Source organism: Coenobita brevimanus, chromosome 94, assembly GCF_032717465.1.
Source record: "Coenobita brevimanus isolate Jiangsu-jjx chromosome 94, ASM3271746v2, whole genome shotgun sequence".
Taxonomy (NCBI): Eukaryota; Metazoa; Arthropoda; class Malacostraca; order Decapoda; family Coenobitidae; genus Coenobita; species Coenobita brevimanus.
Genome location: NC_137047.1, coordinates 8,825,256 through 8,890,955, shown reverse-complemented (window position 1 = coordinate 8,890,955; position 65,700 = coordinate 8,825,256). Strand labels below are relative to the sequence as shown.

The following is a 65,700-nucleotide window of genomic DNA, read 5'->3' as shown; positions in this document are numbered from 1 at the left end:
ACCACACAAAAGACTTTTGTGGAAACTATACCATCAAAGAGGAATCCAAAGTAATCTGTACGACTGGATGCAAAATCTTCTCAGTAAAAGAGAAACGAGAACAGTGCTAAGGAAAAATTACTCATCATGGATAGGTGACAAGCAGAGTTCCACGGGGCTCGGTGCTGGCACCATTTATGTTTTTAGCATATTTAATGATATAAACAGCAACACTGGAAATGGAAGCTACCTAAATATGTTTGCTGATAATGCAAAAATATAGTACAAAGGAAAATTACAAACACAGACTCGTGCACAGAGCTACAAGAGGAATTAAATAAGCTCTATGAATGTAGCAATAGATGGCAAATGGAATTCAACGTGGACACCTAATATGGAAAAAAAAAAATGGTAAGTGAAAAAAGACCAGACAGGACTGTAAGTTAGGAAATTCAACCCTACACACATCAGACATGGAAAAGAATTTAGAAATGATTATCAATAACAGACTATCACCAGCTGACCACATAAATGAAAAAGCAAGGAAAAAGTACACAATGCTTGCTAATATGAGGGTAGCATTCACATAATGTATATAAATGAAGACATGCTGAGAAAGATAACATCAATCATCAAAACAAATGCATCAGTAGTCCGGAATGTACATCTCAAAAATTACATAGATAAGACTGAATGGAGAATAATTCCCCCAGACTAGACTTTATTAGATCATATGGCCTTGCTAGGTTACAGGAGGGCGCTACCCCTCCCGGCATGGGAGCTACGGGGGCGGCTCGAACTCACCCCCCCCGGTCCTGAGCCCAGCGCTCTATCACTGAGCCACCCTGCCCCATACATACGACTAAAAAGGTACCAAGGACTGCTACAAGATGGGCTTGATGGATCTAAGCTATGAAGAAAGACCCGAAAAATTAAACCTACCAACATTACAGGACAGAAGGAAAAGTGGAGACATGATTATGTTATATAAATGCATCAAAGGAAAAAAAATGGGCATAAATGAGTATATTACTGAAATAACAGCCGTGGCAACAGAGGGCATCACAACATCCCCAGGAGGCAACAACGGAGGGGTAGGAGGGCAAAAGCGACGTCTGTGTGATATGGGCATATGTTCCATGTGCCCATGCGCCCCTATTCCACGGAGTGCACCCGGCGTGAGCATCTCAGTCCGGGTGCATTACCCTACAACCGATCCGGCCCTCTCCAGGATCGGGGTGGAACTAATGAATTAGCTCCAGGCAGCACCCCAGTGACAGCCAGTAGCCGTACAACTAAAGCAACAGCCTGTAGCCATGCACCAGCAATGGCCTGTAGTTGTGCACCAGCAACGGCCTGTAGCCATGCACCTGCAACAGTCTGTAGCCATGCAATAGTGACAGCCGGTAGCCGCGCCATAGAGAGACACCCTGTAGCTGCTCATTGTGCTGCCCCCCCCCCTGCAGATCCTATGACGGACGGTGGCCGCACGTGGGGAAAGGTACACCCTCTCTCCTTCTGCAGTTGCCTTGAGGGGCACAATACTGGTGACGGCTGGCAGCCGCACCAGTAGACAGGGAACAGCCAGTAGCTGCCCCTCACCTGCACGTCGCCCTTCGTACAGGACTTTGGCGATGGCCTGTAGCTGTGCCCGTAGGCAGATGATGGTCGGCAGCCACACTTCGTCTGTGGTCCCATCAGAAAGTTGGGCCCCGGTGACGGCTGATTGCCGCACCGATGGGAAAGGACGGCCTGCAGCCACTCTCCTCCTGTTACCCAACAGACCTTGGCAACGGACGTTAGCCACACCAGGGAGGGACATCATAAAAGTTCCTCGCCCCCTGTGACTTCACAACCTGAAGGAGACCCCTGCTCGAGCCGCCCCACCAGTGGCAGAGCAAGTCCCACCTCCAACTCCCCAGACTGAGGCAGCCTCCAGAAGGAGAACTTCCCTATAGAGGACTGGTGGAGATGCCCTGTGTTATCCCCGGGGTTGCATTCCATCCAGCTGGCACCAGAGGGAGACCAGCACCTGTCGGACTCCTGCCGCATGCAATGCCACAGCCCTACCCTGACGGCAAAGCAGCGGGAGTGAGACCACAACAGATGGGCTCTCAATGGCATCCCTAGTACCCCGGGGCGCGACTTCTCCAGTCCTGAGGAGGAGCGGTGCCCTCTTCGTACTAGGCACCTACAGGAGCACCTGCAGAGGCAGTTTGGCCTCAGTCCCGAGAGCCAAACCCCTGTACCCAGTCCCGCCAGCGGGGGACCCTTCACCATGGCCAACCGCAGCCCACGGTGCCCACCCCAGAGGACAACGCCCCTAAGAGTAGTCCCGTGGCCCCTAGACAAGAGGACACATGAAGGGACTCTGCCGACGCCGGGCCGACACCTGTGAGATGCCCCCCTCCCAGTCGACTTGCTCCCTTGCCCTACACACCTACCATGACTGTGATTCCAATGCCCGTGGAGTGAAAGTGAAAGTTAACAATCAATGCATTGAACACCCATGACAGTAATTAAATACTTTAACTCCACTGAATGTGAGACGAGACAAAACAGTGCTTAACCATCATAACTCCACTTAGTGTAACATGGGACATGAATGTAACTACCACAAAGTATATGCACCCCCAGATCAAAGTGTAATCTCAACTCCACTTAAGTGCAGTGTCTGTCTTCTACTCTCGAGACTGCCGATACCCCGCGCGATACCCGTATTATATCTGCCAGTCCGAGCGTTGCCTTTGCATAGAGTCTTGTGAGACTGTCTGTCTGCCCTGTATTTGGAATTTGGTAATATACGTCTAAGGTAGTTGCCCAGTGTTTTTAAGCCCTGTTCCTCTCACACTGTGCCCAAGCTCCAGTCCAGAAAGGGAACCCAGCTATACCTTACTGTAGGTGTTGTTAGGACGGAAAGCCAACCTAAAAACACCTAGCATAACAATAACCTATGGGGAAGCTATGTCAAGTGGACACTGCTAAAAACTGTACAAAAAGGGGTGATAAAAAGTAAGGAAATTCGGTTTCCTAAACAGAGCAATTGATCATTGGAATGCACTACCAAATGAAATAATGTGCCAAAAAGTAATCCCTCCACTATCCGACGTAATAGAGCCAAAGGCATGTCCGGAAAGTGGTCCTGTCCGGATAGTGGGCACCAGCCTCCTGGACTTGTACACGTTATGGACCCTAACTCAGAAAAACACCTATACAACTCCCTCTGAACATGCATAGCACCTATTTAAGACCCAAATCACACCAATAAGGGACATACATTCTGGGTACTTACAGCAAATCCCTGGCCATCTCGATGAACAACCGCCTCCTCTCAGACTCTGACGGTAAGAAGGATTTCCTGAAGCACTTGAAGTACATTGTTCATGAAGTCTTGCACAGAACTTAGTCATTTGCACTCAGAATTCCTTTCTCTTAACACTGTGAACTCGTCTTACTTGCGCTCAATTGTACCTTAATGAAATAAGTGTTGCACTCTGCACTTTAAGTCTTTCCACTCTTGAAACCATTTTCTAAACAAAACACACTCAAGTTAATTTACGATACATTTACAGTTCGTTAACCCGTCACGTCCCGAGGTTTTCCGCCCCTCCGACATCCCCCAGTCCCGAGCCTTTTTGGAAATTTTTTTTTTTTTGGCTCAAACTTCCGCTTAGGTTGAGAAACGAAGGAAAATAACCAAGAAAGGGCTTACCGTGGTCTATAAGTGGTCAGAACAGGTGAGGTCCCCCGAGCCAGGTAGCATATTCTATCATTGACGTGCCAGGAGCACACGTTTTCTATGGCAAGGAATACTGGGAGAAACAACACGCAACACCTCTATATTTATTGAACTTGAACTAATAAACAATAACAGTAACAATATAATGGATTTCAGACACATATATATGAAAAATAAGCATTGTACCATCGCGCGAGCATAGCGAGTTAGGTCCGAGTCGTAACATGCTATATGCTAAGTTTCTTGTATCAGTCAACATATCATTTTTTCTACTTGTATACTTCTGTTTTAATGACATTTTACCAATTACAACTGTTTGTAAGTGTTTTCAGATGTTTTCATTCATTATGATGACATGCAGCATAAGTCTAGCACACATCAGCTTAGTAAGCGCACTCGCTATGACTCGTATTTCAACATACCCAATTGTTTTATCACTTTCCTATTATTTTGCCCTTTACATAGAACCTTTCCTCCACCACTGTAAATGTTTTCAATTATTTTCATTCATTACGAGGGCATTTAGCGATATGCTAGCGCATATTCACGTAGCAACCACGATCTCAAACACTCGTGTTTCATCTTCTACTTTATTAATTCACTCCAGTTATAATTTCCCACTTACATTACACACGTTTACACCCCTATACTGCACTGTTCATACTTACTGGCATTATTTATTCAAGTGAGCGTGAGAATATCGCATGAAAATACCCTCGCAATGAATGTTTCGACCAACATAATACTCACACACTTATATACTAATTCTTCACATATATTACACACTTTACCACTTGTTGACTTCTATTTTCACTATTATGTGCCTTATTCGTTCAACTGAGCGTCAGGATATCGCATCTCTATACACACGCTATGAATATTTGACTTAGAATATATTTCAGCACTTACAATAATTTGAACATATACCCGTAAGCATTTCCAATAATATTAATTATATAATTACGAGCCGTATTTATTGCACTGAGCGACAGATTATCGCATCATAAAACCCTCGCTATGTATGTTTCCACTTACAGCATATTTATACACTTACATACAATTTTTGCACTTATGTTATACCCGTATGCACTTTATACTATTTGGAGATCAACATGACTGATAATTTCACTGAGCGTCTGTCTGTCGCATTTACTTCATAGTTTCAGCGTCCTGTCGCATTCACACCATATCAGAATTGCATCAACGTGTGATATTCGCTGAAACATGGGTGAATACAGAGACCCACGTCACACTCCACGCACTCATAGCGGGTGTCCTTCCTCTGTGTCGTGAGTCTCACCCGGGAATTGCTACACACGTGACACCTGCGTTGGGGCCTAGGTCTGTTTGGCTGGGGAGGGATAGGAGTGGGGAAATGGCGGCCGGATATTCTCAGGGGAGTTTGTGCAATAGGGGCAGTGCGGGTGCGATGTTGGGGCCTTTCTACAGCATACCGTGCAAACATCTCTCTTGTGAGCTCCCTCACAAACCCTTCAAATGTTTCCTGAACTCCTGCTGTCATGGCGTGAAGGTGGTGGCAATTCAGAGCAGTGATGTCAAGTAAGTGAAAGAACAGTTTCTTATACCACTTCATCGTGGTCCTGGCACACTCTACCGTCGATATCATGGAGTCTGACTGGTCCACGAGGCGCATGTTTATATTAGAGTCCATGACACACTCAGGTTTCCAAATATGACGCCTGTTCTCGCTACGGTAATCAACTGAATCAGTACGGTGCATCAAGGGGAGGTGAACCGTTGACAATAGGTTTACCTCTCTATTGTGGTTCCACACAGTTGGAAGGATGTTGTTGGCTTTGAAGAAGACAACCTCATTCCTTGCAAGTTTCCGCCCTACCTTGGCCATGTGACGCCGGTTCACCTTCACGGTTCCACAGACTCCAGTTTCATGTGTGTGAAGATAACGAGCGAGAAGAGGGCTAGTGTACCAATTGTCCAGGTAGAGGACGTGACCACGATGAAGGTAGTCTATCATCGTCTTTACCACTGCTCCCGACAGTCCAATACTTCGATCTTCTATTATGTCTGTCTGTGCACCGGTGTACAAGACTATGTCTTGCACGTATCCAGTCCTACAGTCGCACATAACAAAGATCTTGAACCCAAAACGGTGCCTTTTGCTGGGTATATACTGCCTAAATGAAATATTGCCTCCCCACAACAGGAGACTCTCGTCTATGACGAGGTCTCTATAGGGATAGAATGAGGAACGAAAGGTTTGCCTCAGGTGATCAAAGACCAACCTAATTCGCCTCATTTTATCAGTGTTGTTCGCATTTGCAGGATCATGAGCATCATAGAAATGGAGGTGACTTAGAATTTGTTGAAACCGATTACGGCTCATCACTTGACCAAATATTGGGGTAAATATAACAGAGTCCCTAGTCCAGTAAGCAGGAATTCTGTTCTTTCGTATAATACCCATCAAAAGGACCAGGGCAAAAAATAAGAACATTTCTGAAAGGGAGACAGGGTAATCATATGTGATAGAATGCCTACTCCTTGTTTCCAATCTTTCACTCTCAAGGCACTGGGTGCTTGCAAACAGGTTGGTTTGGTATACAATCTGCTCCACAAATGCCTCACTAAAAAACAGGTGGAAAAAATCCAGCCTGGTGGAATTACGGTGAATTCCTGGAGCAATGCAGCCAGAGCGCCCCTGCTCAGTGAAGGGGTGAATGAGGAAAGAAAAATCACTCCCATCCTCCCAATTTCACGCCACAAATCCCCCGTCCCCATCATCCCCATCACCGCCTTCGTCTGGGTAGGAGATCTTGGTTGGGGAGGTGGGGGAGAAGGAGTGCGGAGGGCTTCCCCACTGTCACTCCTCTTCCCTCTGCCTTTACCCTTTCCCTTTCCCTTACCCTTAAGGCCTTGAGGAACATTAGGGGGCTGTGGGGATGAAATAGGGAAATACTGGGGAGCAGAAGACGTGCTGGGGAGTGGTTCCTCCCCACCTTCCTCCTCCATGACAACACCACGTGCTTTCTCACGCACCCTAGCTCGACCACGTGTTAGGGGATATTGGGGAGCATAAGACGTGCTTGGAAGTGGTTCCTCCCCACCTTCCCCCTCCCTCACAACCCCACGTGATACTGAACGCACCCGCACTCGCCCACGTGATACACTACGCCGCCTCACACTACGTAGGGAGAGCAATATGACTCACTCACGTCACTCTCACTTTCCCTAATCCTCCCTGTACTTTCCCTTTCACTCCCCACTCCCTCCACGGCACTTCCTAACTCCCCAAACCAAATGCTAGGCCCATACCTGCTCGTCCGACGTGGTGTGCGCTCTGGGCCACGATGAGTGATGACCTCACGTCCATACCACGTGGCAGCACGTCCCACGGCTTCATCATCATCCTCGTCCTCATCATCGAATTCTGGTTCCAAATCACGTTGGGGTTAGGCATATGATGTTGCACGTGGCTTCTTGGCCTGCTGCCCCTCTCTAGCAGCACGGTAAGTCACGTACTGCCGCTTCCTGGGAGACGGAACTTCCTCGTCACTGCTGGTGGTTTCTTCCTCCTTTGGCTGCACATAATCTTTATCCACAACCTCGTCGTCCAGTGGGGAAATCACTGTCGCCTGTAAAGGCGTCCAGGGCGGCTTGAATTTTGCCCTCTGAGAGACCTCTCTTAGCCATGTCTGGGCAGGACCGTTGCTACCAGGTGAGTGGACGAGTGGCGGGTTAGCGCAGGTCGCGCGGGGTCGCCGAGTGTCCCCTCCTGGTGGCAGGGAGGGGAAGGTCATGCAAGGATACGTACCGCATATCAAGCACGAATTTTGAAAATTGTCGAAATTATGCACTTTGCAATTGCACGACGTACTGGTACGTCGCCGGGACTGGCAAATGCAAATCGTTGCAACGTACCCATACGTCGACGGGACGGGGCGAGTTAAATCTTTGTTTTTTCACTCAGAACTCAAATTCCTTAACATTATGCAGTTTTTTTCACTGCAAAACACTGTAAATTCCCGTGTGGTCTAGTGGAGAAGTTCTTGGCGTCTAATCACTGTCAGAGTCTGAGAGTAGCACATACAGGTGACCTAGGGGTGTGTTGCTGGGTCGTGGTGATGGCGTACCCACTGCAGACGACTCTGAAGATAGGCGCAAACTCATGTCGAGCGGTGACTCCACCGTGGCTGATGTGCTGGTCTGTGGCTCGTAACATGAGGGTCTGTCTTGGGGAGGCAACGGAGTGGAGCCAGGGCTGGGCACAGCGGGGGTCACGGGCCTGAAAAAGCTGTCAATCGTTGACTGACACAAGGAACGACGATTCTGACGATTAACAATGCACTACCTGAAAGCATGCACTTCCTCCACAAGGCCCAAGGGCCCCATCTCCCTGTCGCAGTCCGGGTGTTCCAGGTAGTCCAGAATGAACTCTAGGTATTCCCGGAGTGCGATCAGCTTGGGGATGGCTGGAGCAGTGTCATGCTGAGAGGAGTTCGCATCATCGTCGCCATCCTCATCAGAATCTTGAAGCTGGGTACTGACACCTGCAACTGAAGATGCAATCTTAATATCAGACAGGGTTTGATACCCAGGACCGCCCTTGATGTCATCCAACCACTCACGCACTTTGTCCACATCAACATCATCCCCATGTGCATGTAGACGTGCATGGAAGTCATCCACGTTGAAACCTAGGAAATCGTGCTCCACATCCATTCCGAGAAGCAGATAAGACCAACCATTTTCTAGAGTCTTGACAGGGACTTCCTTCCATGCACTGGCCCAGTTGTAAATGGCAGACTTGATGTTGTAGCGGCGAAGGTTTTCAAAGACTGCTGGCCTCGTGTGTCACATCCCTCCCTGCGCTCGTCCTCATCCTCGAGAACAACCATCACCTCGTCCAGGAACTTCCATCGGTACAGTCGCTTCGTTGCCACGATCACTCCTTGGTCCATTGGTTGGATGAGAGCAGTATTATTAGGTGGCAGAAACATGCACTTAATGCGGCCATTCTCAGCCGCCAAGTCCTTGTCACACGGGTGGGCAGGTTCATTGTCGAGGAGAAGGAGGGCCTTTACCTGGTCGGGTGGGATTCCCAGTTTCTTAGTCTGGTAATGTATGACCTCCTTGACGAAATGGCGGTGGAACCAGTCTTTGAAGATGTGGCTTGTGAACCATGCCTTCAAGGAATGGTACCAAATGACAGGAAGGACATCCATCACCCCACGAAGACACCGAGGCTGCTTTGCACGGCCAACAATAATGGGCTTAAGCCGGTGCATGCCGTTAGCATTAGCACAACACAAAGCAGATATCCTTTGCTTCGAGAGCTTGCGGCCAGGTACACACTTCTCCGTCTCCTCGGCTAGAGTGTTCATAGGCAAAGAGCGATAGAATAAACCAGTTTCATCAGCGTTGTAGACTTGACCGAGAGTGAGGCCCTCCCTATCGATCAAGCCCTTCACCTTGTGCTGAAACTCCTCTACTCCATCCTCGTTAGCATCCAAAGCTTCTCCATGAGACTTACAGTTGGTAAGGCCATGTCGTAACTTGAACACGAAGAGCTAACCCTCAGATCCCTTGAAGTCTAGGGCATCATGAAGCCTGGCGAACTTCTCAGCAGCAGCCTTCAGCTCCGTCCCACGCACCATCACACCAGCAGCATGTTGCTGTCGATACCAAATCAACGTGGAGCGGTCGACTTCAGCATACTTGAGGGTAAGCATCATCTTCCTCTCCATGTTGCGTTTGCTTTTCGACGAGGTCAGCTGTGTACTGCATGAGTTTGTCTCAGGATCTCTTGATATCAAACAAAGTAGATCGAGCCAGGTTGAACTCACGAAGGATGTGTGACGAAGACCATCCCGCATCCACTTTCTCCAATATCTCCCTCTTCTTCTCCAAAGTCAAAACCACTCTCTTCCTCTTCTCAAGCGGCGGGGCCATCATCACACACACAAAGAAGAGGCACGAGAACAGAAGGAGCGCCTGCAGCAGGTAAGGCACCACCACAAAAGTGAGCACATGGGCAGCCATGACGATGAGCGTGCACTCACGACAAGAGACGGGAGGTAAGTGGGGAGGATGCAGGGGTGCTCTAGTGGATGTCAGAGGAATGACACACCAAAACAAAGCTGTCCTGCGCCACGCGCGCCAAGTTCAAATAACGGGCAGGAAAAAGTCGGATTTTTTCTAATTTTTTGCAGTTTTCGGACCATTTTGGGAATATTGGATCCCGGGACGATAATGTCCGGTAAGTGGGGATGTCCGGAAAGTGGGCGTCCGGATAGTACGGGGATTACTGTATTCATAAATTTAAAGACATGTATGACTGAAGTACCTACCCCCACAGGAAGCCCAGGGAGGGATGTCGCAACACCCACCCCAGGAAGGACCCACGGGTCCACACCCACCCCAGAGACCACGAGGAGGTGCATAGGGAAAATGCAGGGACCAAGCGAGACGGGCCTAGGTCCCCTACGACCCTGCACCCCTCTTCCCCTCAACATGGCCACCAGCAGGAATGCAGTCCTGGCAGACTACATCACAGCCGGGCAAGTCCTTGCCAGGATTAGGGTGGGACTCATCCTAGCACAGTTCCAAGCAGCACCGTGGTGATGGCCACTGTACGCCCTTCAGCTCTTATCCCCTGCAGCCCCGCAGTGACGGCCACTGTACGCATTGGGCAGGGAAGTGATGGCTGCAGCCACTCCTAGGACCAGCCATTGCAGTGACAGCCACTGTACGCACCAGGCAGGAAGTGACGGCCACTGTACACACCAGGCAGGAAATAATGGCCACTGTACGCACTTCGGCTGGTAAACCAGGGAAAGGCATACCTGAGGTGACGGCCACTGTACACATCAGGAAGGGACGGCCACTGTACGCCCTTCATCTGCCACCTCCTTAGGGTGCAGCACCGCGGTGACAGCCACTGTCCTCTCATTTCATGTTGTCTCTTGGGCCTGTGGACCCGTGGTACAGCCACTGTATGCATTAGGAGGGAAGAAACGATCACTGTATGCCCTGCGTCCACTGCCCTTGAGACTACCCCTTTGGAGGAAGTCCCTGGCTCGGCCAACCACCCATCCAGAGGCCGAGTGGGACGCATCTCTCTCTCTTCTCACAGGCGCAGTCCCTCAGAGGAGTTGCAGCTAGAGGTGTGGCAAGGGCTCATCTTGAGCCTGGGGATTCATGCCCTGCGGCCTGCCCTTGGACGACGCCCTCTGATGTTGGACATCACGAAGGGACGCCGCAGGCAGCTCCTGACGGCAGCCTGACCCTGCAGAAACCGCAGCCCCCAGACACGCAGGGGCACCCCTAGGACTCCGGGGGGTGACCTCCCTAGCCCCACCCGCAGGCAGCCTTCCTCCAGGAGCAGGCGGAGGCAAGCACGCCTGCTGGCGGCCTGACCCTCAGAGACCGCAGCCCCCAGACACCCAGGGGCACCCCTAGGACTCCGGGGGTGACCTCCCCGGCCCCACCCGCAGGCAGCCCTCCTCCACGATCGAGCAGGCGGAGGTAAGTACGCCTGCTGGCCCTGTTTCGTCCCAGTCCAGAGGGTCCCAGTCCAGAGGGCCACCTTCTCGGTCGAGGCAGCACCAGGAAAGGGCCTCCCTCCACGCCGAGCAGCAGCCCCATGCGGACGGCATCGCCCCCTGCAGTAGTCCCGTGCCTCCTACGGGAAGATACACCTGACGAGCTACCTCCCACGCCCGGGCGCCAACTGTAAGCAGTCCAGACCCACAGCAGCCCGGGCAAGAGGCTATCAGCCTGATTGCGTCCCCCTTAACCTGTATATGTATATCATTGTCATTGTACTATACTGATTGTAATTAAGGCAATCTACGCGCAAGGTTGGTCAGCCGAGTTTTTACGCCCTGTTCCCCTTTTTGTGTATTCTAGTTCCGTCTCGAAAGAGAAACCCAGCTCAGTAGCTTGTGTTCTAAAGACGAGGAGTCGGCCTAAGAACACCTAGCATAACAATGATAAAAAAGTTTCTAAAAACGGAACAGTACAAGTTTGATTCATTTCTGTAAAGGTAAAATTAGGTAAGAACACACGGATTCTGTGGTTACAAAGTGCATACAACGCACAACAAAAAGGGGTAAGACTTCTCTTCACAAACCAAACGATCCACAAAAAATTGTACTAATGGCTGTGGAGTTACAGTTCTGTCGTGTGAAGAATAATTGACACAAATGGTGCGCTGTGTACGGTCTTGGCTTTTGTTCAAACAATTTTAATTATAAAATAATTCACTAGGGCCTAAAATCCATGTACAATGGTTTTCCGTCACACTTTTTTGTAATATCTGAACATTCTTTTTCATACTACAGTAAACTATAATATGAAAAGTGTTGAACATTCCAAGTGAGAGACTAAACAAGGACTTTGACAGCTGTGTATGCTGGTACGCTACACTACGTTCCTGTAGCTGATTGAGGGGACGCGATCATCAAAATGGCATCGAAAAACCTTACTCACATATTTATGATCATGAGAGATAAAGCCATACAGCGGAGAAATATGTACAAACGTGTTGAGGTACGGCGACAATTTTAGAGTCTTAAGTATGGAATATTATGTTTTGCATTTTAACTGGTCCTGTTTTAGAGTAAGAAACAGCCCCAGCATGTTTTTTCTATCCATCTATCTATGTAGCTGGCAATTTCTGGAGGTGCAGTACCCCAGTACTGATGGGTTTGGAATGTTTTCCCTGACTACTAGGATGTAAAATCCACGAGTCTTAGGTGTCGTTAAGGGGTTAATTATTATTTTTATGGCAATTTTTCTATCAGTCTATAGGCAGAAGCCATAACCTTGTAAGGGGTGGCTGTTTGAGGTAGTTGCTTTGCAGGGAGGGACACTAAGGTACAGTATTATTTTACAAGTTGCAAATACGAAGTTCAGGAATTTTAGCACCGTTAACATATAGTACATTCCCTAAGGATCATAATGAACCCCCATAACCCCATTTGAAAATTAATATTTTCAGAGAGAAAGAATTTGATTTAAATTTCCAAAAAATATATACCTAGGATCTTGGCCAGTCCATGTAAAAAATGCATGCGTTCGTATGTGTGTTTCTCCACCCTTCAGCTGCGCATGCGTCGGGTAGGTCTGTACCACCCACTCATAGGCCTACTTTAGGTCATGTGATAGTATTCTACCAATTAATTTGAAGCGCGGTCTTTGATTTCTTCTGGATGGAAAATTCAAATCCTCAGAATGGCCTCTGAAGAAGAAAGACGTGCTGTGTGTCCTGGGTGCGATGCTGATTATTTACGGGTGATTAAGCATTTCCACCCAGAAACTGAGGAGGCAATTGAGTTTTTAGAAAACATGGTGTATTAACTCTGGAAGTTAATTGCCCAGATTGTCAGGAACCGTGTAAATTTAGAAAAGACAAACATCAGTGGTACTGTGGTCGGTACAAAAAGTATGCAAAAACCAAGAAACGGCTCCTGTGGTGCTGTTGCCGCTATCCCAGGAGACGACGATGACCCAAATGCCCCTCGTTCTGGACCAATGTATCTCTAGGGTAAGCATTCCCCTAGGATAGGTTAGGTTTGGTTAGGTTCGGTGTGTTTGGTGAGGTTACATTAGGTCTGTTTGGTTAGGTTAGGTCTGTATGGTTGGGTTTGGTCTGTTCGGTTATGTTAACCGGTGGTCTATCTATCAGTCTATTGCCAGACGCCTTAATCCCTTATATGGTGGTGCAGTATATTTTTCTGGTGATTGTTTATGCGATTTGAGTTGGTTTTTACTTCATTTTTTTTGGAAAATGCTTGATTTCACCTACTTGTACAATCAAAGTTCATGATTGGACAAGAGGGGAAATGAGGCATTTCCGACAAAAATGAAGGTCAGAAACATTCAAATCGCATCAAAAACTACTAGAAAAATACATTACATACCTGTGGGGTGTATTGGCAACTTGTAAAAATTTACTGACACTAACCCTCTGTCAGCCCACTTGTTGACGTGTAGGTTACCATGCATTGAAATATTTTGATATATAGCAGTAGGCTACTCATTACTATAGAAAATCCCTTTGAAGTACAGTATGAAGCAACATTGATTAGCCTAACATTATGCTGTAAAACAGTTACCTGAAAAAAAGGATTAGCGTAATCAACTGTAACAAGCTATTCCACTATTACTTGCTAAAACAAAATTAAAGTTTTATGGATCTCTAAAAATCCAGACTTGAAAATGTATAGAAGTGCTTGGATGATCAATTTGCTTTTTCGTACAAACATGGACTCCTGAAATTTCCTTTTGACATTAAACACATCTCACCTTCTACTGCCGTTATTGCTAAATACAGTAGTTAATCATCGCAAATGTACTTTTTAGTACTAAGTAGATAAAGAGTTGGAGTGGGGGTTGGGTGGGAGCAGCACGGCGGAAGCGGTTTATTCCAGCTTCCATCTCCATTTTTCATTGCATCTAACTTAACCTAACCTAACTTAAATTAACCTAACCTAACCTTATTTAATATAGTGTGGATGTAGATTTGATAACAGACAGAGCTGCAAGCTGAACAACCCCCACTCCCACTCCTTATTTACTTAGTACACTAATCCCTCAATTATCCGACTGGATAGTGGATCCGTGTGGATGATGGACTTCTCCCCTGGTCCCCTTTCGTATATACCCTAACTTTGAAAGCCACTGTAAATGGCCACTACAGTACATCATACAAAACCCGATATTTATTCCTGATGTTTTACACTACTCTGTCTGCTCAAGCAGACCTATAAACCACAGCCAAGCAATTAGCTTACCATGGTCAGGCAGAACCATCAACCACAGACAAGACAACACCACTGCAGGGTTATACCCTGCAATGGCATGAAAAAAACAGCCCTGCCAGGGAAAAATATTCACTTAGTCATAACTTCCACCTGGATGCAAGCATTCTGTCCAGATAAAATGAAAAAATGTATGAATAATGGTTTTGAACAGCCAGATCACAGCATCTGGATAATGAATTGTCAAGATAATGGACGTCCAGATAATTGAGGGATTACTGTACTAAAAAGTGCATTTGCGACGATTAAGTATCTAGTAAAAATGACAGTAGAAATGCCTACTGTCAAAAGGAAATTTCAAGATTTTATGTTGGGTCTGGTTAGTACTTGGATGGGTGACCGCCTGGGAACACCAGATGCCGTTGGCATCCCTACGTGTGAAGTGGGGTTGGTGGAGGATTAGTGCCCCTCCCTGTAAAACAATTAACTCTAAGCCCTTGGCCACCCCGTCTGGGATACATGGCGTCTGGCAATGAATGAATGAATGAAACCGCAAATTGTCTGATTGGACTTATACATAGATCTCAGTCTGATCAGAGTAACTTTAGAAAAATACCATTTGCTAATACCATACTGAAATGTATGTTTGCAGCTTTATTAAGGTTTTTAAAAGATTTTGCAGCCAGTGATTTAAAAAGTGAATACTGTAATATAGTTTTAATGCTGAATGCTGCAGTGATAACAGAAGTTTGGGAAAATGCATAATAAATGGTTCTGTAGCTACTGACTTATGACCTTTCATCAGTCAGTTTTATTATATCTGAAGTGGGCAGACCTTTGAAGCATAGGGAAGATGTGGACTGAAAATGTGGTAAAATACAGTAAACATTATACTGTAGTACTCTTTAATAAAGTGAAAAATATAAAAACAGCAAGTTTTGCAGACTAAGAAAACTACAGCTGGTTCTTGACGTGTACTGCAAGATGATTCTGAGACTCTTATACTATTTATCTATCTATCTATTGCCAGACGCCACAATCCTGTTCGGGGTGGCCACAAACAAATCGCCTCCACATTGTCCTGTCCCCCACCATTTCACTGCCCTGCTCCCAACTCACACCACCCTCTCTCATATACCTCTCCACCCCATCCCTCCATCTCATCCTTGGCCTCCCCCTCCCTCTCCCCCCCTCCACCTCACTCACATACACTCTCTTCGTCAGTCTTTCACCCTCCATCCTCTCCACATGGCCAAACCACCTCCGTGTATTCCTCATAACGCTTCATATCACATCCACATCCACACCACAACGCTCCTTTATATCCTCATTTGTCAGCCTGTCTCTCCATGTGACTCCACAGGCTCCTCTTAAATAACTCATTTCCACTGCTCTCACTATTATACAAATGTGGTAAATCACTGATTATATGCTATTTAAATACATGTAGCTGAGTGGTTAACATCCTAGACTATCAAACTGCCAGTCCAAAAGAGTCAGGGTTCAAATGCTGGTAGTCAGGTGTCCATCTACCCAATATGGGTTGACTAAGAAAATGCGTATATACTTAGGGTAACACCAGTGGGGGGTAAATGTAGTAATAACATGATGCAGTGACCTTGTATCCCAGGGTAAATGTTGAAAATGTGCTACAAGCCTGAAAGCCAAAGTTACCTAGGTAAGCACTGTAGCTAAGTGCCTAAAGGCATCTGGACCCACCTTTTTTTCCTTTAAACAGTTACATGGATCAAACAGTTGCCTGCTGTGATACAGGAATGGCTAAAACACCTGTAATATCAGTGGAAAGGCAATGAACAGTGTTACTGAATGTCTCTTAAACTGTTCCTTACTTGATGTGGAATTGATCTGCTGTCTTATAATCAACAGTTCATGCCTCCACCACGTGACAGTGTTCATCGTCAATATTACTATGCCCTGCTATAGTATAGTACACAAACTTTTTCCTGTATCCTGGCAGCTCTGTTGGAGGCTACCAGCCTTTGGTTCTTTTCTTTAAATTAAAAAGAAGTCTTCCACTGGATTAGAACTAAACCTTTTCACATGAGTAGGGTTGTTATTCAGAACCTGCACTTCATCTTAAATCAATTTTAATATGCTTATATGTTTTATGCAGGCATACTCAGACCAGGATGCCTTGGTTCTGAGTGAAGAGTTGGAAAATGGTGTTGCATATGGTGGTGAGGGGAGAGGTCTACCAGACTGGGCAGTGTTGGTGGAAGAAGTGCAGTACAATATAGTGGCACTGAGAGAAAAGACCAAACGTGTAGCTGCCCTCCAGAGTAACTTGGTGCGCCGACCCTCACTAGATGACAACACTGAAGAGGAGCGACAGTTAGCAGCACATACCAATGAAATCAGGCGGGTCAGTGGCTACAGTATGACAGGTACACGAGTGGATAAAGCAGGCAAGTCAGTTGAATGGTCAGTAAGGTTAGCATATGAGTTAATGAAAACTATAGTCATAAGCCTGTTGGAACAGTCAGGAAGCTCAGTAAAACTAAGCAGACCAATAGGATACATTATGCAAGTCAATGAGTATGATTATAATCCAGTGAATTATATGAGACTGGATGCTGGGGAAAGATAGTGCAAGACTATGTAAGAGGGTAGGTTGATGCAGGTCAGCAGCTTAAGTGATACTAATTAAAGGGATGTGCGATACAGATATTTGGCTTAAGCAGCATGATCTAGTAAGTGGTGTGACAGACAAGTGGCTTAGGATGAGAAAGGACAGTAGATAGTGTTGTACTGTATTTCTGATCACTATGAAGCTTTGAAAAATTATAAAGAATATTTGTCTATCTCCCTATAGCCAGACAGCGTAATCCCATAAGGGTTGGCCGTTTGACTTTGAGTCAGTTGTTTTATGGGGAGGGGCACTAACTGCCAACCCACTTGTTGACATGAAGGAAACATGTATGGGTTGTTTAGAATATGCAGTACAGTATTTGATAAATGAGGTTACGATTATAAATGCATCCATTTCAGAGCCTTGAACGTTGCCAGATGCTGATGGTACAAATCAAACATGGTGAAGGGGGAAGTGGGAGCCGAGAGGACATACTGAATAGAAATGTGGTGCGTGCACTTAGCTTTGCATTGCAGGAAGTCAAGAATGAGTTCATGACTGCCTGTTCTGCCTTCACTACATGTGAGTTCTACCCTTAGGATGGTGAAATAAATGTTGATCTAATAACTAGTACTGTACAGTACTAGGGCAGATGTTTGTGTTCATGTAAGTGTTTTACTGTGTATTAAGAACATTATTTTACTTTACTGTATATTCAGTTATACAGTAATCCCGCATATTTCGCGGTAGTTACGTTCTTGTAACCCCCGCGAAAAGTCAATTCCGCGAATACTCTATTAACAATTGAATCTTACACTTGTGTCCACCTTGCTGCCCATCACACAGTCCATGTCCATACTGATTGCGAGACAATTCGCCGTCAAAACATGGACGATTCCCCTTCAGAACAATTCACACCCTGGACGATTCCCTGCCATTCCATAAATATACTAATCAATACTTTTATCAATATACTTATTATTAATTAATCAATACTTTAATAACTATATTTCAGGGGGATCCAGCAAAGTCTATGTTCAGTAGCGTAGGTTCTGGATATTATTTATTATTGCACCTTTAGTCAATAATTAACTTGTTTCTTCCTCGCTGTAGTCGCCTTTGAATTATATTCTATCGTCACCCACAGCTATCTTCATTAATGAAGGTGAATTGTTTTGTGTTTGTTGTGACTGCGAATTGTCCCGAAACCTCCATACTCATCCCTAAATACCTTCTTACAAGATTGAAAGCACATACTCCATTATGAAGGAAAAACGTAAACACCGTACTGTAATACACAATTATCTACACATTTATTCACAATACAGTACAAAATAAAAAGATGCATTAACTGGTGATAGCAAACACTCGCACGGTCGTTTCTTAGCTTGTCCAGTAACACAATTTTCTCTAAGGTCATAACTTTTCTTGATCATTTTGTCACTTTGGAGTTCTTACTAATTGTATTATTAGCCTTTGGTGAGGCTGGCTTACGTCCTGGGGCCATGTGGAAAGCAAGTGGGAGGCAAGAGGCTCATATCATAGTGCGGTTACAAGCACACCAAACACGTAAGGCAGTCAGGCGTGGACTGAAGAATGCGGGGCAGAAAGCAGTGTTGCCATATCCAAACAACGAAATTATGCTAGGGCAATGCAAAAATTATGCTAGATTGAGCAAATTTGTTCCAAGTAAAAAATGAATTATGCTAACTTGAAGCTAAATGATAAAATTCTATACATTCGTGCAACATATTAATTATGTATTGTTTACTATGAAAATATTAAAATGAACCTACATACAGTAAGAGGATAAATATTGGTTTTCTGCCCATACTGCTTTTTCCCACGAAACTTACGTTTTTCTGATGGATTTTGATGGGATTCATTCGATTTTGAGCATCATTTCTGTTGGAAATAACCAGATTTTGAGATATGACCCCCCCCCCATCTCCCTGCAATAATGGGGGATCTTTGGGGAATCGGGGGTTATAGGGAGGGGGGGAAACACAGAAAATGGTCATTTCCGACTGAAATGAAGCTGAAAATCGAATGAATCATACCAAAATCCATCGGAAAAACCTAGGTTTCATGGATAAAGTACAAAGCTCAAACTTATCCTAACCTAACCTAACCTAACCGAACCAAACTGAACCTAACCTAACCTAACCTAATCCAACCTAACCTAACCTAACCAAATCCAACCCAACCAAGCCCAAACTGAAAGTAACCAACTATTCAAACATCTTCTTACCTTATTCGTCTCTCTCTCTCTCTCTGATTTGTAGCATTTATAAAATTATTTCAAAAATATTCCATTCCATTCTAAATTATGCTAGAATGATTCTAAAACTTTTAATATGCTAAAAATATTCCAGACTTGAAAATTTGATCAAAATTATGCTAAAAGAATAAAATTATGCTAGATATGGTAACACTGGCAGAGGGGCCCCGGGAAAGGGACAGAGAGTGGCCTGAGTTTACCGCGCTACAATTGGAAGCTGCGGGAATTTCAAATTTTTTGTTTTCTGTATATTCAAGGATATTTTAGTTGAACTTATTAATGCTAAGAAAATCCACGAGAGGGCAAAACCGTAGACAAAAAATCCGCAAAAAATGCGGGATTACTGTACTCCTGTTTTAAACTAAAACTAAATAACCGTGCTGAAGAACAACACACAGGCTACCTTTGAAATTAACGTATTCATGTTTCAGCAATGAATAATATAAAGAAGACGAGTTCCTTTGTTCACGAGGGTGGCGGAGACTACGACAGCGATTATGGAACCTTTGATTCCTCCACTACTCAGAATCAGTGAGTTCTAACTTTATTCTGTTTACTTATATATATATATATATATATATATATATATATATATATATTTTATGCAGTCGACTCTGGGCATAGGCTTCACAGCCTGCTTTCAAGGCCCAGTAGTCCTCCTACATACCATACACCTCTCTACATGTCACCACTTCGGCACTAACACCCACCATCCATACTGAATACAATACTTGCTAGGGCTGTCTCATACAGGACTGGTGTATTGGTATTAACGGGGATATTTTTTAGACATGTCGGTGGGGCTTCTTGTAGATCAGTAAAGTCTGATTTTTTGAAATTCAAATCCTTAAACTGTTCCCTGCCCCAGCGGGATTTGAACCCGGGTCCGTTAGGACTGCAGGCCAACTCTCTATCCACTCACTCAATGTAGTGCTGCTGTCGGGTGTCTGCCCTTTCCTTTCCTCCATCCTTCTTACCTTCCATCCTCTTCTGTCTTCATTTCCTTAATTCTTTCCTTGTCCTTCTGCCTATGGGTAACTTTACACTCCCACTTCTGTCTTTCTTTCCATCATTCTTTCCTCTTCCTTCTGCCTGTGGGTGACTCTACACTTAGTGACAAGCCAAATGGTTTCCTGTACACCAGGAAACCATTTACTACACTGGGTGGTAACCATATAACTAAATTTTGGCGCCTGGTGGTTTAGTGGGTAATTATTGCGCTCCAATCAGATTGGGCTGGTGAAGGTTTATATCCAAGGGATGGTTGGGGTTGATTGCTCATGTAATGCCACTCAGGGATGAGTGATGCTGGTCACTCTCATCTTAAAGGTCGGCACCAACTGACCTGGGCTCCTAAGCTCCTCATGGGGCAGTGTAGGATTGCTTGATGATGATGATGACTTATATTTTTTAATTTGGCTTATGTTACACTTAGGGATGAGTCAGGCTGGTCACTCTCATCTCAAATGTCAGGACCAACTTGCCCAGCCCCAGGCTCCTACTCTTCTCATGGGGCAACATAAGATTGGATGATGGATGGATGGACTTGTTACAGTGTTCTGTACAGCAAAAGGTAGACATTCATGGGAGCTCCTTTGGTGGCTGAGGGGTGTGTCCTAAAATGTGGTAAATATCCCAGGCCATATAAATACTGTATATATAGTAAGGTACCAGGTTACGTCAGAGTTCCGTTCCTGAGACGTGACGTAAGTCAATTTCGTATGTAACTGGAGATTTTGACTGTACATTGTACATTTATATCTCAAGGGAGTGAGTTTTAAGATGAGGAGATGATGTGAAATATGAGGGACAGGGAATGCAGGATGGACAGGACGAGAAGGTGATGAGTAGAAGGAAGCAGGGAGACAGAAGTGAGTGAAAAGTAAAGAAATGAAAGAAATTGAAGGAAAAAGAAATGCCAGGGGAAAAAAGGAGGGAGAGAAGAGAGGAATGAAGAAAGGAAAGCATATATTAAAGGAATGGGAAGGGAGGAGAGAAAAAGAGGGGGGAAAGGAAGCGTGATGTGTGGGGGAAAGAGAAGGACAGATGGGTGTAGGAAGCTAGGAAAAGAAAAGAATTAAGGGAGGGGGAAAGAATGGAGGAATGGGGAGTAGAACGAGGAACAGATAAGGGATTAAGGATTAGTGAGGAAATGGATGGGAAAGAAAAAGAATGAGGATGAGAGGGGGGGATAATAGACGGAGGAGGGAGTTAAGGAAGGAAACAGGAATTGGGAAACAACAGGAGATGAGTGAGGGAGGAGATGATATAAGGAAGGAGAGAGGAGAAGAGAACAGAGTGGAAAGAGACATCTCGCAGCAGACAGCAACACTTAAAAACCCGTGCATTACGTTTATTTCTTCATTATTTTATTTTTTAAAATTTCCTTGTAGCGGACTGTCTTAACCTCGAGATTGATGCAAGCTGAGAGCAACATATCCTTGGACCTTACACTCAACCCTCGATTTGGCAGACCCCTATTTCCCGGATTTCGGATTTCCCGGACACGGGCTGAGGCCGGACAATATTATCAAATGCCAGACAAATGCCCGTACAAGTCCGTGATTCTCACAAAAGTCCGGCCATTATTCTCTCATATAAAACTATAAGCAGTCTGCTACACAACACAGAATAAATTTAGCAATGTTTTGACTCGATAAAGGCCATTTGTAACACACACGAGAAGATATTTTCATACATGAAACGCATCTTGGCCGCCAACCTGCTTCGCCCCACCAGTTCCTAACTTGTGCAGTATCCCATCTGCCACTTACCTTTCTCAAAAGCCACTATAAATAGTTTATTGCATGACAGTCAAATTTCAGGAAGGCTTGGACACGAGAAAATTCATAAATAATAAAAATATATATATTCTTATGGACAAAGTAAATGAGATCCATTCCTGCTCACTTAACTCACCTGACTCGGTGCGACTAAATACCGAATTGGCACTTTTCACTGGAAAATATTTTATTTTTTTTTCGCCACAGTGGCTCATACACACCTAATTATCTGAAATATGCTAAAAGAAATTGTACTTAATATAACTTTATTAAATTATGTTTCAGAGCTAAAATGTGCCAGTGTTAGCAGATATTTCCGCATCAGATCGTCAGCACACCTTGACAGACTTTTCATTTTCGTTTTCGTTTTTAAAGGCTCCAACATGCTTGCATGTGTCGGCCTTGGTCACCTAATGGCGGCTCTCCACGCTGCACGATCCATTGCAGCCTCCCTGTTCAGTCCCTTAACCCTAAGGTCACACTTAATGACCTCGTCCCATGTCTTTCTCGGTCTACCCCTCATAACCCCACCCCCAATATTAACACTTCTCACCTTCCTCACCCAATTATCATCCCCCATCCTCTCCACATGTCCAAACCACCTAAATCTACCTCTCCTCATCACAACACCAATACACTCCAGTCCCATCCTACCTCTCAACTCTTCCATTGTAAACCCAGCCCCTCCAGGCCTTGGACGCAGGGACGCACTGCACATCCACCTAATCATTGTCATTTCTGTACGTCTGAGCCGGCGAATGTCTTCCTCCTTCACTGCCCAGGTCTCACTGCCATACAGCATCACACTTCTAACACACGCTGCATACAAAGACCCCTTAGCACGTAGGGAGAGCCCCCTCAATGTCAGGAGAGGCAAGAGCTCCCTGAACTTCTTCCAACCACTTCTCACCCTAGCCACAGAGCTAGCTCCAGCCCCACCTCCAGCACACAACATGTCTCCTAAATAACAAAACTCCTCCACACACTCAAGAGATTCACCAGCAAGTTCAATCCTTTCACGGACGATCTCCACCTGCTCGCCCCGGCACGCCGTACACATAAAATCAGCATTATCTCGCAGTCTACCTCTGATACCACTACATCTCTTATGCACCCATTTATCACACACACCGCACAAGATGGAATTACTTCCCACGCCCTTGTGGCAAACTGCACACGGCCACTCTCCCTCGTCTTTGACAGTACCGCCACCAACCCTAGATATCATCACTTTTGTTTTATCTGCATTTACCCTTAAACCCTTTTGCCCCATACCATCTCTCCACTTCCTAAACCTTTCCTCCGCCTCCCTTTCATTCTCTGCAATCAACACCAAATCATCAGCATACAACAACTCCCACGGGAGTCCGTTTCTAAAGTCACGTGAAAGGGCTTCAAGTACCATGATAAACAACATGGGACTCAAGACTGACCCCTGATGCACACCAACATTCACGGAAAACTCATCACTCAAATCTCCATTCACTCTCACCTTGGTGTGAGCACCCACATACATGGCCATAACCACCCTAACTAGCCACTCCTCCAAGCCAAGCTTTCTCATTGCCCACTTCACCACCTCTCTAGGGACTCTGTCAAAGGCCTTTTCCAAATCAACAAAAACAAAATAAAGATCCCTTCTCCTACCAATATATTTTTCCTGAAGCTGTCGAACAATGAATATGGCATCAGTGGTCCCCCTACCTGGCATAAACCCAAACTGCATCTCATCAATATTCACTCTTTCTCTAATCATACCTTCTAAAACTCTCTCCATTACCTTCATTATCTGATCTAAAAGCTTTATACCTCTATAATTTCCTCTTTCCAGGGCATCACCCTTCCCTTTATACACATTTACAATTACACTCTTCAGCCAATCATCTGGGACGACACACTCATAAATAATCCTATTTATCAGGTCAGTGACTAAACTCACTGACCTGATAAATAGGCCTAAATATTTATTTTGAGTACAAAAATATGTATCTGCATTGTAAATCGATATTTATACAAAACAAAAGTCTCAAGGCGAGTTGTTAGGCTAGAGACAAAACACTTCTGCTAAGAAATTTTTGCCCTGAATCCTGATTTTCTATTAATAATTAAATTAAGCACAAACTTCTGACTGAATTTCAAATAATTAGGTGTGCAAACCTATATGGTGATAAAGATTAAAATATTTTCCAATTAAAATTGCCGATTCTGTCCAAGATTGGGATCACATTCGATGATTGTATCTCGATCAGCTGATTAGTGGTTGGCCAGTGTTAGCAGATATTTCCCCTTCAGCTCGTCAGGATGCCTTGACAGACTTCTCTTTTGCATAAATATTTATTCTGAGTACAAAAAAATGTATCTGCATTGTAAATCAATATTTATTACAAAACAAAAGTCCGTCAAGGCAAGTTGTTATGCTAACTTAAAACAGACTTTTCTGCAACATAAAAGTCTGTCAGCACACCTTGACAGACTTTTATGTTGCATAAATATTTATTTTGAGTACAAAAATATGTATCTGCATTGTAAATCGATATTTATACAAAACAAAAGTCTGTCAAGGCGAGTTGTTAGGCTAGAGGCAAAACATTTATGCTAACTTAAGATATTTTTGCTCTGAATCCTGATTTTCTATTAATAATTAAATTGAGCACAAACTTTTGACTGAATTTCAAATAATTTGGTGTCCAGACTTATATAGTGATAAAGGTTAATATATTTTCCAATTAAAATTGCCGATTTGTTCCAAGATTGTGTATTTTTATCTCAGTCAGCTGATTAGTGGTTGGCTGACCTTCTGGTGTTCCATTCTTTGTTCATTTCCCTCAGTTTTCTGATCTTCTATCATACCCTCCACATTCTCATCAACAACTGTCTAAACAAAATTCTTAGGACTGTAGCTAGCAAAATACAGCTATTGTGTCCATTATTATTATTGTGTCAGAGTTATTATTGTATGTACTGTGTATGTTAGTTATGTTGGTATCGGTAGCCTACATTCCAAAATGCTCAAGAATATCAGAATAATTGCCGGACAATAGTGGAGAATTCGGACAAAGTATGGTAATAGTCCAAGTAATGGTATGTGGGGCCGAACTTTTGCGATTCCTGGACTGGTCTCCCCCCCCCTTTAGTCCGGCAAATTGAGGGTCAAGTGTATTTTGTATATATATATATATATATATATATATATATATATATATATATATATACATATATATATATATATATATATATATATATATATACATATACAGTATATATATATATATATATATACAGTACATATACATATATATATATATATATATATATATATATATATATATATACATATATATATATATATATATATATATATATATATATATATACATACATATATATATATATATATATATATATATATATATATATACAGTGCTCGTCAAAAGTATTCAGCGTTGTCCGCCGGGCGCGCAATACTTATGGCCCAAAAAGAATCACCCATTTTTGGGGGTAAGAATTGAGCCATAAGTTTGAGCTCTGAGCATGACGTCACGGTAGCTTGAGGCCTTCCGACGCGCTGGTTGGTTCCCGCCTCAGTCACCCACGGGCTGCCTGAGAGAAAGGAACTCCGCCGAGTGTCCCTCTCAAATTGCGTCATTTTTTACTGAGTGTCCCGCAGTGTTTTGGCCTTCAAAACTTTGTTATGGCACTTACCCGTGAACTATCGAGTGAAATCATATCCCAGATCATTGCTCTAAAGGAGGCAGGCCACCAGACAAAGGAAATTAGTGAATTGGTTGGTGTGGCATGATCGACAGTGCGTCGTTGGTGTCCGCGGTTTCGGGAGGAAAACAGTGGTGAAGTTCCCACAAAGAAACCGAGGTCTGGTAGGCCTAGGAAAACTTCCCCAAGGTCTGTTAATGTTTTAAAACGTCCAGTGGAGTTTAATCCTTGTGTGAGTGCAAGGAAAATTAAGGAGAGCAACCCGGAAGTGTTTGGTGAGGTGTCTGTTAGAACAGTGTTTCGTAGGGTCCATGAACTTGGTTACACAAGTCACAGGCCCGTGAAAAAGCCTCTTCTCTCTAGCAGCCAGCGACTTCGTAGGCTTGCCTTTGCTAACAAATACCTTAATTGGGGTGAGAAGCAATGGTTGTCAGTGTTGTGGTCTGATGAGGCAACGTTTAGTGTCACCTGTAACAGAGAAGCATGTGTGTACCGACGCAAAGGTAGTGACCCACTTGACCCACGGTATGTAGAAAGCACAGTTAAACATCCTGATTCACTCATGGTATGGGGTTGTTTCTCAGGGAAGGGTTTGGGGAAGCTTGTTGTACTTCCCAAGAACCTCAGAGTGAATCAGGATGTTTACCTGGAGCTTGTGTGTGATCATTTACCAGACTCCTTCGAGCTAACAGGTGCACGAGTGTTTCAGCAGGACGGTGCACCTGCTCACAAGGCCAAATCGGTCACCAATTGGCTTCGTGACTGCGAGGTATCATTCATGACAGACTGGCCAGGAAATAGCCCAGACCTCAACCCGATTGAAAACCTCTTGTACCTCATAAAGAAGAGTCTCCAAGGGAAGGACGTGAGCTCTCTGCCTAAGCTGGAAGCCGCCATTCGTGACTCCTGGGACAAAATACCCCTCCAGCACCTCAGGAGCCTCGCCCTTTCACTTCCAAGACGTCTCAGGTCTGTGAAGAAACGTAAAGGCTACCCTACGAAGCACTAAAGGTAAATAAAATGCATTATTTATATGTTTTTTCAATGTTGAAAGGTTTGTTTCTCAGGAGGGACGCAGGGCGCTCCATACTTCTGACGAGCACTGTATATATATATACATACTGTATATATATACTGTATATATTCACTCTCATCTTAGATGTCGAGACCAGCTGCCTAGCCCCGGGCTCCTACGCTCCTCATAGGGCAATGTAGGATTGGATTATGGATGGATGGATGGATATACAGTATATATATATATATATATATATATATATATATATACAGTAATCTCTTATTTATCCAGACATAATAGAGCCAAAGGCATGTCCGGGTAGTCGCAACATCCAGATAATGAACACGGTTCCCCTACCATACCCAGACCCTACCCATACCTACCTCCAGTCTATACCTAACCTATTTGTACAGTACCCATGCTTAATTTGGCAGTGTTTTCTGGTTATTCAGGCATATTTAGACATCAAAACACACACAGGCATATCAAAAATACTGGTAAACACCAAGAAAACCATGCAGGAAAACCACTGAAAACCAAAAAACACCCTACCAATGCACTATGTGCAGTACCCCTCCTTATTTTGGTAGTGTTTTCTGGTCATTCTGGCATATTTTGACATCAAAACATACATAGGCTGATCAAAAAAAAAAAAAAAATAAAAAAAAAAAATAAACACCAAAAAACACCCTACCTAAACACTACTGTATGTACAGCACCCCTCCTTATTTTGGCACTGTTTTCCAGTCATTCTGGCATACTTTGACATCAGAACATACACGGGCTTATCCAAAATAATTTTCGACACCAAGAAAACCATGGGGGAAAAAAAAAAAAAAAAAAAAAAACTACCTAAACACTACTTTATGTACAGTAACCCTCCTATTTTTGGCACTGTTTTTGGGTCATTCTGACATACTGTGATCTCAAAACACACATAGGAATATCCTAAATAAATTTTAACACCAAGGAAACTATGAAAGAAATCTCAAGTTACTTGCTGAAAAACATTCGGTTGGGGTACATACCACCCAGTGCACCGCCGCCAGGCTATGTAACTGGCCACCTCCAGCAGGTGTATAGTTGTCCCACATGGTCTAGTGGCAAACAGTAGCGCCTAACAAAGGTCTAGAAACTCCTCCTTGTCATCCTCAACCTGCTGGAGCTGGGCGATGACTGGTGACGTGTGGTGCGGTGTTGGTGGCCTACCCACCTCAAGAGACTCCAAAGACAGGCGCAAACTTACATCCAACGGAGACTCGGCGGCTGTCAATGTGCTTGGTTGCAGGTCTGAAGGTGAAGGCAGGAAACGAGCTGGTGGTGGTGGTGGTGAGAATGGGCTGGCTCTCGTGGGGGTTGCAGACTTGAAGAATGAGTCGATCCTGGTCTGACGATTGTGCCAGTGGATGACTGCGTCCCAGACTCCCCGCAGCTCCATTGCCAGGCGGAGCTGCACCAACCCCCTGTCACAGTGTGGGTGCTTGGCATACTCCAGCACCGCCTCCAGGTAATCACGGAGGACACTGAGACAAGGGATTGAAGGAGTTGTGGAAGGCTGCGAGTCAGGGTCCTCATCCTTGTCGGTCCCTCCGTCCTCTTCTGTGCCCAAAGAGGCAGCAGCAGCTATCTCCTCATCAGACATGGTCTGGTAACCAGGATCACTGCAGTCATCGTCCAGCAAGTCCTGCACGTCATTGACGTCCACCTGCTTCCATGCTGTTCTGAGGCGACTGTGGAAATCATCCATGTCAAACCCCTCAAGTCGTGCTGGGCACTGATTCCCCGCAGAAGACAAGACCAACCACTTTCGAGGGTTTTGACAAAGACTTCCTGCCACACAATTGCCTAGTTGAACACTGCAGACTTAGGTCATAACACTGAAAATTCTTTAAGGTCTTCTCCCCACGTGTGTCCTCGACAGCATCCTCGACTTCCAGCACCACCATCATCTCGTTCAGGAGCCACCATCAGTACAATCCCTTTGCAGCCACAATAACACCCTGGTCCATTGGTTGAATCAGAGCAGTCATAATAGGTGGCAGAAACATGCACCTAATCCGCCTGTCAAAATCAACTAAATCCTTCTCAGACGGATGCGTGGGGATTGTCCAGGAGCAATGGTGCCTTCACCTGGTTGCAAGTGATTCCAAGGGCCTCTGTTTGATAACGGATAACCTCCTTGATGAAATGTCTGTGGAACCAGTCTCTGAATATCTTAGTGGTAAACCAGGCCTTCACAGAATAGTACCACACAACCATGGAGACAATGTGGTTGTTTTGCGCACCCAACGACAACGGGTTAGAGGTGGTGCTTCCCATTAGCACTGGCACAGCACAAAACAGAGACACATAGTTTGGACAACTTCTGACCAAGCACAGACTTCTTTTCCTCAGCCAAGATGTTGGTGGGTAAGGAGTGATAGAACAGACCAGTTTTGTCAGTGTTATAGACTTGACCAAAGGCAAGGCCCACGTCCTTGATCAGGTGCTGCACTTTCTGGCAAAATGGGTCTGTTTCCTCCGCTGCTGCATCAAGGCCTTACCATGTGCTTTACAGCCAGTAAGTCCATGGTGAAGCTTAAGGCAAAAGAGCCATCCCTCGGACGCCTTGAAGTCCTGCACATCGTGCAGGCGTGCAGACTTCTCAGCAGCAGCTTTCACCTCAGTCCCATGCACTAGCACCCCGACACCATGTTGCTGACGAAACCACATCATTGTAGACCAGTTGATAATAGTGTGCTGGGCCAGGGCCACTACCTTCCTCTCGCTGCAATGTGTGCTTTTGGCAAAGTCCTGTCTGTACTGCATATGCTTGTTGCATGACTTATTGATATTGAACAGGCTAGATCATATTCGCAAAGAATTCATTCTGTGTTCCAGCCCGCGTCAGCCTTGCCCAATATCTCACATTACTTCTCCAGACTCAAAACCTTCCTCTTCTGCGTCTCAGGTGGTGGTGGGGCCATCACCACACATACAAGAATACAGTAGAGCAGGGCCACAACCTGAAGAAGGTAGGGAACCACCACAAACGCAACTGCAATCACAGCCATCGTTGTAAGCACTACCACTCATGAGGGGCAGAAAGGCAGGAACTGAGGTGCAGCCTTCTGTTTACCAGCAAGCAGTACAACACTGCCGTATCGCACCAATGATTCCTTTCGAGCACAGAGAACGCAGCACGCTGCACACTGACATCTACATATGAGGTTCGCTTCTGTTTGCCCAGGCAAGGGTTAGTGCGTGACGGCAACAGCGGATGACCAGTAGATCACCACCTCAGGCAGTGTATGACTAATGCAGTCTCCCAGGCGACTCTGACCACTTGGAAGGGAAGCGGAGAGGCGCGTGTGATGGAAGGTTTCCGCACCAATCCCAGAGGCCAGGGGACTCCTGTCATTCAGTGTAGAGGCGGACGGGTGGTTTTACCGAATTTACTCATTGCTTGTGGTCTGTGTTACACACACAGTGGCTACCAGTACCTCTCAGCCAGGAACAATGCTTGTCTCCATTAAAAAATAACCGTAGCTTTTTCTCAAAGATATGCTCAATGTGTTTCCCAGGCAAAATTACACAGGTTATCTTTACCTAGCCTAACCAAACCTAACCTATCCCATTAGGGCTGCTTGGCTAAGGTGGCTGACTGTGGTATTGAAATGAAGACCCATACCATATGGAAGTGTACAGTATTGTGCTGTACATACACACATACAGTACTGTACAGTACTATCATATGCATTGGTACAGAAGTTACTGTTCTGATATTGTAATCATATCGTGGGAAGGAATCTCTCTCTCTTTGTGTGTGTGGTGTGTCTCCCAGTGGCTGTGCAACTTTTGACCTCAGGTAGAAAGGAGGACAGGCACTGTCATCGAACATGTACAGTCACTACTTGTTTTACGTTGATTCGGTAAACAATAATTCGCTACAACAATAACAGAAAAGTTCCACTCCAAAATCCGATTCCCGATGAATTTCCTGCTATAACGATATTGCTCTCGGAAAATTCATACGAAGCATTAGGCACACACAAGGCGACAGTCACTTGTCTCAGGCAAGATGGTGGCCCCAGCGTGCAGAGCATTGTTTTGGTTCAGTTGTGGTCCCACCATCCCTTCAAAGCCCTATCTTTTCCACTCGTTCACATGTGCCCCCCCGCCCCCCCCCCACTGTCGTCACCTCTCAACCAAGCATCATGCTACAGTAGGCCTAAACATTGTGTAGCACCAGGCCAACGTTACGCAAGTGTGATTGTTATGTTGTTGCAACGATTTACTGTACGTGTAACGCCACCTGTATTGGTGTGATAGTGTTTGTTTTGGTTATGGAGACGACTTGGACTGACACAGGAAGTGATTAAGGTGGGTTGTCATTTTTATTTCAGTCTTGGGTAGGTGACTTTGGGAAGATGAGTTGACGTAACCTCCCTTTTATAAAGTGTTTCAATCTCCCGATTTACGATAAAATCGTTATACTGTATGTTAAGGTATGACTTGACGTAACCCCATCGTATAACGAGTAGTGACTGTACCCATGGCTTGTGGTCTGTGTTACATATGCAGTGGCCACTGGTAGGCCTAAACCAGGAACCAAGCTCGCCTCGTTGTTTCAAAAATAACCATAGGATTTGCGCGAAGACATGCTCAATGTTTTTCCCAGGCAAAATTACTTAGGTTATCTTAACCTGACTGTACCAAACCTAACCAGTCGGACTGCTTGGTTAAGGTGGCTGACTCGTTTCGTTCATTTAGTTTCATTTTTGAAGGCTCCAACATGCTTGCATGTGTCTGACTTGGTCACCTAGTGGAGGCTGTCCATGCTGCACAGTCTGTTGCAGCCTCCCTGTTCAGTCCCTGAGGTCACACTTAATGACCTCGTCCCATGTCTTTCTCAGTCTACTCCTCATAACCCCACCCCCAGTATTAACACTTCTCACCTTCCGCACCCAATTATCATAACCCATCCTCTCCACATGCCCAAACCATCTCAATCTACCTCTCCTCATCACAACACCAATACACTCCAGTCCCATCCTACCTCTCAACCCAGCTCCCCCAGGCCTTGCACGCAGGGACGCACTACACATCCACCTAATCATTGTCATTTCTGTACGTCTGAGCCTGCAAATATCCTCCTCCTTTACTGCCCAGGTCTCACTATCATACAGCATTACACTCCTAACACATGCTGCATACAAAGACCCCTTAGCACGTAGGGAGAGTCCTCTCATTGTCAGGAGAGGCAACAGCTCCCTGAACTTCTTCCAACCACTTCTCACCCTAGCCACAGAGCTAGCTCCAGCCCCACCTCCAGCACATAACATGTCTCCCAAATAAAAAAACTCTTCCACACACTCAAGAGATTCACCAGCAAGTTCAATCCTTTCACGTCTGACAATCTCCACCTGCTCTGCCTGACACGCCATACACATAAAATCAGCATTATCTTGCAGTCTGCCTCTGATACCATTACATCTCTTGTGCACCCATTTATCACAAACACCACACAAGATGGAATTACTTCCCACGCCCTTGTGGCAAACTGCATATGGCCACTCTCCCTCGTCTTTGACAGTACTGCCACCAACCCTAGATATCATCACTTTTTTTTTTATCTACATTTACCCTTAAGCCCTTGTGCTCCATACCATCTCTCCACTTCCTAAACCTTTCCTCCACCTCCTTTTTGTTCACTGCAATCAACACCAAATCATCAGCATACAACATCTCCCACGGGAGTCTGTTTCTGAAGTCACATGAGAGGGCTTCAAGTACCATGACAAACAACATGGGACTCAAAACTGACCCCTGATGCACACCAACGTTCATGGAAAACTTATCGCTCAAATCTCCATTCACTCTTACCTGGGTGCGAACACCCACATACATAGCCATAACCACCCTAACCAGCCACTCCTCCAAGCCAAGCTTTCTCATTGCCCACTTCACCACCTCTCTAGGGACTCTGTCAGAGGCCTTTTCCAAATCAACAAGAACAAAATACAGATCCCTCTTTTAAAATCAACAAGAACAAAATACAGATCCCTCTTTTACCAATATATTTTTCCTGAAGCTGTCGAACAATGAATATGGCAACAGTGGTCCCCCTACCTGGCATAAACCCGAACTGCATCTCATCAATATTCACTCTTTCTCTAATCATACCTTCTAGAACTCTCTCCATTACCTTCATTATTTGATGTAAAAGCTTTATACCTCTGTGATTTCCTCTTTCCAGGGTATCACGCTTCCCTTTATACACATTTACAACTACACTCTTCAGCCAATAATCTGGGACAACACACTTATAAATAAACATGTTTATCACGTCAGTGACTAATCTCACCCTTATATCTCTTGAGGCATTCAACCTAGACACACCTGCTGCCTTCCCCACCTTCATCCTGCCTATTGCCTCACTCACAGTAGCAGCATCAATCAAAGGCCAAGGGCCAAACACTGGATCTGCTGGCCCCAGACCTTCCCTGTCCCAGTCAAACTCATCATTCAACAACCAGCTATAATGCTCTCTCCATGCCTCTTTAATATCCTCACTGTTCACCACTACCCTTCCTTCATCATTCTTCACACACTGCTCACCTATAATATCCCGATTTTCCCTTTTCATCTGATTCACCTCCGTAAATATCATATTTTTCCTTTCCCCAGGATTTAGGTTATCATTTATCAAGTAAAAGTCTCTATGACTCAGACTTCGCCCTGTATACCTCTCTTCTAGCCCTGTGCTTGGCAGCCAAGTATTCCTCCTTGGTACCACCCTTCTTCTATTCCCGGAAAAGCTTTCTTTTCTCCTTAACTGCAGCTTCTACACTCTCATCCCACCACCAAATTACATTATGTCTTGGTGGTCCTCTTGCCCAACCGCATATTACATCAGTAACTCTCAAGAGATTGTTCTTGAGGGCTCTGTACTGTTCATTAATGCCTCTGTCTGCGGCTCCCTGTTCAGCCACCACTCTCCTCATCTTGCTATAGAAGGTATCCCTTACTACTTGGTATTCCAGCTTCCATGTTTTCCTCCTTGGTACGTAAGTCCTCTTTTTCATCACTCGTTCTTTAAGCACCATATCGCAAATCAGTAGTTTATGCTGCTGCACATACTCCTCACTTCCTATAACTTTAACATCCCTCACTAACCTCCTATCAGCCCACCTAACCAGAAAATAATCTATCTGACTTGTATTACCCAAACTCTTACGTAATTAACATACTCTTGACTGTGGTATTGATACAAATACCCATACTGAATGGAAGTGTAGTGTACAGTATTGTACATACACACATACAGTACTGTACTGTGTACAGTACTATCATATGCCTTGGTACAGAAATTACTGTACAGTACTGATATTATAATCATATTCTGGGAAGGAATCTCTCCCTCCCTCCCTCCCTCCCTCTCTCTCTTTCCCCCCCCCTAGGAAGAAGGAACCAAAGGCCACGAGCCCACAATGCTGTTCCTTCCAAGAGAAAAACAAAATACAAGAGGGAGCCAAACTCCAAGATCCAGTCATTTCGAGATGCCTGGACACACTGTGTTTGAAAGACTGAAGATCATAGCTAGCAGGAAATACAGACAGCAGGAGACAGTTCCACAGTTGACCTGTTGCATAAATGAAGGACTGGGAGTAACGGTTAACTCTTGCATTGGAGAGTTGGACAGAAATGGGATAAGAGTTTGCTGCTGCACCCATTGTAGAAGTAGAGGGATGCAAGCAGACAGTTCAGAGGAGCAGTGACCATCGAAGTAGCGATAGAAAAAGAGATGGAACATTGCAGCGAAGAGACAAAGGTTGAAGGGAGCTAGTTAGAGAAGGAGAATTAATGAGACAAAAAGCCTTTGACTCCACCCTATTGAAAAGAGCTGTATGTTGGGAGCCTCCCCACACATGAGAGTTGTACTCTACACAGGGGTGGATAAAACCCACGTGTAAAGTCAACAACTGTGCAGGGGTAAAGAAGGAACGAAGTCAGCCTAGCACACCCAGTCTCTTGGAAGCAGATTTTACAACGGATATAATATGGTCTTTCCAAGAGAGATATATATGTGTGTGTGTGTGTGTGTGTGTCCTGGTGGCCGCACGACTTTCGACCTTTGGTAGAGAGGCAGATGGACACTGTCACTGAACTTGTACTCATGGCTTGTGGTCTCTGTTCGATGGGGGTGGCGGTTGGGCAAGTCTTAGCCTGGTGGCTGTGTGACTTTCAAAGTTTGGTGGAGAGGCGGACAGGCACTGTCGCCGAACATGTACTCGTGGCATGTAGTTTGTGTTACGATCTCAATGGCAGTTAGGAAAGAGTTAGCCAGGTGGTTGCGCAATACTAGACATTGGGTGGGGATGTGTACGGACGTTTGGATGCCACCTGCAGGTTACAGTCGTATTGCTCGGGTGCTGGAGGTTCATTGGGAGTGATCGGAAGAGCGCACGACTTGAACCATTCAGTACAGGAGTGGACGGACATTTTAGCTTTGGTTGTGGGTTACGGACTACTAACTGCACACGGCTTGAGCCCGGCGGCCACGTTACTAAATGTTTGCACATGTCGACTGGCCAGCCGAAGTTCTCAGGCACTTTTATGTCCGGATAATAGCAAGTAAATTCGGATAATTGTTTAATACAGCCATGGTCCAGTGTCCGGATACTGAACACGCCTGGATAATGAGCATCCAGATTATTGAGAGATCACTGTACTATTATATATACAGTCTATATATATATATATATATATATATATATATATATATATATATACACAGTATACACACACACACACATACTGTATATAGTAAAAGTCCTGTAATCCGAATGGCATGAGACCCAGGGTCTTTTAGACTATTGTTTTTTTGGACTGTTGGGAGGGATGTTAGTAAACATTAGAAATATAGTATGCACATGATCATTAACACTTTCCAGTTCAGTGATACTGTCTTCATGCATGAGAAAAAAAAAAAAAAAAAAAAGGATAAACATTTTTAGGCGCTTTTTCAACTTAAACTCATCACAGCTATTTTATTTTAAGCAGTATTATTTTCATTTTTCTTGCATCTTATTCTACAAAGCCTCAGCTTTCTCCATCCATCATCCATTCCTATGTCATCCCACAAGGAGTGTAGAAACCTGGGGCTAGGCAAGTTGGTCCTGACATTTAAGATGAGAGTGACCAGCCTCACTCATCCCTGAGTGGCACAATGTGAGCAATAAACTCCAACCACCCCTTGGATATAAACCTGGACAGGCACAGTCCGATTGGAGTGCCTTCATTACCCACTAAACCACCAGGTGCCATACTTTGGTTATATGGTTACCACTCAGCATAGTAAATGGTTTCCTGCTATATAGGAAAACATTTGGCATGTCACTTAGTGTACAGTCACCCATAGGCAGAAGGATGAGGAAAGAATGAGGGAAAGAAAGACAGAAGAGGGGGTGTAAAGTCACCCATAGGCAGAAGGAAGAGAAAACAATGAAGGAAAGGAAGACAAAAGAGGAAGGAAGGAAGAGAGGAAAGGGCAGACACCCAAAGCAGTACTACATTGAGTGAGTGGATGGTGAGTATCCCCACCTACCACAAAGATTTGGTCGTGACTTATCCCTTTAGGAAAACGCATTACCACCACTTTCAAATAAGTCGTATAATCTTGGAACAGGGACTGTCTCAGAGCTAGGATGGCTGATGTAGAATAATACTTCATCATTAAATTTCTGCCAAAAGAGAAACTGACACAAACAAAAGTGCGTGGCTCAAACTACTGTATATATCAAACATTTCAGGAAGCACGAAATAACCCAGCTTTGTAGCAGCTTCATTAAAAATGGCGAAAAGAAATATTTAAGTGTCAGGATTTTAAAATTCTGGCCTCATTTTTGGGGAAATAAAACAACAGAGCAATGTATTCTCCCCCGTTATATTTTTGTTACGAAGTTTTTTCAGTACTTCTGTAGTGTATGATGGTATTTTGCTACACAGGTTCTCGCATCAACAGAGAAAATCATGGTAATTTAACACGTACCTGAAGTGGACAACCAGTTAATGGTGGTGGCCTCTAGCAGTAGGCAGCTTCACAAGTCCCCCATTAAACTAAGATGTAACACTTGGAATGTAATAAATTATAAAGTAGTACTTGGAATATAAGAAACTAAAATGTAACCCTTTGAATAAACACAAAGTCACACCATGGTCAGAGTTCGATTTACCGGAAATTCCGCCTTGTGCAGGGTAGACTTACTGAGGTTTTACTATACAGGGAATCCCTGATATACGAAAATTCGAAGGAACGAAAGTGAAAAATATAGGACAAATTCCCTTATACAAAAAGCATATGCTTTGATGGTACAAAATGCACTATGAGAAAATGTTTCAAATTTGGCGCATGAACGACTGCAGCGCCACTGTCGTGTATGGTGAGGCAAGCAACTACCTCCGCTTCATCCCAGTCTTTTCCCACTCCCCGGCTGTGTAGTGCGTGCCTTCTGTACTCCGAGAATCTTTCGCATCTTTCTTATATTGCATCCTGCCACCCAAATGTCCATCACCTTCATCATCATCATCCGTGGAGCCTCTCCAGAAGCAACACCGGACCCTGACGCTGGAGCGCAAGTTTAAAGTTCATTTACCATTTATTAACATTTCTGCTGTAGCTTTAAGAGCTTACAACCAGCTTAGTACAGTACAGAGTAGTTAGTTGACAGTTTTTTGGGGGGCTCCTGGAATGCATCTCCTCATTTTCTTAGGTTTCTTATGGGGAAAAGTGCTTCAATATACGAAAAATCGATATACGAAAGATTTTAAAGGTACCTAACCTTTTCGTCTATCGGGGACTCCCTATACACTCAACTCCCTGCTATCGCGCGTTCAGCTATGACGTTTATCTGCTATCACGCACACATCAAGTGCACAACCATACATGCTATCACGCACCCCAAGACCGCTATCACGCGTCGAGTTTGAAGACAGGCTAAGCGAAACTTATTCACACGGCACTTCATACGAGGTTTGCCAAAGATATGATGGTTAACCGGAACAGTATGGTGGTAAAATTGCCGACGATACCACGGGCATTTGGAATGCATCTGAACGGATTCCTGCCGAGGATACGAAGGGCAAAACAGTGTGAACAAAACCCATTCAACTTGAAAGAATATATTGTACTACAGCATTGAAGTTTAGCCTAACACTGAATACTTAGTAATACTGTATTTTAGAATAAATATCAATCGTTTTGAAACCCTTATAAAGAGTTAATATTTCCTGTGCCGAGAAAATTGTAATGTCGATAAAGTAATCACGTGTTTACAACTGAGACAGGGGTCTGGCAACAGTATGAGGAATGTGTGTGATAGCGTGCAAGTTTTGTTCCACTTAAATCTTCCTCGGCCATTCCTGATATGATGTACCGTGTGATACCCCCTTTAGCTGTGGACACTAAGAAATCATGGAGACAGCTAAAGAGATCTGGCGGCAATTAAGCCACTCCCAAGCCTCGGAACCCATCAAACCACCCAAGCTTTAATCCTTATAAAAGTTTGATGGACTTTTATGTTGTTTATTTATTCATTATACTGTTATTATTAATATAATAATGCTTTATTTCATGTTGGAGAAGAGATTGGCAGAAAATCGCAGGCAGAAAGTGGTTAAAAGTTAGAAAAATGGGCCACCGAAAAACCAATTAGAAATTTTCCCATTGATTGTTCAGTTCAGCTATCGCGTATTCAGCTATCATGCGAGTTTGCTGTGACCAATTAGGTGCGATAGCAGGGGTTGAGAGTATATATATATATATATATATATATATATAATTCTTTCCTCTTTCTTCTGCCTACAGGTGACTTTACACTCCTTTATATTGTTCTTTCTTCTGCCTACAGTTGACATTACACTCCCTCTTGTTTGTTTCTTTCCTCCTCTTTATGCCTATTGGTGACTCTACACTGAGTGACAAGCCAAATGGTTTCTTGTACACCTGAAAACCATTTACTGTAGGAGGTGGTAACCATATAACCAACTTAAGGTGCCTGGTGGTTTAGTGGATAATTAGGGCGCATCAGTCAGATTAAGCCTATGTAGGTTTATATTCAAGGAGTGATTGAGGTTTATTGCTCACGTAATGCCACTCAAGGATGGGTGAGGCTGGCCATTCTCATCTTAAATGTTTGGACCAACTTGCCCAGCCCTGGACTCCAATGCTTCTCATGGGGCAACACAGGATTAGATGATGTAGATGTAGATGTAAATGTTCTTTTATATATTTACAAGACTGTGCAAAATACAGTGAAAAAGCGCTGGATTTCCCATTTGAACATTAATACCAAAGTAACATATGTCAGTATGAACATTTTCCCAAGACTGAAATTTAGCATTTTTTGTTATCCAATGGGGGTCCACTGATATTCATATAGGTGTGATCCATTGGTTGTGTTGTCCACCCTTAACATATAATTACTATAAGAGGTGTCTTAGTTTGTTTTTCAATAATTACATAAGTTTACCAAAAAAAAGTAAAAATTATTGGGTAGTGTTAGTTTCACTATGTAGTATTATCAGTATACCTTAATGAAAATACCTTGTACCAAATAAAGAGAAGACTTAAGAGGTTTAATGGTCTAAAACACTAATCCAGGTGAAGGTCAGGTGGTGTACACATTGACAGAAGGCTTTTCAACTATAGTACTGCCAAAGGTATAAACCTGTGCTAGTCACCTACTCAAAAATGTGAGCTGTGGTAGCCTGAATTGTTTTATTTGGCTAGCTTATGCATTTAACCAGAATATGGCAAAAGTGTAACTTGCAAAGAATCATTCAGAAATCACAAGCTGGGCAATTATTGTCTTAAATTGCAGAGCGTGGACCCAGGAACAGCTGATCTTCTTGGCAGACAATACAGCTCAAGTAGAAGAAAGAGACCGGGCAGTACAGCACATACTGCAATCTACTCTTCATCTTAACCAGCTCTTCAAGGATGTTGCACATCTTGTGGCTGAACAGGTTAGGATAGGTTGGGAGAAGTGAATTACGATTACTTACAGTAGGATCTGCATATTCATAGTTTAACTCGTTTGTGCATCATCGGTGATATCCCCAAAAGTCTCCTCTTCAAGTAAATCATAATCATACAGAATTCATGGTGAAATCACGGAAAAAAAAGAGGTACAGTAGAACCTCTCTCATTCGGACTATTTGGGGGGAAGGGTTGTCCGAATTAGCAGATTGTCCGGACCATCAGGGTAATCTCCAGTTCATACCAAAAACTGTCTACATATGGTATGTTTGTTAATTATTAACATATGTGGCATATGTCAACCCTACGTAACTCCAAAAGATGAAAGGATACTAAAATAACCAAACTAATCATGTACAATAGTTTTGTATTGCATAATTTACAGGTAAGGCCATGACAAGAAACTAGCCTACATTATAAATTGTAGTAAGTGACTACGGCCCGTGTAGGCAAAAAAAAAATTAATTAATTAACTGTAATATTTTGAATAAAAATAAAACTTATGTAGGCAAAAAATACATTGTCATCTTTGGCATATTGATAACACCCATATGGGCAAGAAGCTAATATTTGATGTACAAGTAATGCACATTTAAGTACAAAAAATAACCTACAGTAATCACTAAACACTGCAGAATATTCTGACCCATTTTTGTGTAAGCAAACTCCTGTGGAGTTTAAAAAAAAAAAAAAAAAAAAAAAAGTGTAGTGTGGTGAGGAACTACGGGTAGCCACAGTCGCCCTGTGCCCACAATTGTCCTCAGCAGTTTATATAAATTATGATTGTACAGTACTAGTGTTCGAAGCCAGAGTTACCATCCATCATTGCTGCCTTTTGACATATCCATAGCAAGGAACTGTTAGGCAGTCATGAAAAAATAAAGCATTACGACATCCACTTGTGGTGTACTGTTGCTCACACGTTTCTGCAATTTGTTTTACATTCATGTTACTAGCAAGAAATACCGCATGCCCATCAAAATACAGTATGTTAAAATCTATTGAAACCAATATTTGTCACGTCGAGTAATCATCCCTAATGAAGTCTTGTGATGAAAAATTACAAAAAACTGTGCTGTGGTAGCATCGGGTGGCTGGTGGTGTAGTGTGGAGAGACTTTGGAGCATCCATGCGTTACACAAGGCCAAACATCTGTTGACTGCACTGACCCCTCCATAATTTATAAAATGACAACAGCACTGTACTCACATAAAATCGGGCAACAGATTACAATATGCGGTACAGGACCTGCGAAGACAACAAAATGAATAGTAAAATAACAGCCCTCAGTGCGTAATCTCAACTTGTCCCTCAACGTGGGGAGTGAGGTGCAGTTGACCTAAATTTATAATCATGATGCTATAAATAATAAGAAATAAAATAAATTACTCAGAAATAAACTGATATAGAAATTAATTGATTCTGGTTACTTACTAGTTATGTGTTAAGTGGAGGGTTGAGGCTCTGTAGAAGCAGACCGTGATGAAGGACGTGGGTTGAAGAAATTATCAATCTTCGTTTGTGTCTTCCTATTCCACTGCTCCTTAATTACTATATCTCGTAGAGTCCTCATATGCTCGTAGTAAGGTTTCATGTTGCTGTAGGGGCAGTGATCGAGGAATTTCACTAGCCAATCCATGTGTTCCCGGGCTTGTGACAATGGTAATTTTTCAGGGAGATCATCATCATCATCACTGTTATCATCAGGGCTATCAACATTATCAGCTCCTACAACACTGTCTGCAATTTCTTTATCTGTTAGGTTTTGGCATCCAGGATCATCACCATCTTCATCCAACCATTCGTCCACATCCACGAGGGTTAAGGTCTCTCCAGCAGCCAACAGAGTTTTATGATAATCCTGAGGCTGGAATCCTTCGAAGTCAAATTCAGCATCGTCTGAATACAGCAACTGTTTCCAAGCATTCGATAGAGTAGTGGTTTTCAATTCTCTGCAAGCCTTTGCCCAGTTAAATATCATGGACTTAAGGTTGTAATTTCTAAGATTTTCGAGTGTCCTCTTGCCCCTTGTGTCATCAAATCTGTCCTCACTCGATTCCAGCACCACCATTACTTCCTCCAAAAACTTTCTTTTGTAAAGTCTCTTACAGGCCACGATGATACCTTGGTCCATAGGTTGAATAAGAGAGGTTGTATTAGGTGGCAGAGCAAGACACCTAATTTTTCCATCTCTGCTACACAGTTTTTCAATGTTCGAGTGTGATGGGGCATTATCAAGAAGCAGTAATGCCTTAACATTTTCTGCGGGAATTTTAAGCACCTCTGTTTGATATTTTCTTACCTCAGGATCAAAATGATGGTAAAACCAGTCTGATGTTATCTCCCCAGTAAACCATGCATTTGCACTGCTGTAATAATGCACTGGGAGCTCATGCATGATATCTTTGATAGCTCGAGGTTGTTTTGATTTGCCAACAAGGACAGGCTTGAGCATGTGGCTGCCGTCGGCATTTGCGCATACGAGTGCTGATACTCTCTCCTTGCTTAATTTTCTCCCAGGGATTTTGGCTTGATTCACTGATGCCTAGGTATTTTCTGGCAAGGATCTCCAGAATATACCAGTTTCGTCTGCATTATAAACCTGACACAGACGTAAATCTGAACTATCAATGATGCCATTCAGTTTTTTTCGGAACGGTTCCACAGCTGCAGCATCAGCACTCAGGGACTCTCCACACACCTTCTTGTTCCGTATATTATGTCGTTTCCTAAATCTCCATAACCATCCACAGCTAGCTTTGAAATTGTTATGACCAAGATGTTTGGCGAGCCTTTCTGCTGCAGATTGGAGTTCAATTCCTCTCACTACCACTCCGCATGATCGCTGCTGTATGTACCATTTATAAACAGCCTCTTCTAGATTCTTGTCCAGTGGCATTTTTAGAGTTTTTCTTTTATTTTCACCACAGTCACTGTTTGTAACATCAAATTTTAAAGCAAACTGTCTAATTTTATCTTTGTTTTTCTTGATGTCCGACACAGTTTGTCTGCCGATACCAAACTCGTTCACGAGTTTTCCTGGTGGAACACCAGCCTCTAGTTTATCCAGTATTTTCACTTTATCTGCAATAATTAGTGTTACATGCTTCCTTTTAACACCTTTATTCATTGCAGAAACTACACTTGCATTAAGAGGCATGGTAAGGAGGATTAACTTTTGAAATACAGCGTAAAAATATAAATGGTTGGCGAACTAGTTGATGGAATGAATGCTAGCGTGTGTTTAAACAGGCGCCCATGTTGCGACCTAGCATGGTCCGAGACTAAACGAATGACGATCACTTTCCGCGCCGATACTGAAAATGACTTTAGAATTACTTTCAACATATTTTTGGAGCTTATTATTTTTAAATTTTGTCCGAATTAACAGATATCCGGATCAAAGGGGTCCGGACCAAAGAGGTTCTACTGTATGTGGATTTACAACCAGGCTTTTTCTTTATAATTATATTTTCAGGGAACTGTGTTGGACCGGATAGATTACAATGTAGAACATGCAGCAGTGAAAGTGGAAGAGGGAGCGCGGCAGCTGAGGAGGGCTGAACAATACCAGAGGAAGAACCGCAACATGAAGTGCATTCTTGGTCTTGCGGGGACCATTATTTTATTAATTATCATTCTGGTTATTGTTAAAACTGGTAGGTAATAAAATGTTGACTATAGAGAAAATGTTTGCAGGGTATTTCAGATTTGCAGCTGTAATTTGTTTTGAGAGGAGGAGAAGGATTTGTAGAGTAGTTGATAATAATTTTTTGTTTTATACAAGTGCTTACTTGCACTTAAAATATTAACTGTGTTCAGGTAAATACTATCAACTATATTGTCGTCAGCCATGTATCAGGGCGTCATAAGTTAGTTTAGAACTAGAGTTACGCTTTGTAAACTAATGTAAATAATGTACAGTCCTTTGAGTATGAAGAATATTTATTTACCTATATTTCTTGGAATAACTCATCTTAAAATAATATTAATAAAAAAAATAATAAATAAATAAAGTTCTTACACGTGGGAACTGTGGTGAATTGGTGAGCTAAATTAACATGACAAAATATATTCATTCATTCATTCATTGCCAGACGCCATGTATCCCAGACAGGGTGGCCAAGGGCTTAGAGTTAATTGTTTTACAGGGAGGGGCACTAAAATATATACTCTACTTTAAATACAATAAATACAGTAAGCCCTTGTTTTACATGAAGGCTGGATTTGTGGTGATGGTCCCAAGATGTAATCCCTATAAATTGGACAGCTGATATATGAATTTAAACCTTTCATGATGATGACCTGTGTTTAATTCTTGCTACCACTCAACATTAACATTAGGCTAAAGAGTTTAAACATCAGTGTGCCTTCGCTCAGAAAGGTCCTGCCCAAACTGAGTAGAACAAACTCTTCTGATTAGACAGGTCATCACTGTGAAGGAGTTGAAGAGGGGATGTGTTTGGTGTCAGAATAGGTTCAAGTACTTCTGGTGTTAATCTGTCTATCTATAGCCTGACGCCCTAATCCCGCAAAGGGTGGCTGCAGACAAAATGCCTCCAAGTTGCTCTGTCACCCAGCATTTGATTGCCCTCCCCCCAAATCACTCCCCCCTCCCTCATATACAGTAAACCTTCTATAATTCGGATTAACTGGGGGGAACCCATGTCGAATTATCCAAAAATCTGAATTACTGGAGCTCATGCTTGCCCCTATCCCCAAATCATACCCACGCTCACTAAACCATGGCTTTTTCACAAAAACATTGAACAGTACAGTATATTATTGCTTTATACTCAAACAATGCACAATACAATAAATAAAACAGTGTCAAACCTTGATAATGAAGTCTTGCAACACAGTAGTAGAGTGCAGTACACTTAACTGTATCGAAGGTACTGTACAGTTCTTCAAAATTACATGTATTACTACACTTATCACTACAAAAACTGTTCACATCCGCTTATCACTGGAACCGTGTTCAGATTTGTCTCGCTTAATTTGAATTTCTATCTGAATTAAATTTATTTGTCTGGTGGTCAAAAAAGATCCGAATTAACTGATTTCCGAATTATTTGGGTTCGAATAGAGAGGGTTTACTGTACCTCTCAACTCCATCCCTCCACATCCTCAGTCTCCCCCTCCCTCCAGTTCACCTACATACACCCTCTTAATCTTTCATTCTCCATTCTCTCCACATGTCCAAAAATACACTAATATGCAAATGTTGCTAAAAATAGACAAATGCGCTATGTAGGCTGAGAACTGGTGTAAGAAATGTCAGCAGATGACGGTCATTTGGGTGGCAAGGCATAAGGTGCAGGTGCTAGTGAGAGGCAGTCAGTGTAACAAGTAATCATGTATTGATACAGTACTATAGTTTGCCTGTCTTAACTTGGCCAAAATTTTTGTCACTTTGCAGCTAAAATGACAATTGTACAGACAGATGTTATGGCTGTACATACTTCCTAGAATTTCTTATCAAGATGGAGAGATGGCAATATTAGATCACATTGAACTGCATACAGTATGATGGCGTAAGACAGTTAGTCACATGATATGACAAAGTGAGTTGTTTTGATTTAGGATTACCATTAGTCTGGGAATTATAATATTGGGCACAGTACTGTCAAAACCAAAGTAATGTTGTTCTAGAATACTTGGTGGAGCCTACTGTACATACTGTACTGCGGTGAACAATACTGTTTTGCTATATTTCTTCCAACTCAAAGTTTTAATTTTTATTGTTATTGGTATTTGAAATTTTAAGATTAGTGGATCACTAAAGAAGATACAGTACACCTGTCATACAGTCACGCGGTATACAGGTTTTCGCATATACAACCACTAAGAATGTAGGACCTTTTTCATCATATGATTGTACTGTAAACCCTTCATAAGTTGAACTTTTAGAAGACGGAATCTTCGGTAAGTCATACTCAGGCTGAGACCATCCATCCATCATCCAATCCTATATTGCCCCATGAGGACGTATGTAATTAGGCTGAGATGCGGAGGTAGGGATACAAAGGTGGCGCCAGGTGGACATGTAGCCACCAGTCTAATGCTTGACTGATTTCACTGGTTTTGAAGTCTCAGATTATCTTGAAGTTATGCAGAAAGTCAGTGAGAAGAATATTAATGAAGATGATGTCATCCAGTGGCTTGAAATGGATGCAGATGATCCTGGGTATCATCACCAAACAGAAGAAGAAATTGCTAAGTCCGTGGCGTGGAAGAAAGTTGGAGATGATGATGACGAGGAAGAGAACAGTGATGTTGGACGCAAAAATCCATACAAATTATCCCAAGTTTGTGAAGCAAAGGATGTTGTCATACCCTGGCTGGATTATGTTGATGATGCAGAAGCACAAAATTTTTATACGCATGTAAGGGAGTTGCAGGCCTTGGTTATTTGTCACCAGTATTCGCAACAGAAGCAGGTGAAGATTCATGACTCCTTTAAGCCTATGCCAAGGCATCAGCCTATCCCTCCTCCTGATTCCAGCAGTGATTCTGCTTCTACTGCTCTTAAGATAGCCAGCACTTCAAGTAGTGTTGGCACAGACACCAAATAATGTCTGTGTGTGTTTATGAAAACTGTAATTTGACTAAATGAAAAAAAAAAAAAAATGTGTGCATGTGACTTAGTGTTAAGTGATCATGATTAAAGTTCAGTATTATTATTACTGCAAGTGTTACATTGCGGTCTATTATAGTGATTACATTTAACTCTTAATGTTCAGTGAAATAAGTACTTGGTACTGTTTAGAATGTTATGTTAAATTGTAAAGTCCACCACCTCCGTCTCCAACACAAGCTGCAGATGAGTCTGTACTACCTCTAACGAAAGGTAAATTAGCTGCACCGATTTTTTTTTTCTTTCTTTCTTTCTTTATTCATTTATACACTGTATATGCATGCTCCTTTACTTTAGTGTTGAAAAGACAAGTAATAAGTATTGTCTTTGCAATTTGGAGGGTGAAAATCCCTCTCCAGCACAAGCTGCCCACAGGTCTGTACTGCCTCTTTGAATGATTTTCTACCAGTTAAAGGTATATTAAATGCAGATTTTTTTTCTTTCATAACTTATTTATTTATATATGCTCCTTTAATTTAGTGTTGAAAGGTCAAGTAAAGGTATTGTCTGAGCAATTTTCGGGGGTGAAAATCCGGTTAAGACGGAAAATTCGGTAATTAGAATCAGGCTAGAGTCCCATATAGTTCAACTTGTGAAGGGTTTACTGTATTTCACTTATATACTGTAATTGCTTTGATGGTGCATTTTTTGTTATATGATCGCTAAGACACCACTAAATTTGTTATAGGATCAGTTTTCCAATATGTACAATGAAGGCATCATATAGTTCAACTTGTGAAGGGTTTACTGTATTTTGCTTATATAATCGCTTTGATGGTGCATTTCTTATTATATGATCACTAGGACACCACTAAATTTGTTATAGGATCAGTTTTCCAATATGTACAATGAGGGTATCTCTACTCCAGAATCTCTATTGCTTTGTGCTTATTACTGTGCTGCTGTGCCAGACAGTTTTGTCTCATAGCTGAATGGGTGACTCAAAAGCTTTAGTAACTACAAGGTGTTGTTTCATATTTCCAGTACAAGTACTTTGATGATGATGATGATGATATGATGATGATGATGATGATGATGATATGATGATGATGATGATGATGATGATGATGATGATGATGAGCACCAGTCTTGTCACATTGAGCAGACCCATCAACCGCCCCGGCAGGACTGTCCTGTGCAATGAACCGATGTTCCTTCTTGCTTGACAACACCTCACCACAGTGAGGTATGGGAAAAAGTAAGGAATTGTGATGTGGTTATATGGTTACAATCTAGTGTTGCAAATGGCTTCCTATGTTACAGGAAACCATCAAGACTTGTCACTCAGTGGAAAGAAGAGTAATAAAAAGGTGACAGGAAGGAAATGGAAAAATAGGGAGAGAGGAGGGTGGACAAAGAAACTGAATGATAGGGTGAAAGAAGAAGTAGGCAGCACTACTGTACATCTTGAGTGGTTGATGGCTGACACCACCTACCACTTAGTCTTGGGAACTATATTATCATTTATCATCCAAATTATACATTCACTAAAGAACAGGGTGGGTGGGATCCAGAAATAGGAGAGAGAAAGCACAGAAAACAGAAAACTATCACATAAGTGCCCAGTAAAATTGGCCACACAATAATCAAGTCTTCAAAATCTTGACTCCAGCTCAGTCAAAAACTAACTGCTTGCTTCGTTATTCCTCCCAAGTTTAGGAATATAGGCATGTTGTCATATAACAATTTTTGCTGAATGTAGTAGTGCAGATGTTTTAATAAATATATGAGAAACAGGTATTAGACAAAAGAACATGCAGTGCTGTAAGAGTGGGTTGAACCACCTCAGCTCTTAAAGGCCAAAAAATTGCACATGACTGCCGTAAATCACTAGATCAGGTACCTAAAAACTACAGGAAACAGGACTATTGAGCTACACCAGTATACAGGACAAAGGATCTCTCTTGGTCTCTCTGCATGCATCAGAGAGCTGACCTAAATAAAAGAAAGTACCCAACTGCAAGAGAGAAAGTGCATCTATTAATTGGGGGGTGGGGGATGTGTAGATGGTTAGTTGTGAGAGTAGGAGCCAGGATTCCTGGGTCTTGAATGACTGTTTGACCAATTTCATTGGGCATGCTGTTAGGAATTCTCCCACCTTTATGCCTTTTCTTGTTCCAGGAACCTATCACACCCCATCTTTAGGTCAAAATATGGTTCAGAATAATGATGGTAGTGGTGGTGATGACATGTAATTTCCTCAGATCAGATATACCAGATCCATTTCGTCTGCATGATGTGCTTATATATTTTTCAAGTATCTTGTAAATGAGTGTTTGGAGTCCCTGAAAGTCATCTCACTTAGATCATTACCAGGTCTTTCAGAAATTCAATACCTGCCTGGTTATATTAATTAGTTTGTTTAACCATATCTGTGTAATATTTTACCATCATCCTGTTCAGTTTTCTGTGGCATGGGATAAGTAACATCCAGAAATTAGGGTACAGATATATCAGTGCCCATTGCAGTGGATTATGTCAATAATTCCCCTTTCATCTTATCAGTATTCTCACTCCATCTATAACAAGTCAAGGCATTTGAAAAGAAAAGTAATTCCAAAGGATATATCATTCCTTTGTTTTCATAAATTCCATTACTCATTCTTAAGTATGAGGTCTGTTCAGAAAGTATCTGACCTTAGGGTCTAAAAAAATAAAATAAAATAGCTAACCTGTTGAGCTAGAACACTAATCTCCCTCAGTATAGGCCTTTTCTGACTTGACACACACAGCCCAACATTCTTTCCACTGCCTGAAACATTTTTCAAAGTCAGTTTTCAGTATCTCCTGCAAGGAATTTGTAGCATTTGTCACAATCTCTTCTCCCGGATGAACGTTGCTGAAGACTTATTGGAGTGTGCAAATCACGATCCAAACTTTCTGAGAACTGTTATCACTGGAGATGAGACTTGGGTGTATAGGTACAACCCAGAAACCAAAGCATAGTCGTCCCAGTGGAGGCATGCTAGGTCACCTCAGCCAAAAAATGCACAACAGGTCTGCAGCAAGGTGAAGTGGACTCACATTTCCCCCCCCCCCCCCAATTACCATAGTGTTCATCACGAATAAACACCAGGTCAGACTGTCAACAAACATTACCACCTCGATGTATCTGTCGTCTTCATTACACAGTTCGGCGAAAGAGACCAAATCTCTGGAAAGTGACAAGTTGGAAGCTTCACCATGACAATGTCCCTGCCCATTCTTCTCAACTGATTCAGGAATTTCTGGCCTAGCACAACATCCCATAGGTCTGGCAGGTTCCCTACTCACCAGAAATGGCTCCATATGACCTTTGGCTATTCACAAGCTCAAAACTCTGCTGCAGGGTTCCCGATTTGAGACAAGAGAAAAGATCATGACGAATGCGACCAAGCACCTGCAGGAGATACTGAAAAACGACTTCCAAAAATGTTTCAGGCAGTGGAAAGAATGCTGCGCTACATGTGTCAAGTCAGAGGGGGCCTACTTTTACGGGGATTAGTGTCTTGACTTTGTAGGTTAGGTCTTTATTTTTTTTTAGGGTCCAAGGTCAGATACTTTCTGAACAGACCTCATAAATCCACCTACAGTGGCATGCTGATTTCTTATCCTGCTGTCTCCCTGACCTTCATCTCCATCTCTAGTAATATTCTTGGCATCATCTCTTCGCATTCTAGAGTGTCCCAGGAAATCTGTGAGAAACTTAAGATTAGACTAATTTTCAATAATGAATTTTGTATCAACATGTGTCCAATTCTCCACCATTATGGAGCCCCAATTAATAGTGACTTTATGGGCAAAATAGATTACCCTCAAGGTTATCAATAACTGTAGTTCTGTAACAACTGACATCTGGACCAATTTTGATGTAGCATTTTTTTTTTTTTTTTTTTTTTTTAACTAAAAATTAGCCCAAAAATACCTCCCTGAAGTTTCTGATACACTTCCCCATACAGCCTCTGTTTAGAATCAGTCTACCTGCAGCTTATGTTATATCATTATCTTTCTCATTAATGAATGGGGAAGGTAGGTCAAGAAACACACACACACACACACACACACACACACACACACACACACACACACACACACACACACACACACACACACACACACACACACACACACACACACACACACACACACACACACACACACACACACACACACACACACACACACACACACACACACACACACACACACACACACACACACACACACACACACACACACACACACACACACACACACACACACACACACACACACACACACACACACACACACACACACACACACACACACACACACACACACACACACACACACACACACACACACACACACACACACACACACACACACACACACACACACACACACACACACACACACACACACACACACACACACACACACACACACACACACACACACACACACACACACACACACACACACACACACACACACACACACACACACACACACACACACACACACACACACACACACACACACACACACACACACACACACACACACACACACACACACACACACACACACACACACACACACACACACACACACACAGCATTTCATCACATGGGTGAGATGCTGAAAAAATTGATAGTGGCCATTATCTTCCCCACGTTTGAATATGCAGCAGTTGCGTGGTCCCCACACAAAAAGAAAGATATAAACAAGATTAAGAGAATACAAAGAACAGCAACCAAGATGACACTTAGCCTGGCAGATCTGCTGTACAGGGAAAGGCTGGAAAAGCTATATCTGCCTTCCTTAGAAGAAAGGAGAGAGAGGGACGACATGATTGCAGTGTTCAGGGCCATGATGGGAGCAGAAAAAACTGACAGAGAAGATTTGTTTGTACGGGATGGGGGACTAACATAAGGACACGGATTGAAACTGAAAAACCCAAGTTGCTTGAAGGATATCAAGAAATATAGTTTTCCGTATAGATGCACACACCTGTGGAATAGCCCAGACAATGGGAGAGTATCACAAGGACATGGAATGAAACTGAAAAAGCCACGTTGCTAGTAGGATATAAAGAAATATAGTTTTCCATATGGATGCACAGACCCGTGGAATAGCCTGGACAAAGGAATCGTCCAGTTATAAAAAAAAAAAAAAAAATCAAAGTAAAATTCGACTTATTGAGGAACAGGACAGAACCCCACAATTATAGCTCATTTCCTGTATGCCATAACCAGGTAAACACACACACACACACACACACACGAGAACTATCAATATTGCCCAGTAATATGGATCATATATCCATTCACTGATCATTCAAATCTGTAAAATTATTGACTCTCCCCCTATGTAATTATTTAATGTTCTCAAGTTGGGTAAACTGGAATATGTACACTCATTCATTCATTCATCATCCAATCCTACATTACCCCATCAGGAGCATAGGAGCCCAGGGCTAGGCAAGTTGGTCCTGACATTTAAAAATAACAGGTAATATAAAACTGACTCCACAGTGCACCAGTCAGTTTTTAAAAACTTTTCCAAACATATCTATATGAAACCTGCTTAATTTTGACCTCATAATATTCCATCATAGAGGGAATGTCGTGTCTAGCTTATGTTAGCTACCAGGACTTGAAGCATATATATATATATATTTATTTATGTATGTATGTATATATTGCTAATAAGCGAGTACATATATTTATATGACTTGTAAATAGTGTTTGTGCCTGTGATGTGTGCCTGATGTGTAACTTATACCCACACTGTATACTTTTAAAATGTGTTTGTGCCTGTGAACTGTGCCTGGTGTGTAACTTGTACCCACAATGTGTAACTGTTATGAAATGTAACTTGTTACTGAACTTGCCAGTCATGTTGGACAGAAATGTTCTGTAGAACTTCATTTGCCTATACATAGTAAGGCTTTACTTCAGTTAAGGTTCCACAAAATTTTATCATATAGTGTCTTCATATAATGTATGTTGATGTGATTGATATGGTAATGTTTTTGGAGGAAGTATGAATTAATATTGACTGACTGATGTGACATAAAATAGGCCTAAGCATATTAAGGATCACAGAGGCTGATGGAAAGACAGTGAACTGTTTGGTCAGTTATTATTGTCATCTAAGATCTTGGTGTCAATATCTGGCAGTCTCAGTATTTTTCTAGCCTACCAGCCTAATCACAGAGTTTTATTTATTTATTTATTTATTTTTCCTCCATGAATCTTAGACACTATACCTTAATTAAAAGATCTGTCCTTTTCCATGCAAATGTTAAACAGTACAGACAATATTTACCACAAATTGCAGTGTAAGCATGACTATATTTTTATCTTTATTGAAGCATGGATTTGCATTCATGTGGTGTTTAATGAGTTCACTTGTAATAGATGGCTGGAGCTATTCTGTATGTAACTAACCCAAGGAAAAAAGATATCAAGTATTGTACAGTTGCCTCAAGGAGTTCCAATATTCCCTGTGTTACCTCCTGTCACAGTGTAGCAATGTCACAGTAGTAACGTAATTACCGTATCTATGAATGAACAGGCATTCGTACTGTAACGATGGCTGTGAGTGGTGGGTATGTTATGCCAGAGGTCATAATGGCAGGTAATATTATGTAAATAGAGAATGATTGAAACATCACCAGAAACAACATTTTTTACGTGTATCTTAATACACAATACCATCATCATCATCCGGACCTCCATTCCCACCCTAGGGCAAGGTGAGGAGTAGCACCATCCAGACAGTCCAGGTTTGCCCAGTTCATCGGGCCATTCTTCCATTCACTCATCATTCAAGCCCCCAGAATCCTGGCTGTATCTGATATGCTAAAAGCTTTCAACACATTCTGTGGCTTCATATAAACGTATCCGAAAGAGTCAGTCCGAAGGCTGTCATGTTAAAAAGGGGTGCCAAATCCCTGATCATGCACTTCTCACAAAATTTATCCAGCCAGCTCGATTTCTTGTCAGTCTCCTAGCCTCACCGACTTCCATACTTCACTTCCTCACACACTCATTTGCCATATCCCTCCACCTTCTCCTTGGCCTACCTTGCCTCCTCCCCTCTTCAAATTTGCTCAGATATACCTTTTTTACCACTTTATTGTTATTCATTCTCTCCACATGACCATACCATCTCAGTACACTCTTCAGTTCTGGTGTCCACAGGCTTCCTTACTCATCTTTCACGAATCACATTATTTCGTATCCTGTCCATTCTCTGTACTGCATATACATTCCTCAGCAGTCCCATCTCCACCGCTCTCACATTTAACATTTTGTTTTCATGCCATACCATAGTCTCACATCCATATATTAAAGCTGGCACTAACACTCCTACATGTAAGCCTCACTCAGCTGCAACATTGAAGCCTCTGTTTCTTATTGAGGCCTTCATAGCACCAGCTACTTTCCTTCCTTGCGTCGCTCTACTTTCCACTTCTTTTGCACATTTTCCTTCCTTTTCTACCACTGTATCCAGATATTTGAACTCTCACCAATTCCAGTCTCTCTCCATTCACTGTAGCATCACAGTGGGAGTCACCTTCTCTCTCGATAACCATCTCTACTTTTTTCTACATTTACTTTCAAGGCATGACACTCACAAACATCAACAATGCACTAGTCTACCAAGTTCTTGATTCGAACCCAAATAATTCGGAAATAAGTTATTTTGGATCTTTTTGAACCACCAAACAAATAATTTAAATCGGACAGAAATTCGAATTAAGCAAGACAAGTCCAAAAAGGGTTCCAATGATAAGTGGACGTGAACAGTTTCTGTAGTGATAAATGTAGTAATAAATGTAATTTTTAAGAACTGTACAGTACCTTCGATACAGTTAAGTGTACTGTACTTTACTAATGTCTTGCAAGACTTCATTATCAAGGTTTGACACAATTTTATTCATTGTATTGTGCACTCTTTGAGTATAAAGAAATAATATACTGTACTGTTCATTGTTTTTGTGAAAAAGCCATGTTTTAGTGAGCGCGGGTGTGATTTGGAGATAGAGGCAAGCATGAGCTCCAATAATTCGGATTTTTGGATAATTCGACATAGGGTTCCCCCCAATTAATCCGAATTATAGAGGTTTATTGTATTTGCATGTAGTACTGCATCATTAGCACACAACAAATATGCAATATTCCATCCATCACCATTCATTACCAACGCCATCCTATTCTCCATTACTCATGTTTTTATTTCTATCATCACCCAATCCATGTATATTTTGAACAACCAAGGGGACATTACACAATCTTGTCGCATGCCCACACTGATCGTGAACCACTCACTTAGACGCCCATTTACCCTTACACATGCCTCACTGCCATCATACTCTTCATGGCACCTAGCAGCTTACTATCTACACCGTACAGGTGCAAAACCTTCCACAGTCCTTCTCTGTCTACTTTGTCATATGCTTTTTCCAGATCCATAAATGCCATAAACACCTTAAAGTCCTTCTCACAAGCCTTCTCCACTATCTACCTCCTGCAAATGCTGTATCTGATCCAGACATCCTCTGCCACTCCTGAAACCACCCTGTTCATCACTCACTAGGACTTCTGATATCTCTCCTACTTTTTCTATGATAATTCTTCCATATACCTTCCCTACAACACTCAATAAACTTATGCCATGATAATTCTTGCACTCACTTCACTCACCTTTATTTTTGTACAGGGGTAGAATCACAGCCTTTTTCCCACTCTTCTGGCACAGTTTCACTCATCCATGCCTTCTGACATATCTCCAACAAACACTTCATTCCAGTCTCTCCACTAAACTTAATCATCTCTGCATACACCTCGTCAGCCCCAGCTGCTTTCCCATTTTTCTGTTGCTTCACATCGTTCTTCACCTCTGTGATTGTCACGTTTCCTGGCACTGGATTCCTTCTCTGCACACCCCCAAAACCAGTCATGTTTACAGTCGTTCTGCTCTCTCTATTCCCATTCATCAGGCTTTCAAAATGTTCTTTCCATCTGGTCCTTACTTCATCCCCATGAGTTAATAATCTATCACTTACATCCTTCACACTTTCAGATTTCTTTATTCTGTCACTTCTACAGTTCCATACCTCTTTCCAGAATAACTTCCTATTCTCAGAGTAATTTACATTCATTTTTCCTCCTAGATCATCGTTTAAATCCTTCTTCCTCTTCACTTGTCTCTGTACGTGGTTCTTGCTTTCAACATATTCAGTTCTAGTTTCAACTGGACCCCAGTTCTATAACCACTCCAGCCACTTCCTCTTTTCCTTCACTGCTCTTGTAACCTCTTCATCCCACCATGCCGACCTTTCTTAAATTTTGCTGTTACTCTTGCCGCACCACACACTGCTTTAGCATTCCTAACTAATGCCACAGGCTGTCCAAATCCATTTTATTTTAATTCACTGATTCTAATTCCTCCCCTACTTTGGTTCTGATCCTCAGCTTCTTGACTTTCAGTCTTCCTCCCTGACTGCTCCTCTCTCTCTTCTGGTCCACCTCACTCCTCTCGGCTTGATATTGCTTACCACAATCGTATGATCTGACAGAACCCCACACCGTCCTCTCACGGCCCTCATATCTATTCCTATCATCGGCCTTTCTACATGCACATAATCAATCAGGCTCCTTTTGACACGATCCTCGTTCCCTCTATACCATGAATATTCGTGTGCATCTTTGTGTTTGAAATATAAGTTACAAATGCACAACCTCCTTTCCTGACACATATCCTTCAGTTGCTTCTCATTATCATTTTCTCCTGATACTCCATTAAAACTCATTACATCATTCACGGGACCAATGCCTACTCTTCCATTCACATCACCCATTACAATCACTTTATAGCTCCTGGGCATTTCTCCCACTGCTTCATCCAGTTCATCCCAAAACCTGTTTACCTGACTCACTTCTCTCATCACACGGTGCATACACGACAATCGCTGCCACTTTCACCTTCTCAAACTTGAACTTGACGTACATACATATCGAGCTGACACATTTGTGATCTCTCATTCCACTCTGCCATACCTCATTCATCAACAGAGCAACTCCTTCCTTCGCTTCCTCGCCCATTCATGCCTGATTTTACACATTTCACACTCTCCCACTTCACACCCTTTCATCTTAGTTTCACACAATGCTACCACAGAATATCTCACACTCTTGAACACATTCAGTACTTCCACCTTCTTGCTTTTCTTATTCACACTTCTCACATTCCACATGGCCATGCAAATCTACCCATTTGGTTGGGGCCCTGGACAGGTATTGGGCCCTCTGAGGCTGTCTGCAACGTCTGCCATGAGAGAAGTGACTTTTTAAAAATTTCTGACAGTCGATTGTGCAGTAATCATTATATATATGATAAAGAAATATGCATTTTCTGGTGTGTAAAATTAAGCTCTTCAAATCTATAAGACCAAAATTTACTTTGGTGCATTTTTTCTTCTTCTCCCTATACATGAGGCTTCCCCCCCCCCCCCATTCTCTGACGGTCAATATTGCGGTAACCATAAGTCACATGAGAGTGAAACATACATTTTCAGTTGTGTAAATGCAAGCTCTTGAAACCTGTAAGAAAAATTTTTACCTTGGTGAACATTAAAAAATTGGACCCCTTTTTGTGTAGCTGGGGATAGAGGGACTGAGAGATATGCGGTCTTTATGGATTAATGGCAAAGTCTGAGTTAGGTAATGTAATGGCAGGGCCAGGGATGGGGGAATGGGAGGCAGGGCCGGGGTCGGGGAGTGCGAGGCAGGGCTGGGGTTATGGAATGAGTGGCAGGGTTGGGATTAGGGAACGGATGGCTGGGCTGGGGTATGAATGACGAGCCTGGGATTAGATAATCTACAAGGCTGAGGTTAGCTCATCAATAACAAGAATTAGGTTAGGAAATTATTGTAATGGCAAGCTTGGAGTTATGTCACTAATGATGGCCAAGATTAGAGAATTAGTGGCAGGATTTAGGTTAGTGAATTAATGGCAGGGTTCAGGACAAGGAATTAATTGCAGGTTCAGGATAGGGAATTAATGGCAGGGTTCAGGATAAGGAATTAATGCCAGGGTTGATAGGGAATGAAAGGCAGAGTTCATAGGGAATTAATAGCAAGGTTGAGGATAGAGAAGGCAATAATGGCAGGGCTGAAGTTAGGAAATTATGGTAGGGCTTGGGATAGGGATTTAATGGTAGGATTGGGGGTAGGTAATTAATTGCAGGGATGAGGTTAGGGAATTAATGACAAGGCCTGGGCCGCGAATTAAGGATAGGGTTTGAGTGGGAGAATTAATGGTAGGGTTGAGGTTTGTGAATTAATGGGAAGGGCTGAGGTTGGGCGCGTAATGGCAGGGCTGAGGTTGGGGAATTAATTACAGGACTTGGCGTACAGAAATAAGGTTGGGGGTTGGTAATTAATGGCCAGGCTGAAGCTGTCATTAATGGCTGGGTTGCTGTCAGGTCCTCAATGGCAGGGTTGGGGTCACAGCATCAGGCATAAAGTTGGGGTTACATCAAGTACAATGCTGGAGTCACAGCATAAAGCATAATGTTATGGTCAGGGACTACAAAGAATGATCAGAACTTTGAGGTTTCAAGTTTTCAAACTGAATCGTTAGTGTTAGCACATAACATGGAAGTGAGAAATATGAGAACAATTATTAAATGAGCTGCTGCCTGCCAAGTACAGAGAGTTATAAGAAGTACGTTCATGAATTGACATAGGTCAGTCACTAAGCTTTAATAAACATGGTCAAGTTCTGAATCACACAACAGTTAGATTATGAAATTTTTATCATGTTCATAAAAGCACATCTCAATATTGGATCAGCATTTTTAAGTGTAGTGGGGGGCGGGGGGAAGTCACTTCATACATTTTTTTCCTAGCTATAGTTTTAGAATGAAAACTAAAACCAGATAGCTATTGAATATATAGTATCATTTGCGCTTCAATTATTGCACTATAAATGTATCACCAGGAATTCAGTAAGCACTACATTTTATCTATAAAGAGAAGATTTACCATGTCTCTTGCAGAGTCTCTACCACAGGGGTGATTTATAGCACCAGCATTAATGACTTTACCTTGAAGGGTTTGTCTGGACATTCCTGGAGTGACTTTTGACACCTGTGAACTTGTAAAACTACTGGCAATACTCTGCAACAACCAAATATACATTTTTAGGTCAAAAAGAGGGGAAAAACATTCAAAGAAATGGCATTATAAGAAATGATAATTCAATCTGATTGTGTCAGGGGTTTATTTCTGAAGACTATAATTTTGGAAAAAGTATAAAAATGTGGAAATCAAAATCAAGACCCTTTTACATACCTATAAATGGGATGAGGTTATTTTTAGAAACATGGAATAAGAAAATATAAAAGTGGCCAGGAAACCATGTACTATGCTGGGTGGTAACCATATAACTAAATTTTGACACCTGGTGGTTTAGTGGAAAATTATGGTGCTCCAATTGGATTGAGACAGTGAAGGTTTATATCCAAGGGGCAGTTGGGGTTTATTGCTCACGTAATATCACCCAGGGATGAGTGAGGCTGATCACTTTCATCTTAAATGTCAGGACCACCTTGCCTAGCCCCGGGCTCCTATGCTACTCATGAAGGAACGTAGGATTGGATGACGGTTGGATGGATGGAAATACTAACAGTATCCCAAGTGAAATACAGTAGGTCAGCCCTTAAAGGAAGGGTCAATTACAATCTGCCACAACATGACCTCTTTTCTCCTGCACAGAGTCTCATATCTAAAACTAATGAACTTTTTCGGATTTGGTGTTCCCTCTTGCCCTCTAAGCATTGCGTCACTCTCCTAAAACACACCATCTATGTTCACCAAGGAAAACCTGCATAATTTGTGGAATTTTACATCATTAACCCTTCCCACTGGTAAGATCTCTCCTACAGTGAATAATGTTATTTCACTCTGGTGTTTCATTCATTCATTCATTCATCATCTAATCCACTGTTGCCCCTGTTTATGCTAACATGTGTTACTCAGGTATTAATATTTCTACTCTGATGGTTCTGTAGCTATTTCTTCTACTGATAAAGCAGATCTCTTCACACAGACTTTCTCCTCCAATTCTACCTTAGACGATTCCGGTGCTGTTCCTCCATCACTTCCCCCCTCTGACTTCCTCATGGCTGACATTAAAATTTCTTCAGTTGATGTATTTTCTGCCATCACTGGCCTCAGTACTAACAAGGCATATGGGCCGGATGGGGTCCCTCCTGTTGTTCTCAAGAACTGTGCTTCTGTGCTTACACCCTGCCTAGGCAAACTCTTTCGCCTTTGTCTGTCAACTTGTACCTTTCCTTCTTGCTGGAAGTTTGCTCTCATTCAGCCAGTCCCAAAGAAGGGTGACCACTCCCAACCCTCCAACTATCGTCCAATTGCTTTAACGTCCTGTATTTCAAAAGTTTTCGAGTCAATTCTTAATAGAAAAATTTTAAGGCATCTTTCCTATCACAACCTTCTTTCCGATCATCAGTATGGGTTCCGTCAGGGACGCTCCACTGGCGATCTTCTCACCTACCTTTCAGACTCCTGGTCATCCTCCTTTCGGGACTTTGGCGAAAGCTTTGCCATTGCACTTGACATCTCTAAGGCTTTCGATCGAGTCTGGCATAAATCTTTAATTTCCAAACTGCCCTCCTACGGTTTCTATCCTTCTATCTGTGCCTTCATCGCAAGCTTCCTTTCTGGTCGTTCTATAGCCGCTGTTGTAGACGGCCATCGTTCTTCTCCTAGATCTATCAACAGTGGTGTCCCTCAGGGCTCTGTCCTATCACCAACTCTCTTCCTTTTATTCATCAATGATCTTCTAAGCTGTACATCTAACCCTATCCACTCACACGCTGACGACTCCACCCTTCACCTTTCCATTCGGTTCCCGCAACGCCCATCTCAACAGTTACTTCAACAAGCAAGGGATGAGGCTATGGCACACCTAATGTCTGATTTGGCTCGTATCTCTGACTGGGGTAAAAATAATATGGTTGTCTTTAATGCATCTGAGACTCAGTTCTTACACCTATCAACCCGACAAAATCTTCCACAGGTATACCCACTAATGTTTAATAATATTCAGCTTAATCCTGCATCATCCTTGAACATGCTTGGGGTTTCATTTACTCGGGACTTATCTTGGAAAAATCATATTACATCTCTTGTAAAATCTGCTTCCAAGAGATTGGGTGTGCTAAGCCGACTCCGCTCTTTCTTTACCCCTGCACAATTGTTGACTCTATACAGGGGTTTTATCCGCCCCTGTGTGGAGTACAACTCTCATGTGTGGGGAGGCTCCCCACATACAGCTCTTCTCAATAGGGTGGAATCAAAGGCTTTTCGTCTCATTAACTCTCCTCCTCTTACTGACTCCCTTCAACCTCTGTCTCTTCGCCGCACTGTTGCATCTTTATCTCTTTTCTATCGCTACTTTAATGATCACTGCTCCTCTGAACTGTCTGCTTGCATTCCTCCACCTCTATGACGGGCGCGTAGCACCCGTCTGGCAGCAAACTCTCATCCTTTTTCTGTCCAACTCTCTAATGCAAGAGTTAACCGTTACTCCCAGTCTTTCATTTATGCAACAGGTCAGCTCTGGAACTGTCTCCCTCTGTCTGTATTTCCTGCTGCCTATGATCTCCAGTCTTTCAAACGCAGTGTGTCCAGGCATCTCAAAATGATTGGATCTTGAATTTGGCTCTATATTGTATTTTGTTTTTCTCTTGGAGGGAACTGTTACTGCGGGCTCATGGCCTTTGGTTCCTTCTTCCTTTAAAAAAAAAAAAAAAAAAAAAAAAAAAAAAAAAAAAAAAAAAAAAAAAATGGGAAATCCAATGTTGTTTTTTCACTATATCTGGATCAGTCTTGTAAACATATGAAAGAACATTTACATCTACAGCTACATCATCTAATCCTGTGTTGCCCCATGAGAAGCACTGACGCCTGGGGCTAGGCAAGTTGGTCCTGACATTTAGGACGAGAGTGACCAGCCTCACTCATCCCTGAGTGGCATTACGTAAGTAGTAAACTCAAACCATTCTTGGATATAAACCAGCATCGGCTCAATTCGATTGGAGCGCCTAAATTACCCACTAACTCTCTAGGCATCATAATTTGGTTATATGATTACCACCCACTGTGGTAATTTGTTTCTTGGTGTACAGGAAATTGATTACCTGTATAAATGTAAATTACATCCTCAGGTTGAAGAGGTTCTGCAAGGTTTTGGTCATGCAATTAACCCCTTCCACCTGGCAACATGTTTTCTGGTTTATTCTTGCTACCTTCAGATGATTATTTTTCCAGCTTGGAGGATATTTTTCGATATGAAAGAGTGAGATACAGCTTTCATTTAACCCATGCATTACTTACTGGCTCTTTGATGGATAAAAATCTTTGGAGACAGCAAGCATAAAATACTAAATACTATACAACAGGTCATCTGATTATAGTAAGTTAATGTGATTTGTACACTTAAAAGTACCTGCTATACATTTACTTCTATATACAGAGGATTCTTCAGTTCTCTCAACCATTCTTGCAAAAGCTCCCAGCAGCAGGATGCCAAGGACTCTTTCCAGCTTTAAAATTCCATTGTCATATCTGTAAAATTAAGGTACTTTTAGTTACCCCATTTACTAAAGACACATTGACAGTTTGGTAAGGTAAAATGAAAAATTTTAATGAAGTGCATATGTACTTCCTGCTTCAACCAAGAGTCTACTGTATATTCTAACCTTCACCACTATTTCTTATTTTTCTCACCATTTTCCTTTTCCATTATACTGTAAATGCACCGTTTTCTTCCCTGACTTTTAAATTCTCCAATTTACTACTCAGTCCTCATCATTCCTTTACCCTCTAACTGATATGATGTCTGCCTGCTGTCCCAACCCCTCACCTCAACTGACCACTTGCGAGATTTGGGTTACGAGGAAGATGAAAATAATGATGCTGATAATTTTCACACCACCAACATAAATTATATATAACCCTGTTCAGGTAACCTTGGTTTGCGAGATTTGGGTTACAAGGAAGCTGAAAATAATGATGCTGATAATTTTCACACCAACAACATAAATTACTGTATATCCCTGCTCAGGTAACCTTGGGTCAGTCAGACCCCAGTTTACTTTTCATAGCATTTTTCATATACAGTAAAACTTCACTATAACAGACTAATTGGGGCCCAAGCCATTCCAAAAAAAGCAAAAGTCCGATAAAAGCAATGTCTGGACTTTCCCCTGCTAACTCGGACTTTTTCTGACATGCAGTACATGTCGAAGCAATTGTTCCCATAAGATACTGAAGAAAAGCCAGAGATGCATTCCAGGCCCAAAACCACTCTCATATACCTTAGTCAACAGAGACTGACACAGAAACATCATAGGTAATATTATTATCTTCATAAACAATACTATTGCTAAAACATGAGACAGCAAACATCACATGCAGACAGGTGAGGCAGTGAGAGGGTAACTGACAGGCTACAGCCAGGCAGGTGGCAGCGAGCAATGCAGGGGTGGGCAAGGGCAGGGGGACGGCAGGGGGGGTTTACAAGCAGGGGAGGGGGAGGGAGGCAAGTGGGAGTGGGGGAGACCTGGGGGAAAGGGAAGGGAAGGGCAGGGGGATGAGAAGCGGGGAAGGGTGGGGGAACAGGGAGGAAGACAAGAAAGTAAAACTGCCCTACTACCCCCCCCCCACCCCATCTCATTCAATCATTCTCTCACTCACTCAACTCACTCACTCACTCTCACTCTCTCTCTCACAAACACATACACACATATCTCCTCCATCCCCCTCTTCTCCACCCCTGTCCCTCTTCCCTCCCCCACCATGCTTGATGAATTTTTAAAAAATCCCCTCCATCCCCCTCTTCTCCACCCATGTCCCTCTTCCCTCCCCCACCACGCTTGGTGAATTTTAAAAAAATAGTTTTTGGCAATTTACTCGAAAACTAATGGTCATATCGAAATTCCAAAAACACCACCATAAAGCTCGTGAAATTCTGCATCTAGACATAGACTTTGCTCTTGCACAGTGGGTGCAAAATTTTGGGCTAGGATGCTGGGAAAATATTTGAAGCTATTTTTACATGAACAAGTTTTATATGTGGTAGGTGGGGATGCTTACCATCCACTCACTCAATGTAGTATTGCTTTGGTTGTCTGCCCTTTCCTTTCTTCTTTCCTTCCTCTTCTGTCTTTTTTTCCTTCATTCTTTCCTCCTCCTCCTGCCTGCGGGTGACTTTACACTCCCTCTTGTCTTTCTTTCCTCTTTCTTCTGCCTAGGGGTGGCTCTACACTGAGTGACAAGCCAAATGGTTTCCTGTCCACCGGGAAATCATGTACTACTCTGGGTGGTAACCATATAACCAAATTATGGTGCTTGGTGGTTTAGTGGGTAATTAAGGTGCTCCAATCGGATGAAACTCGTGTAGGTTTATATCCAAGGAGTGGCTGGGGTTTATTACTCATGTAATGCCACTCAGGGATGAGTGAGGCCACAAGTTTGCGGCGCTAGCATGACATCAAGGTACTCTGAGGCCTTCCGACACGCTGGTTGTTTCCCGCCTCAGTCGCCCACGGGCTGCCTGAGAGAGAGGAACTCCGCCGCGTCTCCCTCTCAAATTGTGCCATTTTTTACCGAGTGTCCCACAGTGTTTTGGCCTTCACCACTTTGTTATGGCACCTACCCGTGAACTATCGAGTGAAATCATATCCAAGATCATTGCTCTAAAGGAGGCAGGCCACCAGACAAAGGAAATTAGTGAATTGGTTGGTGTGGCTCGATCGACAGTGCATCATTGGTGTGTGCGGTTTTGGTTGGAAAACAGTGGTGAAGTTCCCTAGGAAAACTTCCCCAAGGTCTGTTAATGTTTTAAAATGTGCAGTGGAGTTTAATCCTCGTGTGAATGCAAGGAAAATAAAGGAGAGCAACCCAGAAATGTTTGGTGAGGTGTCTGTGAGAACAGTGTCTCGTTGGGTCCATGAACTTGGTTACACAAGTCACAGGCCTGTGAGAAAGCCTCTTCTCACCAAGAACCAGAGAATTCGTAGGCTTGCCTTTGCTAATAAATATCTAAACTGGGGTGAGGAGCAATGGCTGTCAGTGTTGTGGTCTGATGAGGCAACGTTTAGTGTTACCCGTAACAGAGAAGCATGTGTGTATCGATGCAAAGGTAGTGACCCACTTGACCCATGGGACGTAGAAAGCACAGTTAAACATCCTGATTCACTCATGGTATGGGCTTGTTTCTCTGGTCAAGGTTTGGGGAAGCTTATTGTGCTTCCCAAGAACGTTAGAGTGAATCAGGATGTTTACCTGGAGCTTCTGTGTGATCATTTACCAGACTCATTTGAGCTAACAGGTGCATGAGTGTTTCAGCAGGATGGTGCACCTGCTCGCAAGGCCAAATTGGTCACCAATTGGCTTCGTGACTGTGAGGTATCACTCATGAAAGACTGGCCAGGAAATAGCCCAGACCTCAACCCGATTGAAAACCTCTGGTACCTAGTAAAGAAGAGTCTCCAAGGGAAGGACGTGAGCTCTCTGCCTAAGCTGGAAGCCGCCATTCATGACTCCTGGGACAAAATACCCCTCCAGCACCTCAGGAGCCTCGCCCTTTCACTTCCAAGACGTCTCAGGTCCGTGAAGAAACATAAAGGCTACCCTACGAAGCACTACAGGTAAATAAAATGCATTATTTATATGTTTTTTCAATGTTGAAAGGTTTGTTTCTTAGGAGGGACGCAGGGCGCTCGATACATCTGACGAACACTGTACTCAGCATACGTGCCAAAGCGTACGTGCTGTTACCGCATGCAATCCATCATAACTTTTCAAATTTCATTTTCTCAATAACAATAAGGGTTATAACAATGTGAATTATATCATGGGCTTCCTTAACTTTTGGGCTACAAAACTGGATACAATTTACATACTGTATATGTTTGTTACAGTGTCACTAATAACACACAATATAATAAACAAATAAGATGTTTTTAGGCGATTTTTGTTGTTTTTTCGATTTACTCAAAACCTATTGGACATATCAAATCGCAACCAAGCTCATGTGAAAGCTCGTGAAATTCAGCATATGGACATGTCCTTTGTGACTGCACGTCATGGGAAAAATTTTTCACAGTGATATTGGAAAGTTGT

At 42.9% G+C, this 65,700-nt stretch overlaps 2 protein-coding genes across 4 annotated transcripts in view; one reads left to right on the top strand and one right to left on the bottom strand.

Moving 5' to 3' along the window:
- The first annotated feature begins 12,114 nt into the window (after positions 1-12,114).
- Positions 12,115-43,785, top strand: Syx16 (syntaxin 16). The gene is made up of 6 exons (XM_080282751.1): positions 12,115-12,250; positions 16,598-16,846; positions 17,473-17,635; positions 19,766-19,865; positions 39,707-39,851; positions 43,343-43,785. Exons 1-6 carry the CDS (start codon positions 12,167-12,169, stop codon positions 43,529-43,531), a joined length of 930 nt encoding a protein of 309 aa, XP_080138877.1. The 5' UTR covers positions 12,115-12,166; the 3' UTR covers positions 43,532-43,785.
- A 17,549-nt stretch (positions 43,786-61,334) lies between these two features.
- Prim1 (DNA primase small subunit) overlaps positions 61,335-65,700 on the bottom strand; it is a 64,359-nt gene continuing 59,993 nt past the window's right edge. The window contains exon 8 of one of the 3 annotated variants that reach the window (XM_080282750.1): positions 61,335-62,139. In XM_080282750.1, coding sequence (XP_080138876.1) covers positions 61,983-62,139 — 157 coding nt within the window. In that variant the 3' untranslated portion in view covers positions 61,335-61,982. The remainder of the gene's footprint in view (positions 62,140-65,700) is intronic. The other 2 variants (XM_080282749.1, XR_013899648.1) reach the window with 2 other exon arrangements.

What these genes read in the sequence shown, in the direction of transcription:
- Syx16 (XM_080282751.1), top strand. Translation starts at nt 12,167, where the DNA reads ATGGCATCGAAAAACCTTACTCACATATTTATGATCATGAGAGATAAA. An exon ending in ATATGTACAAACGTGTTGAG is followed by an intron (nt 12,251 to 16,597) that starts GTACGGCGACAA and finishes TGTTTTATGCAG; the next exon opens with GCATACTCAGACCAGGATGC. An exon ending in CTGTTCTGCCTTCACTACAT is followed by an intron (nt 17,636 to 19,765) that starts GTGAGTTCTACC and finishes TTCATGTTTCAG; the next exon opens with CAATGAATAATATAAAGAAG.